The sequence below is a fragment of the Carassius auratus genome, unplaced genomic scaffold, assembly GCF_003368295.1.
Source record: "Carassius auratus strain Wakin unplaced genomic scaffold, ASM336829v1 scaf_tig00216545, whole genome shotgun sequence".
NCBI lineage: Eukaryota > Metazoa > Chordata > Actinopteri > Cypriniformes > Cyprinidae > Carassius > Carassius auratus.
In genome coordinates, this window is record NW_020528624.1 from 1,073,146 (window position 1) to 1,145,234 (window position 72,089).

The 72,089-nt window shown below is 38.3% G+C and overlaps 3 protein-coding genes across 3 annotated transcripts in view; 1 reads left to right on the forward strand and 2 right to left on the reverse strand.

Annotated features, from left to right (window-relative positions):
• Window positions 1-6,725: 6,725 nt before the first annotated feature.
• Window positions 6,726-7,670, reverse strand: LOC113098374 (olfactory receptor 52K1-like). The gene has a single exon (XM_026263411.1). It carries the CDS (start codon window positions 7,668-7,670, stop codon window positions 6,726-6,728), a length of 945 nt encoding a protein of 314 aa, XP_026119196.1.
• Window positions 7,671-9,708: 2,038 nt separating this feature from the next.
• On the reverse strand, window positions 9,709-19,504 carry LOC113098375 (olfactory receptor 4L1-like; the record flags this gene model as incomplete). Its single annotated transcript, XM_026263412.1, has 4 exons — window positions 9,709-9,853; window positions 10,831-10,993; window positions 18,470-19,255; window positions 19,459-19,504. Coding segments are annotated over 4 exons (1,140 nt in total), but the record flags the coding sequence as incomplete, so codon positions are not given.
• Window positions 19,505-71,610: 52,106 nt separating this feature from the next.
• LOC113098376 (olfactory receptor 52B6-like) overlaps window positions 71,611-72,089 on the forward strand; it is a 951-nt gene continuing 472 nt past the window's right edge. The window contains exon 1 of the mRNA XM_026263413.1: window positions 71,611-72,089. This exon is cut by the window's right edge and continues 472 nt beyond it. Within this exon, the coding sequence (XP_026119198.1) occupies window positions 71,623-72,089 (467 nt within the window). The 5' untranslated portion in view covers window positions 71,611-71,622.

A 72,089-nucleotide genomic window follows, 5' to 3' on the forward strand; every position in this document is an offset into this window, starting at 1 on the left:
TCTGACAAAGTCATAAATACTCATGCATTTCTGGATCCCGGTAGCTCAGCTACATTTTGTACTGACTCACTGAAAAGAAAGTTAAACGTCTCTGGTAAAAACACCACAATACTCTTGTGTACAATGGGACAGGAGAAAAGTGTCCACAGCAGTATAGTCTCTGGCCTTGAAGTCAGCAATATGGAAGGCCTGCTGTATCATAAACTCCCAGAAGTTTATACTCAAACAAAATTACCAGTTTCAAAACGACACATACCAACACAAAAATCACTAGAGAAATGGAAATACTTACATGAGGTGAAGATTCCACAATTGGATGCTGACATTGAGTTGTTAATAGGCACAAATGCTGCAAAGCTTATGGAGCCATGGAAGGTGATAAACAGTAGAGGTAATGGGCCATATGCTGTTAACACACCCTTAGGATGGGTCGTCAACGGGCTCATGCAAGAAACAACATGTCAAATGCAAGGAAGTCACTCATGTATTGTAGTTAATCGCATATCTGTAGCAGATTTGAATGACTTGTTGATTAAACAGTATCATCAGGATTTTCCAGAACTTGCAGCTGAGGAGAAATCAGAGATGTCAGTCGAAGACAAAAGGTTCATGTCTATGATGGAAAGCTCAAAGGAACTGAGAAATGGGCATTATTACTTACCGTTACCTTTTAAAGAAAATGACGTAATGATGCCAAACAACTACCAACAGGCACAGCAACGTGTTATGTCTCTGAAAAGAAAATTTGACAAGAATGAACGATATCATAGAGAGTATACTGCATTTCTAGAAGGAATGCTTGAAAAAGGTCACGCAGAAGCGGTGCCAGTTGATGAACTGGAAACACAAAGTGGAAAGGTGTGGTACATTCCACATCATGGAGTGCACCATCCAAAGAAGGGCTCCCTAAGAGTTGTATTCGATTGCTCTGCATCCTTCCAGGGAACATCCTTGAATAGCAAATTAATACAAGGTCCAAATCTCACCAGTAATCTGGTAGGTGTCTTGTTGCGTTTCCGCCAGGAGCCAATCGCCCTTATGGCAGATGTGGAAAGCATGTTTCACCAGGTAAGAGTTATGGAGAAGCATGTGGACTTTTTGCGCTTTCTATGGTGGCCAAATGGTGACACAGGATTACCTTTGAAAGAACACAGAATGACAGTGCATTTATTTGGGGCAACATCTTCACCAAGTTGTGCAAGTTTTGCCCTCAGACAAGCTGCCGAAGATTTCAAAGATCTCTTTCGCCAGAAACGGTGGAAACAATTAAGCAAGATTTTTATGTAGATGATTGCTTGAAATCAGTGCCCACTGAAACTGATGCTGTGATGTTGCTAAAAGAGCTTGAAAAGGCTTGCTCAATGGGAGGCTTTCGTTTGCACAAGTGGATAAGTAACAGCAGAACAGTACTAATGTCCATCCCACAGGCAGCCAGAGCAAAGGAGGTCAAAGACCTTGACTTGGAATCCAATGATCTTCCTACAGAAAGAACTCTTGGCATACAATGGCACATAGAAAGAGACAAACTCACTTTCGCAGTGAGCCTGAAACAGCAGCCATATACTCGAAAAGGAATACTGTCCATCATATCCTCAGTATACGATCCTCTTGGCTTTATCTGTCCATTCGTCCTCACTGCTAAGAACATTCTGCAAGATCTTTGCAAGCTCAATTTCGCCTGGGACAAAGACCTACCAGACCACTACATAGAGATGTGGCGTGAATGGATGGCAGGTCTAAGTTGCATTGGGGAGCTCAGTGTCAACAGATGTCTCAAGCCAAAGAGCTTTGGTCCAATAACATCTGCACAACTACACCACTTTAGTGACGCGTCTGAAAGTGGTTATGGCTGTGTCACGTACCTTCGTCTCACAAATTCAAAACTTGAAGTGCACACCTCATTTATAATGGGGAAATCACGAGTTGCACCACTGAAACATACTACAATGCCAAGAATGGAACTCACTGCAGCAGTTCTTGCGGTAAGAATGGATAGAATGATCAAAGCAGAGTTACAACTTGCTCTTGAGAACTCCATTTTCTGGACAGATAGCACATCAACATTGAAGTACATTCAGAATGAGAACAAAAGATTTAAAACATTCGTGGCCAATAGAGTGAACACAATCAGAGAATTTACCAAGGTAAAACAATGGAGATACATAAACACTAAACAAAATCCAGCAGATTGTGCATCTCGTGGTCTCAAGGCCAGTGCTCTTCTGAATTCAAAGGCTTGGCTAAATGGTCCAGAATTCCTCAAATGTCATGAATCTGAATGGACAAATTCCGACATTTTCACACAAACGCTTGAAGGTGATGAGGATGCTGATGTGGAAGTGAAGAAGGACGTTCTCATCATGAACTTAATTGTAAAGGAAGAACAAAATCCTACTCATACATTCATACACTATCACTCAAATTGGAACAATCTAACCAGAGCAGTAGCTTGGTTACTTAAGCTAAAGGACGTTCTCTTGCAACTAAGTCACAAACGAAAGGAAATACTTACCAACACAAGTAAGAACTCAAATGCAGAGAAAAAATGTCTGATGGAAAGAAAAATGCAAATCGTCAAAAAATGTATGAATGTACAGCAGATTACTTTAGAAGATGTCAAAAGAGCAGAAAATGCAATCGTACGTTTTACACAAATGGAGGCATTTCCAGAAGAAATCGAAACCTTGCAAAAAGAAAACACACACGTCAGTCGTCAGAGCCACATTCGTAAGCTTGATCCTATTCTGCAAGATGGTATACTTCGTACAGGAGGGAGATTAAGCAAAATGGCTATGCCAGAGGACCAAAAACATCCTATGAGTCTTCCAAAACACCATCATGTGTCCAAACTGGTGTTGAAACACATTCATGAACAACTTGGCCACTGTGGAAGGAATCACATGTTAGCCAAGCTGCGACAGCAATACTGGATTCCAGCAGCAAATTCCCTTGCTAGAAAAATACGGTCTGAGTGTGTGTTCTGCAAACGCTTACATTCAAACCTAGGAGAAAAAAAAAATGGCCAAAAGAAAGAATAACACCAGATTTACCACCATTTACCTTTGTTGGAGCAGACTTCTTTGGTCCAATTGTAGTAAAAAGAGGACGCAGTGAAGTGAAAAGATATGGTGTCATCTTTACCTGTTTCACAACTCGAGCAATACATTTGGAAATAGCCAATTCACTTGACACTGATTCATGCATCAATGCAATCCGCAGATTCATATGCAGACGAGGGCAAGTGCGTCAAATAAGATCTGACAATGGAACTAACCTGACATCAGCTGACTCTGAACTAAAGAAGGCCATAAAAGAGTGGAACCAAAACCACAAACTCCAAGTTGCTCTGCAACAAAAGGGCATAGAATGGATTTTCAACCCACCTGTCGCTTCACACTTTGGAGGAGTATGGGAGAGGTTAATAAAACAGGTCAAACAAACACTTCTATCACTAACAAAGGATCAAATTCTAGATGATGAATCTCTTCACACTTTTATCTGTGAGGTAGAAGCCATAATGAATAGTCGCCCACTTACCACAAATCCGGATAGTCCAAATGACCTTGAACCTTTAACGCCCAACCACCTTTTACTTCTTAAAGGGCAACCTACATTACCACCTGGCTTATTTCAGAAATCAGACACGTATAGTAGACGTAGATGGAAGCAAATACAATACTTAGCTGATATATTTTGGAAAAGATGGGTTAGAGAATATCTTCCAAACCTACAAGAGAGACAGAAATGGTTTAACAAGAAAAGAAACTATGCAAATGGTGACATTGTGTTAATTGCAGACCCTACTGCCCCTAGGGGATCTTGGATGTTAGGGAAGGTTATTGACACAAAGAAAGATTCAAAGGGAATTGTTCGTAGTTTGACTTTAAAAACAAAGACAAGTGTTATAGACAGACCAATTACAAAGGTTTGTTTATTGATGGAAAATGACATGTAGATATGAATGACCAATGTATATGTGATGATTACTTTACCTTGTAAGAACTTATATGTACTGATCTTTACAATCGCACAATGGACCAAGGACTATTCGAGCAAGAAATTTCTTGCAACGTGCACACATGCGCGTATACACATAAATACACACTGAAATTGACCTTTGAATGCACAATGCCTCTTGTGGCATAATGGACTCATGTTTTGTTGTTTACATTATATATTGAACAAGAAGGACTCTAAAAAAGAACTACTGATGAACTTTAATTCGAACTGATATTGTTGAATGAACTGAAAAATTTGATATTTTTATTTGAAACAAACATTTATGTATTGTATACGTGTGAATGATTCTGATTATTGATGATTTGACAAATTTATCTTTCTGTGTATATTATAATGTATGGCTCCATGTTTTCTGTTTAGTTATTATTGTACCTATATAGCCGGTAGCAATAAGAGGGCCGGTGTGTAGGAGCCATAGGAGCCAGCCATATGATATTTATGTTTAAGTTAATTTAGTGACCCCTGCTGGTGAATTATGATATTGTGGTCTTGAAAGGCCTTGGAACAGAATGAGTTAAATTGCACACCTGTGCCAATTAGTGGCAGACAAAGGAGTTTGAACTTGGTGTTGGAAATGAATGGACGCCAGCAGGCATATGGTTTTCAATTTATTTACTTATGGATTTTTATCAGTTAAATCACATTTTATTTTTACTGGAATAAACCAAGAATCTATTGAAACCCCTGAGGCGTCTGAAGTGACTTACTGGAAGGCACTACAATTATTATAATTTATTTTTCATTGTGGCTCATTTTGCCAGCACAGTAGAGCTGTAATCGGGCCTTAAAAGTTAGGCCCGACAGGACCCGAGCCCGACAAGTACATTTTGATTGACAGCTTTTTTAAAGCCCGAACCCGTTTACAGCCCGACATTATTCAAATGTGCTCACGCACACAGCTCTTTTGCCTTTTGCCAACAATGAGCAATTTATTCATGTTTTAACATAATTTACTCATACCTAACGTAGACTAGACCACTTGGAAGTTGGAATAAAGAAATAAAATAAGTCCTGTGTCACATCGTAACATCTCAGCATTCTAGACATAGGCTCATTTAACCTATAAATAGACCAACGTACCAATAAAAACGAGTCATTTAAAAAAAATTAAATTAAGATAAATTTTAAATTAAGATGGGTATTTGGCAATAACGAAATTAAGATAAAGGCTCCGCCGGATTTGCTTTATTTAATAAAAGAATAATGCCAACATTAGCGTAAATACTCTGTCAACATTATGCATTTAAGACTCAATGAATATTTAGTTATCATTTGAAAAACCTTTACTCACAGAGATTAGGCTAGGTCTACATGTTTTTGTGGAGGAAAATGATTGAATCCACTGTAGATGTCTTCAGCGCGCTCCTGCGCTCACTGATGGTGCGTCATTATTCACTCATTATTCTCATTATAAACCTGGTCAAAACTTTTCCACACCTCAAAGTTTGCTTTAGTTGCTGGTGCAACCAAAACGTAATCACCAGAGGCAAGCCTCCGTTACACCTGCTCAGCATTCATTTTCGCATCTTTCTCGCGCTAATCGAAACACATCACATGACCGCTCGTTTACCTCGCAAACCGGAGCGCAAGCCCGAGCCCGCGTAAGATGATAGAAATTAAGCCCGAACCCGACCGAACCCGTCGGGTCCGGGCAAAGATCTTCAGCTCTACAGCACAGGTCACAAATGTCTGGCTTTATTTTAACTCTCAGTTATAGACAAACACAATTTAATACACTTATTTTTACTTTAATTTATAGCAACAAAATGATACTTTCCATATTTTTATTGAATATGGTGAGTATGATTCGGGTGGAGACAGTAAGTGTGCATTTGAATTTAGCAATTTGTAACTTGACAACTTGGTGGAAACTAAACACACATATCAAATGAAAATGAAAGATCTGGCTGTATCTAAAAGCTGAAAAATGCTGCCACATCTAGGAACATATGGAGGTCAACAAGACGTACAAATACAATAATCCTGTCTATACCTTCATCTGATCGATTTTGGACCTTCATTTGTTCGACATCACTGCCTATGATATCCCACTATTCTGTGTGCAGTTCTGTAACAGTTGAGCTGAAGAATAAAATGGTGTTTGAAAGTTGCAGACTGCAGTCAGTTTGTGTATCCTAGTTATATTATGTATTCTAATGAAAAAGTATTGTAGTAATTTATTATTTTAGTTATCACCAAAGCAGAACCTCTGAGACCTGAAATGGGAGTGTCAGTCAAAGAAGACATGCAAACTCTGCAGTGCTGGGAGGGCTCCAGGAAAAAGGTTGGGAACAACTGCATTATTAGACATTTTGTCACCTTTGGTGCTTATCCATTTCATGAGGCACCTTCATGCACAAATGCTGCATGTAAAGTCGTTGCCTGTTAGGACAGTGAGGCAACAAAGCTGCTTAAGATAGAAAATGAGCCATAAAAAAATTAATCAAAAGGGCAACTGTGAAAACAGATACAATTAAACCAAACACAAACCAACAATTTCCTAGAATACAGCTGACCAGTATACACATAAGTATATATATATCTTAAAGGCCAGCAAAAAGCAATTAATACAATACATATATACATATATCTGCTACAGTATATATGATTTACATATATTACAATAGCTCATTGTATTAATGTCACATTTCCTATGCATTTTCACTGTGTAACATCAATTCATTTATAATAGACATTCCCTTATATTACAAAGGCAAAACCTTTCCATTGTTTATAAACTTGTGGAAAGTTTGTCTTATTTCTTTTGTTCTCCACCCATAGATTATTGGGTTAAAACAACTTGGAAACAGAACATATATTAAGCTCATGAATATTCGACTGCTAGAAGGAACATCACTTCTTATTCTGTAGGACATAAATGCAATCAAGGCAGAAGTCAAACTAAGTGTCATAACTATAATGTGAGTAATGCAGGTATTTATGGCCTTTAAATGAGACTTACCAGATCTGAACACAGAGGAGAAAATCACAACATAAGAAATAGTAATGAGTATAAAATCAGCAGTTGGTATAAGGAAAGCAGACACAAGTCCTACAATGTTATTAATTGATATGTCACCACATGCTAACTGAACCAATGCCATGTGTTCACATAAACAGTGATCAATTATATTTCCACAAAATGACAGTTTTCCTGCTAAAGAGACCATGGTGACCATCAGAAATCCATTTCTGATTAATGGCAGAAAAACAAACTTTGAAAAGTTAGTCATTTCCATGTATTTATGATAATGAAGAGGTTTGCATATTGCAAAGTAACGATCCATTGCCATCCAAAAAAGCAAAGTAGACTGAAATGCTCCAACAAAATGAATGCCAAACATTTGTATCAAACAACCAGTTAAAGAAATTCCACTCCAATTAAATAAAAAGCTAAGAAGCATGTTAGGTACAAAAAATATTGGCAAGATCAAGTCTAAAACTGCCATAACACCTATTAATACATACATAGGAGAATGCAGAGACTTTTGAGATTTGATTAAATATATGAGAAAAGAATTTGCTGTTATAGCCAATGAAAACATCAGAAAGAAAGGGATAAACAAAAAGGGCCTCCATTCTCCTAGGCTGTAGAAACCAATCAGTCTGAAGTCTGTGAATGAAATATTTCCTGCAGGAAGATCATTCATACTGAATTAAACCCCTTTTTGCAAACGCCGTGTTCTGTTTAAACAGGTTATGTGGATGAAATGGATAAATTATTTTTGATCAAATTTTGCTTTTAACAATGTAAGGATAACCTGAAATCAAATGCATATTTGTGGTCATAGTGAGTAAATACAACCCTGTGGTTTGAAGCAAAATCATTGCTTCTGTAGCAATAAATATCTTGAAAATATTAAATTAACTGCCAGTCAGATAAGAGGTGAAGTATTATGCTTTGACCTGTCATTACACTCTAACATATATCATGAGCTATAAATATACTGTCTTTTATTCCCCTGTGTCTGTGAGCTACTCCCATGGAGCAATAGAGATAATTTTCCTTTTTGTGGTTTTTGCTTCTATGGTACTTTTTGTTTTGTTTTCTGGCAATATTGTCGACATGATTGCCCAGATAATATTTTAACTGAACTGAGCTGGACAATGACATTACTGAATCAATGATGAACTGACATTAATTGAATTCATTAATGACGTGTTTAATATTGTCCTCTTTCAATTTCAAAACCATTTTTCTGTTTAAAATTTTAAAACTGCTTTGTCACAGTGCTATATAGATAAAGGTGACCTTACTTGATGACTATAACTGTTTTACCGTTTTATAGTTTTATAATTATAATTTATTTGGCTATATGACAATATTAATCCTTCAAGTACCTCAAATAACACATTTATTATGGTAGTCAGAGTATTTTCAAGCCTAATCAAGGCCTGTGAACTCTGTGTAAAAGAGGATAATCATGGTCTTTTGGTTTCCATAAAAAAAAAAAAGTCTCTAACTAAATCCTCATTACTGAACTGTTTACTTGGCTAGATTTATCCCAAGGGCTCTCTATGTTTCTGCTGCTATAACTATAGTCAAGGGTCAAACTTACTTCATCTCTCTAAAAACACCAAATAGCACTCAGGGGACCCAGGCTTAAGGTCTGAGTTGACCAAGAAAAACATTTGACATCACCAAGGGCCCAATTATCTTACACAAGTTAATTAGAGTTTGTTTCACTACAAATTATTACAAGTGATGCCATGTCAATTGCAAATCATTATTACAAACCATCTACCGGGCTACTTTTTGTTTTCTGTCTTAATGTTACTTCTTGAATGGATTAAGAGCAACAGTGTTCAAAACATGTTGGTACTCCACTGATTGTGTTAAATATTACAAAGAGTTCAAGAACCCTGTTGTCTATACCTGCTTATTGCTCCTTCTAAATTCAGTGTGAAGTTATGCTGTATCTCCAACAGTGAAATATATCAGGGTCAGGTTCAGAAATTCACTGGAAAACAAGCCGGAACAAAAGCTGCATCTGACATGGCATTTATGTTTATTTACAAATACTGTTTATTGCAGCTCAGTGACATAATGTAAATATCCTATATATATATATATATGTAATGTACCAGAACTCGAAGTGGGATCCATGTGCAGGCTTTATAATAAACTCATAGTCGTACAGGCAATGGTCAGTAACAGCAGTTTCAACAACGTAGGACGAGCAGAGACGTAAAGATGGGACAGGCAGAATGTCAGGGTCACCGGCAGAGAATCAATGTCTAATAAACAAGCAAGGGTCGGTAGGTAGGCAGCGGAGGTTCGTAAATGATAACAGACAAGATCAGAAACAGGAAAACAAAACCAGTAATAACGCTCAAAAATGACAGACACAGCAAATCAAGACTTAGCATTGAACTGATGTGATAGTCCAGTTTATAAACACCTGTCCTGATGGGTTGCAGCTGTGACGGTGATCAGAGTCCAAGGACAGGGCTTATAATGTAGTGTAGTCAGTGTAAATGAGTGGGTGGATGCATGTGTGTCAGTGTTCAGGTAAGGGTGCCCTCTGCTGGCCAGCAGAGAGAATCACGGGGTTCGTCTCCGTGAAAGAACCCCCCCATGCCAGCGACTCCTGGCGCGAGGAGGCAAGCGACGTCGGGGTCTACCACGTGGTCGAGGGGCCGGTCTTTCGGAAAGTAAACGATGAAATTCCTCGATGAGATTGGGATCTAGAATATCCTCAGAGTTCCTCTGGAACGTACCCCTCCCAGTCGACCAGGTACTGCAGTATTCTTCCCCGGCGTCAATGGTGATGGGTTGAGGGGCCTGTTCACGGGACCTCCCCTCTCCCTCGTCTCTGGGACCAGCAGCGGGCTTGAGCAAGGACACATGAAAAGTAGGAGAAATACGGTATGTGTTAGAAAGTGCTAAACGGAAGGATCCTGGGGTTATTTGTCTGGTGATTTGGAATGGACCCACGAACCTTGGACTCAGTTTGCGGCATGGAAGTCAGAGATGGAGATCCCATGTTGACAGCCACACCCACTGACCCGGCTGGTAGTTGGGACCTTGGCGCCTTCTGCCGTCCACTTGCTCTCTTTGCCTTCGAACAGCATGTTGAAGGTGAACATGAGCTAGATTCCAAACCTCCTCACTGTGAGTCATCCAATCGTTCATGGCAGGAACGTCCGTCGGTTCCCCTGACCATGGGAACATTTGCGGATGGAAACCCAGGACACATTTAAAAGGAGTCAGACCAGTTGAGGGTTTGAGAAGAGAGTTTTGAGCATATTCTGCCCACAATAAGTATCGGGCCCAATCGTCCTGATTCTGATTACAGTAGGTTCTGAAGAAGCGGTTCAATTCTTGGTTAAGTCTTTCTACTTGTCCGTTGGCTTGGGGATGATAACCAGAGGTGAGGCTGACATTGACGTTCAGGGCTTTGAAGAAAGCTAACCATAATTGAGAGGTGAATTGAGGTCCTCTGTCTGACACAATGTCTTCAGGTAAACCATATAACCAAAAGACCTAATTGCAAAGATGTTCTGCAGTCTGGAGAGCTGTGGGTAGTTTGGGTAGTGAAATGAGTCTGCAAGCCTTGGAAAATCGGTCGATGATGGTAAGTATGTTAGTGTAGCCTTTTGAATTGGGAAGATCCGTAATTAAGTCTATGGCAATGTGAGACCATGGTCGGTGTGGAATGGGGAGTGGTTGAAGGATACAGGAGGGTGGTTGTTTGGACGATTTGTTTATGTTACAGTTGTTGCATTGATGTACGTAATTGGTTGTGTCTTTTTGTAATGATTCCCACCAGAAGCGGTTCTCCAGTTGATGGATGGTTGCTGTGATACCTGGGTGTCCAGATGAAGGATTGGAAGTGAACTTGGCTGATGACTTGATCTCGGAGATGTTCAGGGACGAAGATTTTGTCGGCAGGACAGGTTGCTGGGGTTTTGTTTTGTTCTCTGTACTGCTGAAGCAGGGTCATAATGTCCCATTGAATGGGGGCAACGACTACATAAAAAGATAGAATGGGTTCTGGATTTTTTGGGATGTCTTCCTCCTTGAACTGACGTGAGAGGGCATCCGCCTTGGTGTTCTTGGAACCTGGTCGATAAGTCATAGAGAAGTCGAATCAGGTAAAGAACAAGGACCATCTAGCTTGGCGAGGGTTAAGGCGTTTGACGGTGCGTAGATATTCCAAGTTCTTATGGTCTGTCAGTACTGTAAACAGATGAGTGGAGCCCTCTAGCCAGTGCCTCCACTCCTTGAAGGCTGCCTTCATGGCAAGGAGTTCCCGGTCCCCGACACTGTATTTGCGCTCCGCTGAGTTGAGTTTTCTTGAGTAAAAGGCACAGGGATGAAGCTTAGCGGCTGGGTCTGGACGTTGGGACAGAATAGCTCCGATACCAGTGTTGGAAGTGTCAACCTCCACAACAAAAGGTAATGAGGGGTCAGGGTGGCAGAGGATGGGTGCGTTGCTGAATCGTTGTTTGAATTTTTGAAATGCTTCATGAGTGGGTTCGGACCATTGTAGCCGATGAGTTCCTTTTTTGACCATTGAAGTGAATGGAGCTACAACAGTACTGAAGTTTCTGATGAATCTTCTGTAGAAGTTAGTGAATCCTAGAAGGAAGATTAACTTTAATAGAACAATAAGGCCAACACGGCAAAAACAAAACTGAAACAAATGACAGGGAACAAGCCGAAACAACACATGCACTAGAGACACGGTTTTACAATTAACATTACAATATTCAAGGAAGGCAGAATGGTTTGTGAGACAAAACTATATACTAGTGAACAAATGGGGAACATCTGTTTCTGTGAGTATGTGAACAGTTGTGCAGAGTGAACCAGGTTGTGTAGAGTGCATGTGTGAGTGGGTGACACAGCTGCGCAGAGTGAAGGTAATGGGTCCGGGAGCAAGGGAGAAACACAGGTGGAGCAACTAAACAGTAACGAGGTGACAAGGTGGGCAGGGTCAGAAAAGGCCTGGAGAGAGCACATGGCACTATACAAACACAACACTCACAGAAGACAGTGACAGAAAGACAAAAGACTGTGACAGGTTGCAGCTGTGATGGTGATCAGAGTCCAAGGACGGGGCTTATAATGTAGTGTAGTCAGTGTAAATGAGTGGGTGTATTCAGGTGAGGGTGCTGGCTAGCAGAGGGAATCACGGGGTTCATCTCTGTGACAATGTATATATATATATATATATATATATATATATATATATATATATATATATATATATATATATATATATATATATATCAACAGGAACTCAGAGGGTGAAGCTGCAATATGACAAAATCAAAATTAATATTGTTTATATATTCACTATTGATGTTAATAATTATATTCATATTATATTCTGCCTACAGAGAAAATGAGTTAGGAACGGATTTTGAAATTGTTTATTGACTTCACAATACTTATTGAATGAAAAACAAAACTAATTATAGCAGCTAATAATAGCCGACCTTCTACGGACAACTTGGGAACTGGATCGCCATTGGCTAGAAAAATTTTCAGTTTACTCGCTAGACTGATATATATATATATATAGACAAGGTCAGAGTGAAGATTTAGTCGCATATGTGAGTGATATACTTACAATGTAGAGGGTGATAGAAGTGCATGAAGTCACTCTGTGAATTATGCACTTCCACAACATTACAGTTCAGTCAGGACCACTCTGTTCGAGTCAGAATATTGTAGAGGTCCTGAACTTTATATTTGGTGGCAGGCTTCGCTCTGAAGGGTTCAGATTCTGAGCTATCCACAGGCAAACCTCACTGAGGTTTGAACCCCCAGAGCCAAAGCGATTGTCAGATATGTTAATATGCACAGTTACATATACCAATTACAGTACCACCATATTGTGGATAATATTAAACAATCTGAGCAACATGAGCTGGATTCTCTAAAAACATTCTCAAAATGTTTATTAATAACATTTATTAGAACATTATCCCCTAACATTCCAATTAAGATTTAAGCAGGAAACTTTCCATTGGACATTGGATGTTGAATCGAATGTTGATCAGAAGTCAAATTTTGGTTGAAAGTAAAAACCCAACCTTTGCCAACTCCAAAAACAGTATTTTCTTAATTAACTTAATTTATTATAAACCAGGTTGACTTCATTTCTGTCATACATTTACTAAATTCTTATTGAGATTAACAGAGGTTTAGATGTTGATGTCCATTTAAAGGTGTCATAGAATGAAAATAAAATCACTTTCATTAGGAGTTTGAAAACAGTTTTGTGGCCGCAGTGTGTGAAAACAATCAGCCTACAATGGTAAAAATCCACTCATTGTTTTACAATATAAAAAAATAATAAAAGTCTCTCCACACAAGCAGTTCCAAATTTCTCACTGTTATGTCATCATAGTTGTTAAAGTCCCAATCATTTGTGTTATCCTATTATCACATACACAGCCGAGTGAGAAGCTGCAGTCCGCCATTACTGCTCTCTTGCTGTATCTAGATGAGAGCAGTTGATCAGATCATTAAATGTTGAAATGATAGTTTCTATTCTATGATAGTGCCAAGAAAATAAAAACTAACATTGAAAAGTTTGATCATACTGCCTAACTACTGATCACCAAAATGGTAACGTCAATCTAGTGTGATGGGATGCTTTATTAGTACAGTATGTTAGAGGATAATGTTCTAACAGTGTTATCAATACACATTTTTAGAATACTTTTAGAGAATGTTATTCTACCTGTTAGCAGAACATTCTGGGAACTAAAATAAAACTTGCCACTGGAACATTCTCAGAACATGAAAAATTTCAAGGTGGGTTGGGGTATTGTCAAGAGGAAAATGAGAAACGGCACCAAAAAATGCAGATGAGCAGAAGGCCACTGTCAAAGAAACCTGGGCTTCCATACCACCTCAGCAGTGCCACAAACTGATCAACTCCGTGCCACGTTGAATTGAGGCAGAGACTGCTAGAGATTCATGTCTTACAATGAATGTGTCTGCTGTTAATAATTCAGGAAATAGTCAAGTCACCTTTATTTATATTTAAACAAAATACATTGCGTCAAAGCAACATTCATTAGGAAAACAGTGTGTCAACAATGCAAAATGACAGTTAAAGGCAGTTCATCATTGAATTCAGTGATGTCATCTCTGTTCAGTTTACATAGTATCTGCGCAATCATTTGCAATCAAGCCAGAGGCAACAATGGCAAGGAACCAAAACTCCATCGATGACAGAATGGAGTAAAAAACCTTGGGAGAAACCAGGCTCAGTTGGGGGGCCAGTTCTCCTCTGACCAGACGAAACCAGTAGTTCAATTCCAGGCTGCAGCAAAGTCAGATTGTGCAGAAGAATCATCTGTTTCCTGTGGTCTTGTCCCGGTGGTCATCTGAAACAAGGTCTTTACAGGGGATCTGTATCTGGGGCTCTAGTTGTCCTGGTCTCCACTGTCTTTCAGGGCTGTAGAGGTCCTCTCTAGGTGCTGATCCACCATATGGTCTGGATACATATTGTATACAGTATTGTTCAAAATAATAGCAGTACAATGTGACTAACCAGAATAATCAAGGTTTTTCGTATGTTTTTTTATTGCTATGTGGCAAACAAGTTACCAGTAGGTTCAGTAGATTCTCAGAAAACAAATGAGACCCAGCATTCATGATATGCACGCTCTTAAGGCTGTGCAATTGGGCAATTAGTTGAATTAGTTGAAAGGGGTGTGTTCAAAAAAATAGCAGTGTGGCATTCAATCACTGAGGTCATCAATTTTGTGAAGAAACAGGTGTGAATCAGGTGGCCCCTATTTAAGGATGAAGCCAACACTTGTTGAACATGCATTTGAAAGCTGAGGAAAATGGGTCGTTCAAGACATTGTTCAGAAGAACAGCGTACTTTTATTAAAAAGTTGATTAGAGAGGGGAAAACCTATAAAGAGGTGCTAAAAATGATAGGCTGTTCAGCTAAAATGATCTCCAATGCATTAAAATGGAGAGCAAAACCAGAGAGACGTGGAAGAAAACGGAAGACAACCATCAAAATGGATAGAAGAATAACCAGAATGGCAAAGGCTCAGCCAATGATCACCTCCAGGATGATCAAAGACAGTCTGGAGTTACCTGTAAGTACTGTGACAGTTAGAAGACGTCTGTGTGAAGCTAATCTATTTTCAAGAATCCCCCGCAAAGTCCCTCTGTTAAAAAAAAGGCATGTGCAGAAGAGGTTACAATTTGCCAAAGAACACATCAACTGGCCTAAAGAGAAATGGAGGAACATTTTGTGGACTGATGAGAGTAAAATTGTTCTTTTTGGGTCCAAGGGCCACAGGCAGTTTGTGAGACGACCCCCAAACTCTGAATTCAAGCCACAGTACACAGTGAAGACAGTGAAGCATGGAGGTGCAAGCATCATGATATGGGCATGTTTCTCCTACTATGGTGTTGGGCCTATTTATCGCATACCAGGGATCATGGATCAGTTTGCATATGTTAAAATACTTGAAGAGGTCATGTTGCCCTATGCTGAAGAGGACATGCCCTTGAAATGGTTGTTTCAACAAGACAATGACCCAAAACACACTAGTAAACGGGCAAAGTCTTGGTTCCAAACCAACAAAATTAATGTTATGGAGTGGCCAGCCCAATCTCCAGACCTTAATCCAATTGAGAACTTGTGGGGTGATATCAAAAATGCTGTTTCTGAAGCAAAACCAAGAAATGTGAATGAATTGTGGAATTTTGTTAAAGAATCATGGAGTGGAATAACAGCTGAGAGGTGCCACAAGCTGAGAGGTGCCCATGGTTGACTCCATGCCACACAGATGTCAAGCAGTTTTAAAAAACTGTGGCCATGCAACTAAATATTAGTTTAGTGATTCACAGGATTGCTAAATCCCAGAAAAAAAAAATGTTTGTACAAAATAGTTTTGAGTTTGTACAGTCAAAGGTAGACACTGCTATTTTTTTGAACACACCCCTTTCAACTAATTGCCCAATTGCACAGCTTTAAGAGCGTGCATATCATGAATGCTGGGTCTTGTTTGTTTTCTGACAATCTACTGAACCTACTGGTAACTTGTTTGCCACGTAGCAATAAAAAATATACTAAAAACCTTGATTATTCTGGTAAGTCACATTGTACTGCTATTATTTTTAACAATACTGTACATGTAAGGCAATTTTTATTGTATTTTATTTGTAACATTAAATTTTTTTTTTTTTTTTTTTTTTTTTTTTACTTAAAATTAGATTTCTTTAATTTGGTAGATTTTGTTGGCAGTCTTTTGACTTTTAATTTATTTATTTTTTCATTTACAGTTAAAGTGTTTGATCCTACTTATTCAGAAAATATCTTTATATAACATTGTTTTACTGTAAAAAAAAAAAAGGGCTGCCGTGGTCTGCAATTGTGTCATCAACTTTCCAAAAGGTTTGATGCTCAACCTGACACTACTGTATATTCTCCATTTCTGAACCCAACTGATGAGTTATTTTCAGCATGGCATTGAAAGGTATATGAACTCCCACCCCACCAATGCATACCCATTCTCCTTGCCAGGGCTGTATAATCTACTCCAAACGCCACTTCCCCTCTGTTCTGGCAGAGAAAACATTGCTTGTGATGTTACAGTTGATGTGGTCAGACCCATATAGAAGATATGATGCACATTATTATTATTATTATTATTAATCCAAAAGTTAAACACAACAAAAATAGTTTTGAGTATGAACGGATGTTCACTGTCTTATTTGTTTACAGGAAAAATATATGATTAATACTGAATATGTATAACTACATACTGTACATACAGTATTTGTGCACAAACATGCATGTGTGAGTGCTATGACAAAACTCCAGTGTGCACTCCATTACAAATGGAGCCAAGCAAAAGACATAAATACTTTTGTCATATATGTTTAATTTTTAGTGTTTTTAGCTAATCATTTGATGTTTGTGTGTTGAGTTAATATGCAAAAACACAATTTTTATAAGAGTTAAATTATTATTATTTTTATTATTAATATTATTATTATTTTTTTTTTTTTGAAGAGTTAGCTTTTGCAAGAGATGCTTAATGTTTTGCATCTTGTGTGCATGTTATGTATATTCTATAGGTGTGGGTTAGTATTCCCTATACAAATGCTCTATCTTGTGGACAAGATTATGTTACTGCATTTACTAAAACAAGGCTATTGTAGCTTAGCTCTGCATATCTATATCTGCGTTTTTATATAGAAATCATCTGTCAGAGCAAAAAAAGAAAAATAAATAAATAAATAATAATAATTCTAATCTCAGTTATACCAATGATTAAACTTTAAACAGGTAACATTAGGGGCAATGAAAAAATATTTATTTATTACATTCTATTAGTCAAAAGTAAGAGCTGATGTAGACTTCAACATTTTAAAGCTTAATGTAAAGATCTTAAACGAAGAGAAAGAGGCAGAACACATTTGCTAATAAAATAAATAAATAAATAAAGTTTTGCACTCTTTCAAAGTCTCTGTTTCACAATGATTGATAAAAAGAACAACCGAACCCAAAGATAACACTAGATGGTGACAAATCACCACTAATCAGAACATATGTTTGCTAAATATTATTGAGATGGGTTAGATTTATATACATGAGAGCAGAACAAATTAGAAATGATTGTGCATCTATACATCGCTGTATTTTATAATTACTCTACTCAATATAAATTACACTGTCATTTGTGCATTACTTATCATGCAATAATACAAAATATGCCTTTTTTTTTCTCTTCTAAAATATAGTAGAATAAAAGTGTCACAAAACGAATTGAACAGGTAAAACTATGGCTGTATCATTTTTGCCACAAAGTAAATTATTTTACTTTATTATTATTATTATAATTTTAGGTTGCTATAAGTACATTTTTCAATCTGCACATGTAAATAAAGATTTATATGCTAAATCAACTAAATAAGCTTGCAGTGGGGTCAAAAATCTGAGACCATAACAAAATGTTTTAAACACATTATGATTTTATTCCCTGTCAGCCTGGAAAAAAGTATATCCAGCATGTGAACTAAATTGCAAAAAGGTCAGATGTTCCTGCTTATATTGAAGTAAAAGAATATTCTCAAATCATGCTGGACAACAAATCATCAGGTTTTGTGTCAATGTAAGCTTGAGTCCTGCTATCACTTAACCAAATGGACACATACTAATTAAAGAATTCTGAAAAAAATATATAAATTATAAAAAAAGTTATATAATATACACACACAGTATATTAACACATATTGCACTGCGGGCTATGTACACAATATGAAAGTAGACAAAAGATTGTACAAGAGTATTTGCTTTTAATCATGCCTTTGTTTGTCAGTAGTTTTACATAAAGCTGTATATAGAACAAGTTTTTTACAGAGAAATCGCAAATATTTTAGGTACTCTAAGTTTTGAAGTATAATAACAGTTTGTTGAGGCACACAATCTATTGGTAATTTTAGCAGTACATTTTCTTATCTCTTTGGTTCTAACACCATATATTACTGGATGCAAAAGTGGTGGCAACAGTGTTATTTGGACTGATATAAAGACATTCATCTCGTTAGGCATAAACACAGTTAGTCTGTTATATATAACAGAAAAAATTGTAGCAATGGAATAGTTTATGAATATTATCAAATGAGGAATGCATGTTCCAAGTGCCTTGCTTTGACTATTTTTTGACACCTTTAAACTAACAGAAAGTATTTTCGCATAAGACACTAAAATCAGAAATGTAGGGAGGACAGATAAACAAACTATTATAAGTAAACCATACACATTGCTTAAAAGGCTGATGCTACTTGTTCCACATGATATGTTAATGACAGAAAGGTTATCACAAAATAGTTTATTAAGAGAATGTCTGCATAAAGGAATCCTTGACGTCAAATATATTTGACCAGCTATTGAGAAAACAGGAATTAAGTTGCTTAACATTAGCCAAATTTTTATTTTACTAGGATTCATGATATTATGGTACTGTAATGGCTTACAAATGGATATATACCTATCATAGGCCATTATTGATAAAGTAGAGTAAGTGCAAGCAGCATAAATACTAAGCAAATAGACTTGGAGAAGACACCCCTCATATGAACTAGTGTGCAAACCAGTTAGGAGATTTGAAAGCACCTTTGGCCAAACTGCACTGCTTCCAAGCAGTCCACAGCATATAAGGTTAAACAAAAATATATACATTGGTTTATGGAGACTTGATTCTAAGTAGATGACAATCATTATAAATATGTTTGCTAAGGTTGCAATTGAGTAAACTAAAACAATAAAAATAGTCAATACATATTTCCGTGGGCCCAGCGACTCGTAGGTTGAAAATACCAGATCAAAACCAAGAGACTTGTTCATTCTTCAGGCTGGAAAAGCAAATAATAAAACATGACAACAGTATATTATTGAATTACTTATTATCATAAAGTAATATAATTGACAAACAAACAAAAAATATGTGAATAAAATAAAATATATGATATATAATACAAAGTATTATTGTTAATTTAATTGGCTTTTGTACGAACTTTAAATATATATTTTCAAGCATTATATTACATGCAGGACTTGCAAAATATAACACTCAGCAAAAACATCCACCAATAGTACCTTATTGTCAATGCAGCTCAGCTTCCATGTGCACTGCAAAACATTGTGATCAGGCTGTTTTATAAAGCCCGTCTGCTGCTTGGCTGGAGATGAGATCAACAGATTTTATTGTGATTTCTTTAGGGAACAAATTTCCATCTCATATCTTGTCCATTGAGCTCTGGCGATTGACATCACACAATCAAACTCCACCATTTTGTCAGGGTATCAGGAAAGCACTAGAGTGGCTGTAGCACTGGTGTCGACAGTGGTCAGTAAGCAACTGTTTTGACCTTACAAACCTTACTATTTCAGCATGGTGGATGGCTGGATGCCAGAACGTCAGGATGCCAGAACATGAAGGGGAAAGCAAAGAGGAAATCATTTTATCATATTGCTAAGGATAGATGGTTAAAATGTTTGACTTTAATAAAACATTGTATTTTATAATTTTCTTTTATCTCAGTATTCCTATAAGTGTTGTAAAGTATAAGGTTTTTTTGTTTTTTTTTGTTTTTGTTTTATAGTAACCTTAAAATGACATTTAAAGAGTTTTAAATCTGTTTATATATGCTATATAGGCTAACTTATAAAGTACACATTATCCAGTTTCCAGTTTCTACAATTTCCAAAAATATTGATTATTTCAAGGGGCTTATGACACAACATTTGGATATTTGCATATCTAGGAAAATATTGGGATTAAACAGGTTAACATTTCATGACATGTAATTATCAAATTAAAATACAATTTATGAAAACTTTTAAATGTGCATTAATTAACTTCAAATCAATTTTCCCTCCACACTGTAAAACCCGACAAGTTAACTTAACTCAAACCGTTAGAGTAAACAGATTGCCTTGATTTAAACCCTGTAAGTTCTAAAACTTTGCATTCAAGTAATTAAGTGATTAACTAAGTGCTGATTGAGAATTAGTGATGAACAGCTGCTGTTAGCAAACAGAATCACTGAAGAAAAGAGAAACACAAGAACTACTACAACTGACTTCAGACACAGCCTTAGATGAAATCAACTGAAATAAAATACATGAAATCTCTCAAGATCTGATTAAACAACCCCACAAACAGCATCACCAGCTCCACTTATTAATAACCAGACTGACTTTATTTCTGTCAGACGTCTACAGAAGATCTTATTGAGAATGAACTAAGGTTTAGATGTTGATTTATTGTTTCATTTGAAGTAACCATGTTAGAGATCAGTGTCTGCTTTAGTTGGGCTCTTGACCCTTGATTTCAGTCTTAGTCTTTTCTCTGGCTGTTATAACCGTGTGTTTCTAAAACACATTTGTTGTAACTCATAAGCCCAGAAGAAATGCCATCAGGTGTTAACCTGTACCTAGGTGTAGGTTGTTATACTTTATATTGGTGATGATAATCATCAATTATGGAACTGTACAGAGTCTAATCTCTGATGAAATATGTGTTGTGTAATTTGATTGATTATAGTAAAAGTGATTCTAAGAGCAAGTGCTCCTGTAATAATCAGTTAATACTAAGACTTTTCAAACAGTGTGGTCTTCTATGGTGTCAACTTGTCACACACAGACATCAATAATCCGAATATGAACCTCAACAATGGTGACCATAAAATAAAAAAAAAAAAAAAAAAATGCTGCAGAGCATGCTGGGAGCCATGGATGAATTTTGTATTACAAAAGTACCCAGCATGCATTGCAGCATGTTTTTTTCATCACCATTGTTGAGGTTCATATTCTGATAATTGATGTCTGTGTTTGACCAGTTACTGGCGTAGAAGAAAAATGTATGTGTACAAAATGTTTATGAAGTTATTTTTATATTAACTGATTATTACAGAATTGCCGGCTCTTAGTGTCATTTTTATTAGGTCCACTTCTACTAATTACACATTTGTTTCATCAGAGATTATATAGATCAATATCTGTGAATAACAATGAATAACTATCATCACCTATATAAAGTATAACAACCTACACCTAGGTACAGGTGTAACACCTGATGGCATTTCTTCTGGGCTTTTGAGTTACAACAAATGTGTTTTAGAAACACATGGTTATAACAGCCAGAGAAATGACTAAGACAGAAGTCAAGGGTCAAGAGCCCAACTAAAGCAAACACTGATCTCTAACATGGTTACTTCAAATGAAACAATAAATCAACATCTAAACCTTAGTTCATTCTCAATAAGATCTTCTGTAGACGTCTGACAGAAATAAAGTCAGTCTGGTTATTAATAAGTGGAGCTGCTGATGCTGTTTGTGGGGTTGTTTAATCAGATCTTGAGAGATTTCATGTATTTTATTTCAGTTGATTTCATCTAAGGCTGTGTCTGAAGTCAGTTGTAGTAGTTCTTGTGTTTCTCTTTTCTTCAGCGATTCTGTTTGTTAACAGCAGCTGTTCATCACTAATTCTCAATCAGCACTTAGTTAATCGCTTAATTACTTAATTGCAATGCATATCTTCTTTCAGTGAACTCAACTGAATTAAGTTCAGAGTACTCATAACTGTTAGTTTTTTCTACTTGAATGGTTTAAGGCAATCGGTTTCCTCAAACGGTTTGAGTTAACATAACTTGTCAGGTTTGAGTGAGGCTGTGTCTGAAGTCAGCTGTTGTTCCTTTCTCTCTTTTCTTCAGTAATTCTGTTTGTTAACAGCAGGTGTTCATCACTAAAGCTCAATTAATCACTTAATCACTTAATTGCAATGTATATCTTCTTTCAGTGAACTCAACTGAATTAAGTTCAGATTACTCATAACTGTTAGTTTTTTCAACTTAAATGTTTTAAGGCAATCGGTTTCCTCAAACCGTTTGAGTTAACATAACTTAAGGATATCTGTTTACTCAAACCGTTTGAGTAAAGTTTACTTGTCGGGTATTACAGTCAAGGCAATCGGTTTACTCAAACGGTTTGAGTTAAGTTAACTTGTCGGGTTTTACAGTGCAGGGTTTCACATGTCTGATTTTGTGGTGGAAATTTCCCCCAAATTGTGCAAAATTTGCAATGTTATTTATTTATTTTTATAATTATGATAGCACATTTTCCATATTGTATTATGTTAGAACAGTCATACATGACAAAGAACAAACACAATGTATAAAGCTGATTCGCTTTCAGTTGGTCACTCTCAACTTCACGTCGCTGGCCGATGAATCGGGATCTCGCTTAGACCAATCCACTTTGAGTGTAAACTAAATGAGCCAATGCACAATGCTCAAACTTAAACAACACTTAAACAACACTCAAACTATTTTTGACGCTGTGAGAGACTGAGAACCCCCCCACCCCCAAGTCAGATTCCCAGTGAAATGCTCTCAGACGCAAATGCAATGAGTTTTCTTCCTTCTTTTCTGAGAGGATCATCAATATCAAGAAGGCAATTAGCACATCCTCAAGCAATGCAGAGGTCAGACAGACTTGGCCGCAATATCAAAAAGATACTATGTCTATTTTTTGAAGCAATTGATAGCAAAATTTTGAAAGAAATAGTGCAGCACCTAAAATTGTCAACCTGCTGCCAATTAAATCTTTGTAATTTATATAGTACTAGACACAATTTTGAAATACATAAGCTTACACTTATTGGCTGAATAACTGGCGTGATTATAGAGTAACCACCTGTCCCTTTACGTTGTACTGTACAGCAATTTTACCCTTTGTCCCGCCTCATGCAAATTGAGCATCTGTCCCGCTTTTTTTATTAGACTTTGCCTAAAACACGGATACGTCCATAGGCGTACTATTAACTTATATCCAATAGTGCAGAGGAGAGCAATAAAAGCGTTAGCTGATAGGCTGAGCCGTACGTCAATCAAACTGTTGACTGGTGCACGAACGCCTCCTCAATCTCAAATTCGAAAGTGTGCACACTGTTCGGTCAGGTTCAGCAGTCATGGCAATTGTGGCCACGAAAAAGAGAAGATGCACTTTTAATAGCGAATGGACAAAAGCAGTTTTTCTGTGGGACATGGTTGAGAATACGATGTGAGCGACATGGTGCATGTGAGTACCACAGAAAAAAAACACATCATCAAGAAACATGCAAATCAGTGCAATCATTTTTCAATAAACCATTTGACCCACAGGCTGACAAAGTTTCAGCAGCAGAAGTGACGAGCATTTATCATGCCGTACATCACACACATTCATATCGCTCTACTGACTACAGTAACAAGTACAAATCACAAGGGTACAAATTTGTACCCTATGCCAAGGGTAAGAAAGCTGTACCTTTGAGGGTACAGCCCCAGTGACAAGCTATTGTACCTCTAAACGTACAATTATGTACTTTATTTTCTGAGAGTGTACCCTCAAGGGTACAGCTTTTGTACCCTTGGCATAGGGTACATAAAACATCAACATCTGATCCTCTGTAATTCTTAATAACACCATGTGTTTTAGCATTAATGCACAATCATCATTTAATTAGTCACTTAATTATCTCATTAACTTTATGACTTGGAAGGAATGACTTGGTTCCTCCTCTGGTGAAATCGGCTGCTGAGTTCATGGATGGAACAAAAATATGGCAGGACTTTTACTCTTTGGCCCCTGGACTTCCCACCTCTGGTTCTTACAGGGCTTTCAACCAAGGAGTTCCTTCAGAAAAAATATCAGAAGCAGACATAGAAGTAACCGACGTCAAGATGTACTGCATTCTGAGTCTATTCCATTGTTTTGGCAAATCAAGTATCCCTTTAACATAGACACCATGTGGATCCTTTGTGGAAAAATGTTTAATCCTTTGTCCTATGAGCGTCATTTTCATGCATGCAGTGTCAAGGCTGATAAAAAAAGGATTATACGGTAACCCGGAGATTAAAGGGATTTTCAGGCAAATTGCACTCACTCAGTAGATGATTGTTTCTATGTTGCAGTTAGACATTGTTTTTAAAATGAAAAGGATTTAGTAAATTCTGATTTTAATTCAGCCTTGAGGGTACAGCCCCAGTGACATGCTATTGTACCCCTAAAGGTACAATTATTTACTTTATTTTCTGAGAGTGTAGTCTTATCGCCAAATGACTACTGCCCCTATCATCTAAAAAACATTGCAATAATTAGATGTTTTTTTTCTGGTCAAGACTTGGAGAAACTTGTTTATGCTTTTATCACCAGCAGGGTGGACTATTGTAATGGTCTTCTCACCGGCCTTCCCAAAAAGACCATTAGACAGCTGCAGCTGCCAGGATTCTGAATAGAACCAGAAAATCTGAGCACATCACACCAGAATGGAATTGAACTGCATTCATTCAGAATGGAGAAAAAACCTTGGGAGAAACCAGGCTCAGTTGGGGGGCCAGTTGTCCTCTGAAAACTCACTCAATTCCAGGCTGCAGGAAAGTCAGATTGTGCAGAAGAATCATCTGTTTCCTGTGGTCTTGTCCTGGTGGTCGTCTGAGACAAGGGCTTTACAGGGGTTCCGTACAATGAAAAAAATAATAAGTAAATTTACTTAATTTTTATTTGGCAAGTTTTTGCACAAGCATTTTTCAAGTAAATTTAACACATTTGGAAATTAAGTTAATCTACTTAACTAAGTTAAGTAAAAAAAAAAAAAAAAAATTAATAAGTACATTTTAATTAAATAATAATCAGTTAATGCATTTAGCAGACACTTATCCAAAGCATCTTAGAGTGTATTCAGGCTAACAATTTTCACCTATCATGTGTTTCCGGGGAATCGAACCCTCAACTTTACACTTGCTAATGCAATGTTCTACTACTGAGCTACAGAAACACTTCAAGATTTTGTGAAAAATAAGTGCAAATTTCACTTACTTACTTTTTTATTTTGGAAAAGTTTTTACACTAACAAAAACCTGAGAATCTAGAAATTTCTAAATGTAAAATATTTTTTTTCAAAACAGTTTTATCAAATGAGGGTAAATAAGTCTCTCACCTCTGTCCCTTTAAACCAGTTTACAGCAAAGACAGCATGAAGGACTGGATGCACATGATAAATATTCTGCAATTAAGAAAACAGACAAAAGAAATAGCACTGTAAAACCCGATAAGTAACTTAACTCAAACCGTTTGAGTAAATAGATTGCCTTGATTTAAACCATGTAAGTTTTAAAACTTTGCATTTAAGTAATTAATTGATTAACTAAGGCCTAACCTGATTTTACCAAGTGAGACATGTTCCTGGGACAACATCGTTGTTGACCCTGGAACAACATTGTGATTAACCAATCAGATTTGAAGAACCAGTTTATAGATTTTGTGAAGTTTATGCTTAAAATCAGTGTTTGGTGCTTGTACATCAGTGTCATTCATCTATCATTTCCTCTGATTTTAGGGATTACTCATGGTTAAGGTTAGGTTTAGGTGTAGGGATATGGTTAAGAATATATTTTTGGAGTAAAATGTTGTTCCAGGGTCAACAAAATATGTTGACCTAGGAACACATCGGACTTGGCAAAATCAGGACGTGCTTAACTAAGTGCTGATTGAGCATTAGTGATGAACAGCTGCTGTTAACAAACAGAATCACTGAAGAAAAGAGAAACACAAGAACTACTCCAACTGACTTCAGACACAGCCTTAGATGAAATCAACTGAAATAAAATACATGAAATCTCTCAAGATCTGATTAAACAACCCCACAAACAGCATCACCAGCTCCACTTATTAATAACCAGACTGACTTTATTTCTGTCAGACGTCTACAGAAGATCTTATTGAGAATGAACTAAGGTTTAGATGTTGATTTGTTTCATTTGAAGTAACCATGTTAGAGATCAGTGTTTGCTTTAGTTGGGCTCTTGACCCTTGACTTGTGTCTTAGTGTTTTCTCTGGCTGTTATAACCGTGTGTTTCTAAAACATATTTGTTGTAACTCAAAAGCCCAGAAGAAATGCCATCAGGTGTTACACCTGTATCTAAGTGTAGATTGTTATACTTTATATTGGTGATGATAATCATCAATTATTTATCTGTATGGAGTCTAATGAAGCAGGTGTTGTGTAATTAGTAAAAGTGATTCTAGTAAAAGTGACACTGAGAGCCAGTGATTTTGTGATAATCAGTTAATATAAAAATGACTTTCTAAACATTTTTATACACATACATTTTTCTTCTATGCCAGTTGGTCAAACACAGACATTAATAATCAGAATATGAACCTCTACAATGGTGACGAAAAAAACATGCTGCAATGCATTCTGGGTACTATTGTAGTACAGAACTCATCCATGGTTCCCAGCATGCTCTGCAGCATTTTTTTATGGTCACCATTGTTGAGGTTCATATTCTGATTATTGATCTCTTTGTGTGACTGTTAGACACCGTAGAAGACCAAACTGATTTAAAAGTCATTCATATTAACTGATTATCACCGAACCACTTCCTCTTAGAATCACTTTCACTATAATCAACCAAATTACACAACACATATTTCATCAGAGATTAGACTCTACAGTTCAATAATTGATGATTATCATCACTGATATAAAGTATAAAAACCTACACCTAGGTACAGGTGTAATACCTGATGGCATTTCTTCTGGGCTTTTGAGTTACAACAAATATGTTTTAGAAACACACGGTTATAACAACCAGAGAAAAGACTAAGACAGGAATCAAGGAGCAAGAGCCCAACTAAAGCAAACACTGATCTCTAACATGGTTACTTCAAATGAAACAATAAATCAACATCTAAACCTTAGTTCATTCTCAATAAGATCTTCTGTAGACGTCTGACAGAAATAAAGTCAGTCTGGTTATTAATAAGTGGAGCTGGTGATGCTGTTTGTGGGTTGTTTAATCAGATCTTGAGAGATTTCATGTATTTTATTTCAGTTGATTTCATCTAAGGCTGTGTCTGAAGTCAGTTGTAGTAGTTCTTGTGTTTCTCTTTTCTTCAGTGATTCTGTTTGTTAACAGCAGCTGTTCATCACTAATTCTCAATCAGCACTTAGTTAATCACTTAATTACTTGAATGCAAAGTTTTAAAACTTACATGGTTTAAATCAAGGCAATCTATTTACTCAAACGGTTTTAGTAAAGTTTTCTCATCGGGTTTTACAGTGCAATTTCTTTCGTCTGTTTTCTTAATTGCAGAATATTTATCATGTGCATCCAGTCCTTCGTGCTGTCTTTGCTGTAAACTGGTTTAAAGAGACAGAAGTGAGAGACTTATTTACCCTCATTTGATAAAACTGTTTTGAAAAAAATTATTTTACATTTAGAAATTTCTAGAATATCTGTTTCTGTTTTTTTTGTTAGTGTAAAAACTTTTCCAAAATAAAAAAGTAAGTGAAATTTGCACTTATTTTTCACAAAATCTTGAAGTGTTTCTGTAGCTCAGTGGTAGACCATTGCATTAGCAAGTGTAAGGTTGGGGGTTCGATTCCCCGGGAACACATGATAGGTGAAAATTGTTAGCCTGAATGCACTCTAAGACGCTTTGGATAAAAGTGTCTGCTAAATGCATTAACTGATTATTATTTAATTAAAATGTACTTATTAATTTTTTTTACTTAACTTAGTTAAGTAGATTTACTTAATTTCCAAATGTGTTAAATTTACTTGAAAAATGCTTGTGCAAAAACTTGCCAAATAAAAATTAATTAAATTTACTTATTACTTTTTTCAGTGCTGGGGCTCTAGTTGTCCTCGATCTGGTGGCTACGGTGATCTCGGAATAAGAGAGAAACAGATAAATATTAGCGTAGCTCCCATTCTTCTAATGATGTAGCAAATACATCAGGTTTTATGGGAAGTGTTCCCGGTTCACCTAATTAATGCAGCCTAAAACTCCATTAACGCATTTGGATATTAGAAGCATATTAGGGTTATGTGTAAGCCAGGTTAAAGAGATGGGTCTTTAATCTAGATTTAAACTACAAGACTGTGTCTGCCTCCCAAACAATGTTAGGTAGGTTATTCCAGAGTTTAGGCGCCAAATAGGAAAAGGATCTGCCACTGTTACGACCCTTATTTAGCTCTTAATCTAGGGATTGAGAAGGGGAACATTAAACCAGTTCGGGCACCTGTCAACCATATCACTGAATGAAATGAGAAAACAGAGAGATACGAGAATCACAAAGTTAATTTAATAAATGTAAATTTTTTGCATCAAGAAAACCAATATTTAAACGCAGATAATTTTTAGGAACTGAGGAGAACAGAGGGGAAACCTGGATTATGCCAAATAAAACAATCAAAAAGGAAACTAACTAAACCATTTCCGTCTACTCCTAAACTAAAAACAAAAGATCAAAGAAAAAGTATTTAACATCCCTGACGTCGTAACTAAACTGCTCTTACTAATCAAACTAAAATACAGAGAGTGGCACAAATCCCTAAACTAGTATGCATAGACAAAATTCCATCTATATGTGTGTAAATGTATGTCACGTGACATGCTTACCTAAACCCCTTTCCTCCTTCCAACTTAACCCAGCTTTGAAAAATTGTTTAAAACTTTCAAAGCTCACAGATAAGGCGTTCAATCAAAACAGGCAATATTCACATGACAAACTCACTTAACAAAACTAAGTCAAACATGGCACAGCACAAGCAAAATCAAAGCAAAAAGTCTCTCTCTTGCACTGGCAGTAGCATCTCCCTTAAGTAGCGCTTCCCCAGGTGTCAAGCATTGGGATGATGAGGATCACGCCTTCACAGTAGAGCCCTGCACGGGCCTCAAATCTAGGCCCGAGCCTGGCCCTGGCCTGAGACGCTCAGGCCCTAGCCCGACCCGTGTCCGACAGCTCATGAGAATTATCAGCCCGAGTCCGACATAAGCCCGTGTTTTTATTTATTTATTTTATTACACAGCGGGAGCCTGCCCTATTTACAACAATTAAAAAGGTGGCAGTTTTGTGTTATGTTGTGTTTCATTTCTTTATCAAGTTAATTTAGAAAAATGTTTGGAGCATTAAAAAAAAAAAAAGACGATTAACGTTAAACAGCCGAGCCGACAGCGAGTAGCCTAAAACATATTTAATCAATTAAGCCTCTCAAATTAATGCTAATACTTTACTTGGCTACAATAAAATCCATATATAAAACACTTCAAGCATATCACACAGACAGTTAGTTTAATAAATGTTTATTTATTAAACCACAGTGAGTAAAATAAAATAAAAAAATTTAAATACTGAGGCAGGCTCGCAACAGCGCTCGCAAACGAAATGAGAAATAGCCTACAATCTAAACAAAAATATTATTTAAAAACAAACTTGCAGGTTATCTTACCTCAAAAATGCACCACAGAACATGTACATTCTTTTTTCCATTAGTTTCCAAAAGTTAAACGAAAGTCCAGTCAAATGAAAAGTTAGAACAGTCTCTTAAAGAGCATCGTGGAGAAAAAGAATAGCCTCCAGAGAGGAAGGTTTTGACCCAGTCCTCCTCTCTTCTATCACTCTTCCCGCTGCGCTGAAGACACGTTCGCTGCTGCTGCTGACGGGACACTAAACACAGAGCGAGCCAGTCTTGACAGTTGCGGTAGCAAGGTCTCGTGCTGTTTACATTTACATTACTTTAGAGGCCTATAATAGCTACTACTACAATAAGTAGATATAAGTGAAGTGTAATCGTGGGTAAAAGCGCGTGTGCGTGCGTGCGTGAGACTATCATGTCAGTATGTCAGTTTATTTATAACGGGTTGAATTATCAGATTATGAAAGTTATGAGGTTATGAAATGTCTTTCTATGTTTGTTTTTCTATCGTCGACGTCAACTTCATATTTTTTTATGTAATGTCTAAAAATATAAATCGAATGATAACCCAAAAAAGGCCCGAGGCCCGGCCCGCATGCTATAACGTGAAAAATGGCCCGAAGCCCGGCCCTAGGGGTATAAATAAGTCGGGGCCCATCGGGCTCAGGCTGAAATGCAGGGCTCTACTTCACAGGGCACACCCAATCAACTAGTCACAGATGATTGATAGGCCAAGCAAATCATTCATGAACCACAGACAGAGAGAGGGAGAGGTTGAAAATGTCTGCAAATGCGCATGCTCTGAGCACTCGGCCTGGGATGGCATCAGGACCCGCCGCCTTGCAGTTATTCACCCGCTAGAAGGATGGGATTACATCTGCGACAGAGACAGAGAGTACACTCACCTCTTCTGCAGCACCCTGTGTTGTGAGCCTCAAAACCAGCATAACATTTATTAAGCTCATCTGGTAGAGACATGGCAATGTCCACAGCAGCTGGTTTATTCCCTTTAACCTGTTAGCCTGCATCCCGATGCAGGCGTCCTTAACACCACTCAACTCCCACGTGTCAATGTTTACAAATAGATTGAAGGGTACATAACATACACAGTTTCACCTAATCTCATGTTAATATTGAGTACCTATAGAGTAGTACTGCATCCTTCATATATCCAAAAAGTCTTTAGTTTTATCACATTTATAAAAGAAAAATACCATTTTCCTATTCTTTCCAGAAAAAGCAGAGCTCCTGGAGGCGTGCCATGAGCGGAGCTATAATACTGACGTTTCGTGTTATTTCCATTAACATATATTCACTTCTGTGCTAATTTACAACAAAATACAGAAATCTGATGCAATTGTTCTTACATGAATGGGGTCTTTTATCACAGGGAAGGGCTCCATGTTTTAATAGCAAACTATGTGCAAATCCAGCGTCAACTGCATCCACTGTTCATGTAACACTGGGTTCTTGGGGAAGGTGAACAAGGTAAACCTTTCCTCACATCCAAAAATTCACTTATTTGGAGGCATTTTCGAACAAATCCTATGCAGCGCTGCCAACGATTTTGAAGCGTGTTGATGTGCGCAGTCTCACTCTCCTCTGGTCAATGTGTGTGTAGGCATGCTTTTCCAGGAGAAATGCTCATATAAGGACATTTGTTCTCATCTACGTCATCAGATCCACAATGGAAAAAAATAAAAACGGCCAAAACTTGAACCAACCCGTAAGTAAGATTTTCGGCACAGAAATTATCAGTCATTCTTCTAAATTAATTTTTCAAACTTTAACCATGTTTAGCATGAGAATCCATCTCTTTAACACTGTGAACAACTCTGAATACACACAACATTGTACCCCCCTTTAAATGAAACGGAAACAAATGTAATCTTGATATCTATAAACTATATAAAACTATGTATCATTATAAAGATCTAAGCCAAAAGCATCGCCGACAGATCACTGTTTTTCAATGGATAGCTTATAAAGAAGGTATTTGCTACATTTGTGTAAGCGGTACACATCAAAACATGAAGAATAAAAATAACTCATGCTCAGAAACTGCATCTTGGTAGTAAAAAATGGCATGGTTTTGCAGCGTACAGTTTCACAAACAGAATGAGATGATCCACCAAAAAAAATAGAAAAATAGTTTATTGGAATTCTGGTGCTCTCTCGTGATGGCTAGTGATGCACACTGTGACCTGCCTGTCATCTGTCATCTAATGGAGGCGGAACCTTTTTCTTTTTTTTGTTTTATTTTTCAACCGTTTTTATATATGTGTGAGTGTGTTTTATGTTGAATGTGCCTGTATCTGCATGATTACCATCTGTTTGAGTGCAAATCAGCTCGCTATTACTATGTACTCAGCTATAGATGAACGCCATCTATATGAATCGAGAGTGATTTATTGACTTTATGGCACATTTGTGTTATTACCATCTCTATAACTGGCCATCATTATGTATTTTCATTGTAATTCATTGTAAATGCTGCATTTCTAGCAATCCCAGGATGTTCTGTAATGGCATACAAATTTATTTGTTTTTCTTTCTCTAATTATTCTTCTTATTGTATTTTTCTATTGCTCAAATAAATCTGCTTATATGATGTCTAAGTTTCTGTCTAGTGTTTTATAATTGAAAAAAAAAATGCAGTGGTATGTTTAATGAATAAAATGGTTGCCAAAAATATGTAGAATCCTTCAGTACAGTTGGTAAATATTTTTTATATTTGGGGGGGTGGGGGGTCTAGACATAGTCTCAGAAAAATATTTGCAGGAATCAAATTTTTCTTGGTATCTTCTTCAGATTTGAAATAGAAACTCATGAGACGTGTGTCTTTCAATCCATTACTTTTCTAGATTGCTCCAGGACTGATTTCATGTATTTTTATCTCAAATAAAATAACAAATTCAGTGTGGTAAAAAAAGAAACAAAAATCAAGCACTTCAGTGTCTATAAATTTTAATATTTTTGAGCATTTTCAAATCTGGTTGATAAAAAGTAAAACCCAAAGGGTCTTCTTTCCAAAGATACCTAAATTATATGTGTAACACACTGAAGTAAGTAACTGTTAAAATTTTAAGTTAGGTAGGGCACTTTCAACTCGATGGGGGGTGCTGCCTAACAGGTTAAACAAAACAGTCTTCGTAGAATAGCGTCCGATTGGTCTGACCAGCATTGAATTGTCCTGAGGGCAGAGTCAGAGAGGCTTTATTATCATTTTAGCTCCATATGGCTTGTACACAGTGAAACAAAACTGTTTCTCCAGGACCATGGTGATTCACAAGAGACAACATTAACTACAAAACTCACATTGGACTGAGCGAAAGATTACGAAGAAAATTATCTTAAATAATCTAACATGATACTAAAACTTGAAAGAAAAGAGTAAAAAAAAAGTACAAAAGTAAAAAGTTGAACATAAAACAAAGTACAGACTACATAAACTGTGTATGTGCATGCCTGAATGAAATGGCCTGGGGCAATTACTATATATATATATATATATATATATATATATATATATATATATATATATATATATTGTGGCGGGGTGAGGAACTACACGACAACCGATGGACAGAGAAAGTCCCCGAAGGGTGGATTTATTAAGTAAAATAGTGCTCTTGGTGAAGGCGGTGCTCTCCTGTGGCGCTTCAAGTCCCTCGTGCTCGCTGTGTCCTGAGTGGTGGATCCCGTGCTGTGCTCTCCTTAGTGGGGCTGACGGTCACACGCTGCTCTCTGTAACAGAGGAGGAAAGGGTTAGCGTCCTTGTTGGGAGACATTCCTCACCACTCTGTCTTCCTCCTCTGCTTAAGAAGGCTCCTCTTGATGAGCTGCAGGTGCGGCCGCTCAGCCCGTGATGAGCTCGTGCCGGTGATTCCCGTGTGTTGCCAGGGCGACGCTGACGAGCGCTCGGGACGCATGTCACACTCCCCCCCCTAAGCGTCGACCTGCGCCTGCGGTACAATGGGGAGATATGGGGAGGGTGGGGAGTGGAGCCTGACAGACCTGCGAAAGCTGCCCCTATCCTGGAGAGACCGTCCGCGTTGGCGTTGGCCGTCCCCGCCCGATGTTGTATGGTTAAGTGGAAGTCCTGGAGCGCAAGGAACCAGCGGGTTACCCTGGGGTTGGTGTCCTTTGCGCGGGCCATCCACTGCAGTGGCGCATGGTCTGTCAGCAGGGTGAACCGGCGTCCGAGGAGGTAGTAGCGGAGCTCCAGGACTGCCCACTTGACGGCCAGCGCTTCCTTCTCCACGGCGGCATACCGTTGTTCGGTCGGGGTCAGCTTCCGGCTAATAAAGATCACCGGGTGTTCCTCGCCGTCCTGGACCTGGGAGAGAACGGCTCCCAACCCGGTGTCCGAGGCGTCGGTTTGCACCAGGAAGGGGCAGTTGAAGTCGGGGGCTCGCAGGACTGGCTCCGTGGTGAGGGCTGACTTCACCTGCTGGAACGCCTCTTCCGCTTCTAGACTCCAGGCTATCTTCTCCGGTTGCCCCTTCCTGGTCAGATCTGTCAGGGGAGAGGCTAAGGAGGAGAAGTTAGGGATAAAACACCGGTAGTATCCTGCCAACCCCAAAAAGGCTCATACCTGGGTCTTGGTAGAGGGCCGCGGTGCCGAGAGGATAGCTGTCACCTTCTTTTCCTGGGGGCGGATGAGGCCACATCCCACGCAGAAGCCCAGGTACTTGGCTTCGGAGAGAGCCAGGTGACATTTCCGGGGGTTGGCGGTGAGCCCCGCCCGGCGGAGGTCCAGCAGCACCCTCCGGAGCCGCTCTAAATGTTCCCCCCAGGTCTCTGAATGGATGACCACGTCGTCGATGTAGGCCGCGGCGTAAGCCATATGGGGCCTCAGCAGGACATCCATGAGCCTCTGGAATGTGGCGGGGGCCCCGTGCAGGCCGAAGGGAAGGACCCGGTACTGCCAGTGGCCACTGGGGGTCGAGAAGGCTGTCTTCGGCTTGGCATCCTTAGACAGGGGGACTTGCCAATACCCCTTGGTGAGGTCGAGAGTTGATATGAACCGGGCCCTTCCTAGTCGATCCAGGAGCTCATCGACGCGGGGCATGGGATAGCCATCGAATTCAGAGACCTCATTTAGGTGGCGGAAGTCGTTACAGAACCTTAGGGTGCCGTCGGGCTTCGGGACCATGACGATGGGGCTGGACCATGGACTCCGCGAGGGCTCAATTACCCCTAGCTTCAACATCTCCTGTACCTCTGTCTCGATTGCGTGTCGCCGAGCCTCCGGGACACGATAGGGCCGCTGCCGGACGATGACTCCTGGTGGTGTTTGGATTTCGTGCTGGATGACGGTCGTCCGCCCTGGCAGAGGGGAGAACACATCCGAGAACTGACCGACCAGGTGCTGCAGTTCCGTCTTCTGGGCTGCGGAGAGGTGGGGGTCCATGTCCACAACCACGGGAGAGGTGGCGGCGAGGGGCGAGAGCTGGGGCCCGGTCCCCACCCAGCGCTTCAACAGGTTTATATGATAGAGCTGCTCTTCCCTTCGACGACCAGGTTGGCGCACTTTGTAGGTGACGGGTCCCACCCGTTCGGTGACCGTATACGGGCCCTGCCAGCGGGCCAGGAACTTACAGGCTGAGGTGGGGACCAGTACCATGACGTGATCTCCCGGCTGGAACTCCCGGGGTTGGGCAGCCCGATTGAAGAGGCGCTGCTGGTCTTGCTGGGCCTTGGTCAGATGCTCCCGGACCAATGGCATGACCCTGTCGATCCGCTCCCTCATGGCCTTGACGTGCTCGACGGTGGTTCGACATACCGCAGGCTGTTGTTCCCAGGCTTCCCGGGCGACATCTAGGAGCCCTCGGGGTTGGCGGCCGAAGAGGAGCTCGAAGGGCGTGAAGCCGGTGGATGCCTGGGGCACCTCCCGGATCCCGAACAGCACATACGGGATCATCTGGTCCCAGTCGCGTCGGTCCTCGGCCATGACACGCCGCAGCATCTGTTTCAGGGTCTGGTTAAAGCATTCCACGAGCCCATCGGTTTGTGGGTGGTATACGCTGGTCCGGATCTGTCGGACTTTGAGGAGTTTACAGAGGTCAGCCATGATCCGGGACATGAAAGGGGTGCCCTGGTCGGTCAGGATCTCCGCTGGCAGGCCAACCCGACTACTCAGTAGGAAGAGCTCCTGTGCAATATTTTTGGCGGTGGCCTTGCGGAGGGGAATGGCCTCTGGGTAGCGGGTGGCATAATCCACGATAACCAGGATATGTTCATGCCCCCGGGCGGACTTCGGCAGCGGCCCCACTAGGTCCATCCCGATGCGCTCGAAGGGCACCTCAATGATCGGCAGCGGGATCAGCGGGCTAGGGGGAGGAGTATGTGGCGAGGTCCGTTGGCACGTCGGGCACGCTTGGCAGTACCGCTTGACATCCGCCTCCAGTCCCGGCCAGTGGAAGCGGTCCCGGATCCGTTGCACCGTGTTTTGGGCGCAGAGGTGGCCAGCCATCGGGTGGGCGTGGGCGAGTTCCAAGACCGCCGGGACTTTGCTCCGCGGTACCACCAACAGCGTCTTTTCCTCCCCCCTCCGCTGGCCGACATAATAGAGCAGGCCGTTTTGGATGATGAAGTGGGGTGTGGGGTGGGGAGCTGGTTGTAGATCCTCTCCTTCCGCCACCCGCACTTGAGACCAGCAATGCTTGAGGCTCTCGTCCCCACGCTGCTCTTTGGCGAGCGTCCCCCCTCCCGCTATCTGCTGGAAGACATCGAAGAACAGGTTAGAGTTTTGGGAGGGGGACTCACCTCCTCGAGGAGGGCGGAGGGCGGCGAGCTCACGTTCGGCGTCTCCTTGACGTGAGGCCATGTGCTCCACTATTTGTTGCTGGCGGATGCTCACCTCGGTGAGGTGTTTGAGCAGTTCTTCCATGCCGGGGGAGGAGCGGCCGCCTGTGAAAACAGAGCAGATACAAATGACAGGGGAAAAAGGAAAACAAAAAAAAAACAAACGGGTGGCTTTAACGGTCTCCTCAGGGGTCGGTTGTCGGTGTCCAGCTCACACTCTTGCCCGCATTCTCCACCAGTGTGGCGGGGTGAGGAACTACACGACAACCGATGGACAGAGAAAGTCCCCGAAGGGTGGATTTATTAAGTAAAATAGTGCTCTTGGTGAAGGCGGTGCTCTCCTGTGGCGCTTCAAGTCCCTCGTGCTCGCTGTGTCCTGAGTGGTGGATCCCGTGCTGTGCTCTCCTTAGTGGGGCTGACGGTCACACGCTGCTCTCTGTAACAGAGGAGGAAAGGGTTAGCGTCCTTGTTGGGAGACATTCCTCACCACTCTGTCTTCCTCCTCTGCTTAAGAAAACTCCTCTTGATGAGCTGCAGGTGCGGCCGCTCAGCCCGTGATGAGCTCGTGCCGGTGATTCCCGTGTGTTGCCAGGGCGACGCTGATGAGCGCTCGGGACGCATGTCACAATATATACAGTATTGTTCAAAATAATAGCAGTACAATGTGACTAACCAGAATAATCAAGGTTTTTCGTATGTTTTTTTATTGCTATGTGGCAAACAAGTTACCAGTAGGTTCAGTAGATTCTCAGAAAACAAATGAGACCCAGCATTCATGATATGCACGCTCTTAAGGCTGTGCAATTGGGCAATTAGTTGAATTAGTTGAAAGGGGTGTGTTCAAAAAAATAGCAGTGTGGCATTCAATCACTGAGGTCATCAATTTTGTGAAGAAACAGGTGTGAATCAGGTGGCCCCTATTTAAGGATGAAGCCAACACTTGTTGAACATGCACTTGAAAGCTGAGGAAAATGGGTCGTTCAAGACATTGTTCAGAAGAACAGCGTACTTTGATTAAAAAGTTGATTAGAGAGGGGAAAACCTATAAAGAGGTGCAAAAAATGATAGGCTGTTCAGCTAAAATGATCTCCAGTGCCTTAAAATGGAGAACAAAACCAGAGAGACGTGGAAGAAAACGGAAGACAACCATCAAAATGGATAGAAGAATAACCAGAATGGCAAAGGCTCAGCCAATGAACACCTCCAGGATGATCAAAGACAGTCTGGAGTTACCTGTAAGTACTGTGACAGTTAGAAGACGTCTGTGTGAAGCTAATCTATTTTCAAGAATCCCCCGCAAAGTCCCTCTGTTAAAAAAAAGGCATGTGCAGAAGAGGTTACAATTTGCCAAAGAACACATCAACTGGCCTAAAGAGAAATGGAGGAACATTTTGTGGACTGATGAGAGTAAAATTGTTCTTTTTGGCTCCAAGGGCCACAGGCAGTTTGTGAGACGACCCCCAAACTCTGAATTCAAGCCACAGTACACAGTGAAGACAGTGAAGCATGGAGGTGCAAGCATCATGATATGGGCATGTTTCTCCTACTATGGTGTTGGGCCTATTTATCGCATACCAGGGATCATGGATCAGTTTGCATATGTTAAAATACTTGAAGAGGTCATGTTGCCCTATGCTGAAGAGGACATGCCCTTGAAATGGTTGTTTCAACAAGACAATGACCCAAAACACACTAGTAAACGGGCAAAGTCTTGGTTCCAAACCAACAAAATTAATGTTATGGAGTGGCCAGCCCAATCTCCAGACCTTAATCCAATTGAGAACTTGTGGGGTGATATCAAAAATGCTGTTTCTGAAGCAAAACCAAGAAATGTGAATGAATTGTGGAATGTTGTTAAAGAATCATGGAGTGGAATAACAGCTGAGAGGTGCCACAAGTTGGTTGACTCCATGCCACACAGATGTCAAGCAGTTTTAAAAAACTGTGGTCATACAACTAAATATTAGTTTAGTGATTCACAGGATTGCTAAATCCCAGAAAAAAAAATGTTTGTACAAAATAGTTTTGAGTTTGTACAGTCTAAGGTAGACACTGCTATTTTTTTGAACACACCCCTTTCAACTAATTGCCCAATTGCACAGCCTTAAGAGCGTGCATATCATGAATGCTGGGTCTTGTTTGTTTTCTGACAATCTACTGAACCTACTGGTAACTTGTTTGCCACGTAGCAATAAAAAATATACTAAAAACCTTGATTATTCTGGTTAGTCACATTGTACTGCTATTATTTTGAACAATACTGTATATAATATACAGTACCGAACAAATGTTTGGACACACCTTCTCATTAAAAGAGTTTTCTTTATTTTCATGACTATGAATATTGTAGATTCACACTGAAGGCATCAAAACTATGAATTAACACATTTGGAATTATATATGGAATTATATACATAACAAAAAAGTGTGAAACAACTGAAAATATGTCATATTTTAGGTTCTTCAAAGTAGCAAGCTTTTGCTTTGATTACTGCTTTGCAAACTCTCTATATATATACTGTATATAGAACAGGTGACAATATTAATAGACAAGGCACGATATTTGAGGTAGATGTTTTGCAAATGTAGGGACGTGCAAAGTATGCAGTTGGGTTTCAAGTGTTTGTAATTCAGGTATTTATGAGATGTATATGTGTGAGTGTAGTTGTCAGGTCAGTTTACATGGAGTTGAGGAGTCTGATGACTTGAGGGAAGAAACTGTTCCACAATCTGACCGTGATGGTCCGAATGCTTCTGTACCTTCTTCCAGATGGCAGAAGGGTGAAGAGCTGGTGTGAGGGGTGTGTGGGGTCACTAGTAATTGTACTATCTTTTCGAATGCAGCGAGTGGTGTAAATGTCTGTGATAGAGGGGAGAGAGACTCCAATGATCTTTTCAGCAAAACCAAACCCAAACCAGGTAGTGTTGCAGGTACTCAAAATCTCTCCACAGTCCCTCTGTAAAATGTGGTGAGGATGGAAGGTGGGAGATCTGCTATTTTGAGTCTGCATAAAAAGTAAAGATGCTGCTGAGCTTTATTTGCTATGGAGCTGGTGTTGAGAGACAAGGTGAGGTTCTCCTTCAGATGAACACCAAGGAATTTGGTGCTCTTCACGATCTCCACAGTGGAGCCATCGATGTTTAGTGGAGAGTGGTTGGTGTGTGATCTCCTAAAGTCAAAAACCATCTCTTTAGTTTTGTCCATATTTAGAGACAGGTTGTTGACTTTACACCAATCCACTAGACGATGCACCTCCTCTGTGTACGTTTATTCATCGTTTATTCAGCCACCATGGTCGTGTCATCAGCAAACTTGATGATGGGTTTGAGCTGTGCATTGCTGCACAGTCGTGGGTCAGCAAAGTGAACAGCAATGGACTAATCACACAGCCTTGGGGAGCTCCAGTGCTCAATGTGGTCGTGCTGGAGAAGCTATTTCTGATCTAGACTGTCTGAGGTCTCTCTGACAGGAAGTTCAGGATCCAGTTACAGAGGGAGTGGTTCAGTCCCAGCAGGCTCAGCTTTTCAATCAGGGTCTGAGGAATGACTGTATTAAATGCTGAGCTGAAGTCTATGAACAGCATTCTGACATATGTGTCTTTTTTTATCCAGGTGAGTGAGAGCTAGTTTTAGGGAGGTTGTGATGGCTTCATCTGTTGAGCATTTTGGGCGGTACTCAAACTGTAGTGGGTCCAGTGTGGGGGGCAGGTTCTTGATGTGCTCCATAACAAGCCTCTCAAGCACTTCATGATAATGGGTGTGAGTGCAACTGGTCGGTAGTTATTGAGGCTGGAAACTGTGGACGTCTTTGGCACAAGGATGATGGTGGTAGCCTTGAGACACGCCAGGACGATGGTGCTGTGCATGGATGTGCTAAAGATGTCAGTGAAGACATCAGCCAACTGGTCTGCACATCCTCTGATCACTTTGCCCGGAATGTTGTCTGGTCCCGCAGATTTTCATGGGTTAACTAAGCTGAATGTAGTCCAATTTATTGTACATGGAGCAGATATTGGAGAGCATGAGAGATGGGAGAGCCAGCTGGCTAGGGTTTGTTTTTAGCTCAGCGCAGACTCCCGCTCTCTTCCGGTGTCTCCTTCCCTGGTTTCTGGCATTAGGCGACGCCGGAGATTGGCGGCCTGATCTCCGTAGTAAGCCAAGAGTGCATATGTTCTTCAGCAGTTCATCTCACAGTGCAGTTTTAGGATTATTTCTGTTATTGAGCAGGGTCTGTTGATGATATATCTGAACACTGGTTGTACCGCTGTCCATAGAACGGTCTAAAAACACAGAAATAGCACCTTTTGGATCTGCTGCACGGTCATCTTGGAACCAGGTGCTTTCCGTTTCAGTTTCTGCCTATAAGCTGAATGGAAGAGTGATCCGATTTGCTGAAAGCTGGGTGGACAAGGGATTAGTAGAGAGTAGTAGTGGTCCAGTGCATGATCACCACACGTGTTGATGGTGATGTGTGGAAAATATTATGGAGCTATTGTTCTGAAGTTTGTTAAATTCCTCTGTAACAATAAATGCTGCATCTGGGTACGTGGTTTCCTGCTCATTTATATTCCCATACAGTTCCTTCAGTGCCTTGTCTGTGTTGGCTTGAGGGGGATTATAATTGCTTTAAATTCCCTTGGTAGCCAGATTTGTCGACACAGAAGCATATGAAACTCCAGATTAGGGGAGCAGAAGGATTTAATAGAGTATAGGCTCCTCTCAAACCACAAGTTGTTGATAAAAAAAACAAATGCCAAAACCTCTGCATTGCCCTGTGAGCTCTTTCATTCTGTCAGAGTGGTACACAGTGAACCCTGTAAGCTCAATGGCTTCAGCCACTGCAGACATCCAGACACCCCAACTAAGCAAGCCAGAGGCGACAGCGGCAAGGAACCGAAACTCCATCGGTGACAGAATGGAGAAAAAAACCTTGGGAGAAACCAGGCTCAGTTGGGGGGCCAGTTCTCCTCTGACCAGACGAAACCAGTAGTTCAATTCCAGGCTTCAGCAAAGTCAGATTGTGCAGAAGAATCATCTGTTTCCTGTGGTCTTGTCCTGGTGGTCCTCTGAGACAAGGTCTTTACAGGGGATCTGTATCTGGGGCTCTAGTTGTCCTGGTCTCCGCTGTCTTTCTGGGCAGTAGAGGTCCTTTCTAGGTGCTGATCCACCATCTGGTCTGGATACGTACTGGATCCGGATGACTGCAGTGACCCTCTGATCTGGATACAGACTGGATCTGGTGGCCACGGTGGCCTCAGAACAAGAGAGAAACAGACAAATATTAGCGTAGATGCCATTCTTCTAATGATGTAGCAAGTACATAGGGTGTTATGTGAACTGTACCTAATTAATGCAGCCTAAAAATCCTTTAACGGATTTGGATATTAAAAGCATATTAGTATGTTATGTGTATGCCAGGTTAAAGAGATGGGTCTTTAATCTAGATTTAAACTGCAAGAGTGTGTCTGCCTCCCGAACAATGTTAGGTAGGTTATTCCAGAGTTTAGGCGCCAAATAGGAAAAGGATCTGCCGCCCGCAGTTGATTTTGATATTCTAGGTATTATCAAATTGCCTGAGTTTTGAGAACGTAGCGGATGTAGAGGAGTATAATGTAAAAGGAGCTCATTCAAATACTGAGGTGCTAAACCATTCAGGGCTTTATAAGTAATAAGCAATATTTTAAAATCTATACGATGTTTGATAGGGAGCCAGTGCAGTGTGGACAGGACCGGGCTAATATGGTCATACTTCCTGGTTCTAGTAAGAACTCTTGCTGCTGCATTTTGGACTAGCTGTAGTTTGTTTACTAAGCGTGCAGAACAACCACCCAATAAAGCATTACAATAGTCTAACCTTGAAGTCATAAATGCATGGATTAACATTTATGCATTTGACATTGAGAGCATTGGCTGTAATTTAGATATATTTTTGAGATGGAAAAATGGAGTTTTACAAATGCTAGAAACGTGGCTTTCTAAAGAAAGATTGCGATCTAGTAGCACACCTAGGTTCCTAACTGATGACGAAGAATTGACAGAGCAACCATCAAGTCTTAGACAGTGTTTTAGGTTATTACAAGCAGAGTTTTTAGGCCCTATAATTAACACCTCTGTTTTTTCTCAATTTAGCAGTAAGAAATTACTCATCATCCATTTTTTTATATTGACTATACATTCCATTAGTTTTTCAAATTGGTGTGTTTCACCGGGCGCGAGGAAATATAGAGCTGAGTATCATCAGCATAACAGTGAAAGCTAACACCATGTTTCCTGATGATATCTCCCAAGGGTAACATATAAAGCGTGAAGAGTAGCGGCCCTAGTACTGAGCCTTGAGGTACTCCATACTGCACTTGTGATCGATATGATACATCTTCATTCACTGCTACGAACTGATGGCGGTCATATAAGTATGATTTAAACCATGCTAATGAACTTCCACTGATGCCAACAAAGTGTTCAAATCTATGCAAAAGAATGCTGTGGTCAATTGTGTCAAACGCAGCACTAAGATCCAATAAAACTAATAGAGAGATACACCCACGATCAGATGATAAGAGCAGATCATTTGTAACTCTAAGGAGAGCAGTCTCAGTACTATGATACAGTCTAAATCCTGACTGGAAATCCTCACATATACCATTTTTCTCTAAGAAGGAATATAATTGTGAGGATACCACCTTTTCTAGTATCTTCGACAGAAAAGGGAGATTCGAGATTGGTCTATAATTAACAAGTTCTTTGGACCTAAGAGGACCTATGACTTCTGGAAGCACCTCTTTTAGGAGCTTAGATGGTATAGGGTCTAAAATACATGTTGTTGGTTTAGATGATTTAACAAATTTATACAATTCTTCCTCTCCTATAGTAGAGAATGCGTGGAACTGTTCCTCAGGGGGTCTATAGTGCACTGTCTGATGTGATACTGTAGCTGATGGCTGAATGCTTGCAATTTTATCTCTAATAGTATCGATTTTAGAAGTAAAGTAGTTCATAAAGTCATTACTGTTGTGGTGTTGGGGAATGTCAACACTTGTTGAGGCTTTATTTTTCGTTAATTTAGCCACTGTATTGAATAAATAAATTACTTGACTGATGTTCTCATAATGTTGAGTGAAAACGTTCTCATAACAACGTTCTTGTAACGTGTTAAAATTTATTTCATAATGTTGAACAAATACATTGTTAAAACACCACTATTGGAATGCCTTCATTTTAGAAGTGATGGGAACAGAAATTACAAGTGTGACCTGTCCTAGTCCCAGACAGCATTAATATAGCATGGCTTAAGATCTTTACAGTATCTTATGTTAATTACACGTCAATGGCGTGAATTTGTCAAAAACGAATTATCTGCAATAAAATATAAAAAAATAAAGTGCTTTATATGAGAGAACATTCTCTAATTTTTATAACAATAGCAAATCTATATGTAACGCAGCAGGTCATTTTTTCATACGCTTTCTTTTATGTATTTTGAACACGCTTCATCAGCGCATCAAGCTCTCACTTGTATCACCTTCACTCGCGCAGTGACACTTATAAGTAAAATATATAACTATTTTCATAACTCGCAAAACTTCACCTCATGTGTGAGACTTTGTGTGAAACCTAAGTAAAAAAACTAGGTAACACTTTATAATAACGTTCTGTTATAAGTAATTTATAAATGATTAGTTAATGATGAACTAATCATTTACAAAACATGACTATACATTTATAAATGATTAATAAGTAATAACATTTTAGTAATATTTTATTAATTCAGTTATAAGTGATTTATGAATGATTAGTTAATGATGAACGAATCATTTACAAAACATGACTATATGTTCATAAATGATTAATGAGTGGTAAGCTAGCAATTTACAAATGTATTTTAAGTCATCTTAAAAAGAGTTGAAATCATTAAATAAATCAAACTGATCATTAGTAGATGGTTTATAAGTTATTAGTTGATAACATTATTTATCACTTATAAATAACTGAAGCATTTATGTCAAAATCATTTTGTATGATTATCTACATATTTAATACATATATCTACAAAATTCAAATTTTCAACATTTAACGAACATTCACTCATAAAGTTTTCAAGAATATAGAATGGAATGTTTTTATAGCATTCACATAAACCAATAAAAAATGTTCCTAATACATTAAGAAAATTCTAATTTAAAAAATTTAACGAACATTTACTTATAACATTTTCATAACGTTTTCATGTTGATAGAAGGGAATGTTCCTATAACATTAATTTACACCAAGAAAAAATTGACATGGACATTTGAAACATTTAAAGAACATTCGGTTATGACGTTTTCGTAACATTTTCATAACAGTAGGATGGAATGTCCCTGTAACATTCGCAGAAACCCCACAAAAATGTTCTCAATACATAAAAAAAAAACTTGTTTTCAACGTGTACAAAACATTCCGAAATAACGTTTTTATAATTTAAAGTAAATGTTAGTAAAATGTTCTGACAACTAATTTTTGTTAGCTGGGTTGTTACTCACTGGTATGAGATGCGTGCCCGCAGTTCACAGAATTTGTTGTCCAGTGTCTGGACATTAACCAGCAAAATGGTTAGGAGAGAAGGTTGGAAGGGATGACGTCTGAGTCTTACAAGTATGCCGGCTCTCTTTCTACTTTTCTTGTGGAGTTCCCTCAGTCGTGACAATGTGTTCCAGACAAAGGGCTCTGATGCAATGTTTGTAAACAAAGCGCTGGCGTTCAAGAACTCAAATTCTGATTTGTGCTGCGAACCAATGTTTAAAAGCGTGTATCAATCGTAGACTGTTATACTTACAACATCCAACACGTAGCATAACAAAATAACAAAAATAATTTTGTGATTATGTGTATTGTACTAATAAAATAAATGTAATATGCTGAAATGTTTGAAAAAAAATGCAATTTTGATAATTTGTTGTGATACAAGTACTAAGATTTTTTTAAATGTATCAGTTGCTTGTGAAAACTGCTCCAAAGCAATAATAATTTAAAAAAAAATCTGTAAACGATAAACTGCAAAGATTTGAATAAACCATGTTTTGTAAACAATAAATGTTAGCAGTTTTATATTAAGAATAATTCCTTTTTAGTGGTCTCAATGTAATAATTTCATGGTACTAACAGGGAGTGTTATCCACGTTAAAAAAGTTAACAGCTTAAGTCATTTGTGGATTAATGCTTATTGGAGATGCAAACCGTTTCAAACGATTCAATTCAATTTGGTGAACCGGTTCAAGAAGATCCGGTTACATCGAATGATTAATTCGTGAACTGGATATAACTAAACTGCAGTGATTCGAAATTTCACAACAGACCTGGAAGAGAAGACAATGCTGAATAAAGTTGTAGTTTTTGCTATTTTTGGATCAAACGGTATTTTCGATGCTTCAAAAATGGCTAACTGATGTCACATGGGCTACTTTGATGATGTTTTTCTTACCTTTCTGGACATGGAAAGTACACCGTGCACACAGTCTCAATGGAGGGACTGAGAGCTCTCGGACTAAATCTAAAATATCTTAAACTGTGTTCTGAAGAATGGAGGTCTCACAGGTTTGGAACGACATGAGAGTTATTAATGATGTAATTTAGATTTTGGGTGAACTAAACCTTCAAAATATGTATATTCAAACTATTTCATAAATATGAAATAAATATATAATATATATATATTTTTTTAAATATGAAATTTCATATAAACTCATTGATCTCCACCACATCACTCAAATGTATTCATACTAGTGTTGTCCAACACAAAATTTCAGTATTTGGTATTGATAACAGTGAAAATCCACGGTTCTTGGTACCAATTTCGGTACCAAAGCAAAACACAAAAATATGCCAAAAAAAAAAAAAAAAAAAAACTTATCACTAAAAATAAAAAACCAATGTCATTCTTCATGCTTATTTAAAATTGTTTTTAAAGCTTTTCTACAAGTAATATAATTATGAAAAACAGTAAACAAGTTTCACCAAAATGTAATTTGTCTTTTGATTAATGAAATGTAAACACATTTTATTTTTTGGTGAATAAAGGGGATTTGCTATTAAAATTTAAACATGGAAGAACTATTGTGTGATTTATTTATTTAAAAAAATAAAGTTGTATTCATTTTTTCAACAGTAGTAGCAGAATCACATACATACAAAACTGTGGAATTCTTCACCTATTGAGATAAGTCAAAACAAAACTCTTTTAAAGCATTTTAAATCTCGCCTTAAAACTCTTTTTAAAAACATATATTTATAAACTTTTTCAAAGCATTAACAATAAGTGTGATACAGTTTAAGTTATAGCTTTTCCCCCCTTTATAACCCTTTCCGCAAAAGTAATTAACCATGCATTACATAAAGGTTAACACAATAATAATACTAATAACAATAAAAAAGTAAAATAAAAATTATATATATATATATATATATATATATATATATATATATATATATATATATATATATATATATATATATATATACACACACACACACACACACACAAATACATAGCCAATAATAAAAGTTACCTGACATGTTCGTGGTCCATACACAATTACAAAACATAAAACTCATTTTTTTTAGGGTAGCTTTTAATTAAACATTTATATTATTGTCTATACAGCAAAATCCCCAGTGTTAATTTAACACTCTTGAGTGTGGACTCATATAAACACTAAAGCAGTGTTAAAAGTAACACTGAAGCAGAGTTAAAGTTAATGAGATAATTAAGAAGTTAACTGAGTTATGATTGACCATTATTGAAGACACCTGATGTTAACAAGCAGACGCACCAAACGAGAAAATCACAATTTGTGTATCACCATATAGTGGTCAATGTTTGCTTTAGTTGGGATCTTGACCCTTCAGTTATTATCTTTAGATTTTATGTGGCTGTGGTGACTGAATTATATCATACAGACAGACCACAGCAAAGGCAATCATGTGTGCCTTTGGTTGTGATTTGAGCTATTTGTTATATAGTGACCTGAATGCCTGAGTTTAAGTTTCTTTACTGCATACATAAATTAAGTGAAAAAGAAAAGTAAGCAACCAAGCATTTCTGACATAGTATGACATGTTTTTAATAGTTAGTTCTACGAAAAAAAAGAAGTAATCTTTTGTTTGGACACACAGACATCAGGAATCAGCGTGAGCATCACAACAATGGTGACCATCAAAAAAGCTTGTTGTAGCCAATAAAAACTCATCCATGGCTCCCATCATGCATTGCGGCATGAATAAATTATGAGCTGAACTGTCTTTTTAACTTTTTATTCTAACTATATTTTATTTTTGCTGTTTTTATGTTCATTTTTTTGTATCTAGTTTTGTGATGTTCAGAGTTGGTCTGTTTATCTGAATATTTTGTTTGTCACCGTTGTTGAGATTCATACGTTGATTATTGTTATCTGTGTGTGCCTAAAATTGGAATTCTTTAATAAAAAAAAAATCTGAATCACTTGCAAGAGATACCTACAAAATGTATAGAAAACGCAGATTTTTTCATTGCGGAATCAAAGCTGTGACAATCAATAATGGAAGTTTTACTTTGAGAAAAGACTGTAAATGAGTTCAGTGATTCATGTCAAACAACGATTACATTAAAACATAATCATCAACACGCAATGATTTTTGCTCTTGGTTTGACAAACAAACTTTAAAAGTAAAAAGTTACAAGCCAAGATCCCAGCTAAAGCAAACACTGAACACTATAATGGTGATACACAAATTGTGATTTTTCTCATTTGTGATTCTGCTTGTTAACATCAGGTGTCTTTAAAGGGACAATAAGTAACTTTTTAGGTATTTTATTATCTAAAATCAATATTTTTATTCATAAATATGCCCTCAATGGTGTACAAATACCTATGCCAATGTTTAAACTAATCCTTGTAAATGAATAATTTATTATCTTTATATACATGGGACGGGTAGGTCGACGGAGGCTTCCATGTAGTTCCGCCATCTTGCAAAACTATAAAAACACCCACAAGCGCTCAAGCAAGCGTTACACCAGTGGCAGCGGTGGTTTACGTCGGATATTCGAGTTTCTTTTTTTAATTACGCATTGTTTTTGCTGGTGCATTGCATAAGCGTAGCATGGACATCTGTGTGATACCAGTGGGACTCCGTTAAGGGCGGTGTGCCGTTAATAAACTTGAGAGATGTCAGACGATGAAGTCCAAGCGTCCCGGAAGAACAGTGGTCATACCTTGCGGCTGCGCCGCACACAAACCTCCTCAAAAGATATTCCTTTACCGCCGCCATTTCGCAACGACGGAACGACGAGTCCTTCCAGCTTTGGGCTCGTCATTATGAGGTGATTCAAGAGGCACGCTATAAAGATAGTGGTGTTGATTTGGATGCAGTGTTAACAGCAGAGTTGCCTACTAGACTGCCACCTGAACTGTTCATTGTTTGGGACAATTTTCCATCTGAAATTCTGCACTCGTTCAAAGCAGCGAAAAAAGAATTACGTTTGGCGTTTGGATGCATCAGAATACATCAGAATACATAAAACTGTCACGATTTCTGGTGGGTTTAGATCAACAACTCCAGATCAAATGCCATGAAAGTGGTGTGAAAATGTTCAAAGACGCATTCCAAGTCGCTACCCAAGCAGAACGGGCATGTACAGCAGCCAGATTGGTACAGCCAGTTTTGTCTACAGTGAGAGAGAATTCGATGGCACAGACAGTGAATGCTATTTCTGAAACTGACAGTCTTTTTTTGAAGCAAGTCGTTGTTGCTCTTACAAACACAGTCAAAGATTTAGGTAAGGATGTCTCAGCATTGAAACTGCAACTGCATGATCAACGCAGCCGATCTCATCAAACCTCATCAAACCTCATCACCACATTGTCATAGTTCAACAAGGCATGTTAGTCCAACAAGATATGCCACAGATTGGGGTGCATCGTATGATCATTTATCAACCAAACATCCTGAGGCTTGTCCTCCATCACCTGGCATTTATAGAAGATCTCCCAGCCATCGCAGAGACCTTTACAGACAACAAGACTACACATACCAGCATAATGACAGAGTGGACTTATCACTCTGCATGGCTGCAGTGGAGTATTTTGGAGAATAGTAATCATCAAACCTCTCCCTGCGATGCGCAGGGAGAGGTTTGATGATTACTATTCTCCAAAATACTCCACTGCAGCCATCACTGACCACTACGTGGATTACAGACAGGGACAACTTCGTGACACCATGGCTTCCAACAACTCGTCATTACAGCGATGCAGTCCAAGCCCTCATCACAGGTGTGTCACCTTTGACAACTACCAGGACTATAATTACAGACCTCAGCAGCACAGCCTTGATCATCGTAGTGGTTCAAGTGATGTTTATCCAGATCGTTGCAGCTATCGTTAGGGAAACTTTCGCTAGCTGATGCGGCGGGGCACACATCAGCTACTTCATCACTAGCCCCACATGACACCGTAAAGATGACAACTACAGACACCAGCCATCCAGAGACTGATCACTGTCCTGCTACAAACATGAAGGACATTTGTACAGCACACATGGATCTTTCATCCGGATATTGGCAAGTGCAGCTTAATGAGGCAGACAAACCAAAAACAGCCTTCACTACTGGTTGTTCTTTATATCAGTTTACGGTGATTCCAATGGGTGTTGTCAATGCTCCGCCCACTTTTTAACATTTGATGCAGCTAGTGTTGCAGGGTCTGCCCTGGAAAACATGTCTTGTGTATTTAGAAGATATCATTGTCTACAGCAAGAATTTTGCAGAGCACATTCAACACTTGAGGGAGGTTTTCTAGCGTTTGAAAGCAGCAAACTTAAAGCTGAAACCAGCTAAATGTTCTTTCGCTCAACGGCAAGTGACATTTCTGGGCCATATTGTGTCTTCGGCTGGTCTCCAGCCTGATGTCAAAAACATTCAGAAGGTTAAGGAATGGCCTACTCCTGGAAATCCTACAGAAGTTCGAGCCTTCTTAGGCCTGTGTTCATATTACAGGCGTTTCATTCGCTGCTTTGCTCAAATGTCACAGCCACTGCATGCTCCAACTCAGAAAGCGAAGTTGTTTGTTTGGACTGAGTTAGAACAGAAAGCTTTCAATTCCCTGCAACATGCACTTACAAATGCTCCAATTCTTTCTTACCCAGATTTTTCAAAAGAGTTTTTACTCTTCACAGATGCTTCTAACACAGCCATTGGGTGTGTTCTATCTCAGCTGCATGCTGACAACAAAGAAAGTGGCATTGCTTATGGCAGTCACATCTTGACACCTACTGAGAAACGATGGTCAACATATGAAAGGCAGTTGTGGTCTATTGTTTGGTCCATTCGTCACTTCCGTCAATATCTCATGGGTCATTCTTTTCGAATAATTACTGACCACAAACCTTTGCTTAATCTGAGAAGAATGGTTTTGAATGGTGATCCAACGGGGAGCAGAGCAAGGTGGGCTCTCGAGATTGACTTCTATGACTGGACCATTGAGCACTGACATGGTCACAAAAATGCCAATGCTGATGCCTTGTACATTTTGTTTCTACTTCGACGCAGACTGAGGTAGCCAAATCACATCCTACTTCTGCACAGCCTGTTTCTTCTGGTGTGGGTTCTGGGTTTGAGCCTTCAAACTCTGCGCTTTCTGCCTTTTCCAGGGTTACATGCCTGGGTATGGATAATGACGATATGATAAAGGCTCAGGGAGCTGACCCTGTTTTAAGCATTGTCGCTGAATGGGTGTTAATGCAGAAACAACCCCCATATGCAACTCTCAAAGGTGCGGCTAATGGATTTCGGCATTTCTGGAAAGAGTTTGCAAGGCTTACCTTTGTAGATCATATCCTTTGTCAAAGAGTCAGACCCCCGCCAGGTGAACAGATTCTGCAGGTTGTAGTTGCAATTGCAATGCGGCATAACGTGTTTGAGATTTTGCATGGTCATTCACTCTCTGGACATTTCAGTGCACAAAAGACTTTGCAACGTGCTCTAGTGAGATGCTACTGGCCCCACATGTCTAGGGACATTATACAATGGTGTTCCCAATGTCAAGCTTGTGAATCAAGGAAGCCACAAACACCTCATCAGCACGCCCCAATGCAAAACATAGTCACAAGCATGCCTTTTGAAAAGGTTGCTCCTGATCTGATGGAGTTGCCCATTACACAGAAAGGGAATTGGTATGCTCTTGTAGTTATGGATTACTTTACCAAATACCTCAATCTCTATGCAGTTACTGATCAACGTACAACGACTGTCGCCAAGTGACCAAGGCAGACAGTTTGATTCTGATTTGGTGAAAGAACTGTGTTCCCTGCTTGGGATTCGAAAAACATGGACATCTCCATATTTTGCCTTGTCAGATGGAATGGTAGAACGTGCCAATAGGTCCATAAAAGATCAGCTTGCAAAATATCTGTATACTAAAGGTGGGGAATGGGATGACCACTTAAAACAGGTTGAATTTGCCTACAATACTACACTGTAAAACCCGACAAGTTAACTTAACTCAAATCGTTTGAGTAAACCGATTGCCTTGACTGTAATACCTGACAAGTAAACTTAACTCAAACGGTCTGAGTAAACAGATATCCTTAAGTTATGTTAACTCAAACCATTTGAGGAAACCGATTGCCTTAAACCGTTTAAGTTGAAAAAACTAACAGTTATGAGTACTCTGAACTTAATTCAGTTGAGTTCACTGAAAGAAGATATACATTGCAATTAAGTGATTAAGTGATTAATTGAGCTTTAGTGATGAACACCTGCTGTTAACAAACAGAATCACTGAAGAAAAGAGAGAAAGGAACAACAGCTGACTTCAGATACAGCCTTACTCAAACCTGACAAGTTATGTTAACTCAAACCATTTGAGGAAACTGATTGCCTTAAACCATTTAAGTTGAAAAAACTAACAGTTACGAGTACTCTGAACTTAATTCAGTTGAGTTCATTGAAAGAAGATATACATTGCAATTAAGTAATTAAGCGATTAACTAAGTGCTGATTGAGAATTAGTGATGAACAGCTGCTGTTAACAAACAGAATCACTGAAGAAAAGAGAAACACAAGAACTACTACAACTGACTTCAGACACAGACTTAGATGAAATCAACTGAAATAAAATACATGAAATCTCTCAAGATCTGATGAAACAACCCACAAACAGCATCACCAGCTCCACTTATTAATAACCAGACTGACTTTATTTCTGTCAGACGTCTACAGAAGATCTTATTGAGAATGAACTAAGGTTTAGATGTTGATTTATTGTTTAATTCGAAGTAACCATGTTAGAGATCAGTGTTTGCTTTAGTTGGGCTCTTGACCCTTGATTTCTGTCTTAGTCTTTTCTCTGGCTGTTATAACTGTGTGTTTCTAAAACACATTTGTTGTAACTCAAAAGCCCAGAAGAAATGCCATCAGGTGTTAACCTGTACCTAGATGTAGATTGTTATACTTTATATAGGTGATGATAATTATTCATTATTGTTCACAAATATTGATCGGTCAAATCGGAGTCTAATCTCTGATGAAACAAATGTGTAATTAGTAGAAGAAGACCTAATAAAAATGACACTAAGAGCCAGTGATTATGTGATAGTTAATATAAAAATGACTTCATAAACATTTTGTACACATACATTTGTCTTCTATTCCAGTAACTGGTCAAACACAGACATCAATAATCAGAATATGAACCTCAACAATGGTGACAAAAAAACATGCTGCAATGCATGCTGGGTACTATTGTAGTAAAAAAACTCATCCATGGCGCCCAGCATGCTCTGCAGCATTTTTATTTTATTTTTTTATGGTCACCATTGTTGAGGTTCATATTCTGATTATTGATGTCTTTGTGTGACTGTTTGACACCGTAGAAGACCACACTGTTTGGAAAGTCTTTGTATTAACTGCTTATTACAGAACCACTGGCTTTCGAATCACTTTTACTATAATAAATCAAATTACACAACACTTATTTCATCAGAGATTAGACTCCTAGCAGTTCAATAATTGATGATTATCATCACCAATATAAAGTAAAACAACCTACATCTAGGTACAGGTTAACACCTGATGGCATTTCTTCTGGACTTTTGGATTACAACAAATGTGTTTTAGAAACTCACGGTTATAACAGCCAGAGAAAAGACTAAATCAAGGGTCAAGAGCCCAACTAAAGCAAACACTGATCTCTAACATGGTTACTTCAAATGAAACAACAAATCAACATCTAAACCTTAGTTCATTCTCAATCAGATCTTCTGTAGACGTCTGACAGAAATAAAGTCAGTCTGGTTATTAATAAGTGGAGCTGGTGATGCTGTTTGTGGGGTTGTTTAATCAGATCTGGAGAGATTTCATGTATTTTATTTCAGTTGATTTCATCTAAGGCTGTGTCTGAAGTCAGTTGTAGTAGTTCTTGTGTTTCTCTTTTCTTCTGTGATTCTGTTTGTTAACAGCAGCTGTTCATCACTAATTTTCAATCAGCACTTAGTTAATCACTTAATTACTTGAATGCAAAGTTTTAAAACTTACAGGGTTTAAATCAAGGCAATCTGTTTACTCAAACGGTTTGAGTTAAGTTAACTTGTCGGGTTTAACAATGTAGTGTTCATTCCTCAACCAAACATACACCTTTCTTCTTAGCACATGGCCGAGAAGCTCGCCTTCCTGCTGATTTTCTTCTGGATGTTCCCACAGCACCTTCTAGAGCTACCCCAGGAACCCCAAATAAATATGCACATTCTATGCTTGGTCGATTACGTTCTGCTTTCACCACTGTTGCAGACAATATCCAAACAGCTGGAGCACAGCAAAAGCATTACTATGACCGCTATATCCGCCATAAAGCTTATCAGCCTGATGATCTCGTATGGGTTGCTCTTCCAGCTATGTCAAGACGCAAACGCTCTCCAAAATGGACTGGATCACACAGGGTCTTGAGCAGATTGGATTCTTCCACAGGTGACATTGGAGTGACATATAAAGCAGAGATGGGACCAAGTCACACATGTGCAAGTCTCAAGTAAGTCTCAAGTCTTTACCTTCAAGTCTCAAGTAAGTCCCAAGTATTTTTTTCTTGGGCAAGTCAAGTCAAGTCAAGTCACAAGCTATGTCAAGTCAAGTCCAAGTCAAGTCACCTTAATATTGTTATTTTACCTGCAGAATCTGATCTTAATAAAGTTAAAAGACAAGATATAAGTAACTGTCAGTAAATTAAAATAATTTGGATTTGCATTGTAAATACACATGTTCAGTAAAATACATCATGGAATCAAACAAAATTGTAACTTGTAACTTACAGTACAGACCAAAAGTTTGGACACACCTTCTCATTCAAAGAGTTTTCTTTATTTTCATGACTATGAAAATTGTAGATTCACACTGAAGGCATCAAAACTATGAATTAACACATGTGGAATTATATACATAACAAAGTGTGAAACAACCGAAAATATGTAATATTCTTGGTTCTTCAAAGTAGCCACCTTTTGCTCTGATTACTGCTTTGCACACTCTTGGCATTCTCTTGATGAGCTTCAAGAGGTAGTCACCTGAAATGGTCTTCAACAGTCTTGAAGGAGTTCCCCGAGAGATGCTTAGCACTTGTTGGATCTTTTGCCTTCTGTGTGCGGTCCAGCTCACCCCTAAACCATCTCGATTGGGTTCAGGTCCAGTGACTGTGGAGGCCAGGTCATCTGGCACAGCACCCCATCACTCTCCTTCTTGCTCAAATAGCCCTTGATGCCTTCAGTGTGACTCTACAATAGTCAATAGTCATGAAAATAAAGAAAACTCTTTGAATGAGAAGGTGTGTCCAAACTTTTGGTCTGTACTGTACATAACAAAAAAGTATGAAACAACTGAAAATACGTCATATTTATATTCTGTACTGTATATATATATATATATATATATATATATATATATATATATATATATATATATATATATATATATATATATGTATGTATGTAATATGCACTTGTCATGATTGGGTAATCGCGGCAGCTACATTTGTTTTTCTGATTAATTGTTTTGATCTATGAGAAAGACAAGGTAATAAAATATTCGGGGCTTATGCCCCCTTAGCCCAACCCTAGCGCCGCCCCTGGAATGCGTTTTTTTGACGGCCTGCTAGCGGATCATTAGGGGCTGTTCACATCACGTCTTCTTTGCGCGCAAGTTCGTTATTTCCAATGTAGGCGCGCGGTATGCGCGCTCATAATGGAAGCAACGCACTCAACATCTAAACTTTTCAGAATGCCGCAAGTGCACCGCAGGTCATGTGACAATAACTAACCAATCAGCTTCATCCTTTCTCGTATCAACGTTGAAAGCTCAGCTAAGATGAAGGAACAGCTGTTCATAGCTGTATATGGATTGCCATTTTGAAATGAATTTAGTAGCAGAGCTACTGCGAGCGATTTTTAGTGCTGCAAATCCATTTATCCTTTGCTGAAATTTCCGCGTCTTCATTGAGAAAGAGCGTGTCATGGATGCTTAGCAACGACAGACGCCCCAGGAGCACTTCTGCCTGAGCGCTTTGGAAAGAAGGATAAAGCGGTGCGACTAGCGTTTTCCACACGTTTTTAGGCGCGAACTATTGAAGACAAAAGCGATGACCCTCGGTACCTCTCAGGCTGACATGTTGTGATGTGATATCTAATTTAAGTGGGCGTGGTGTGTGTAAGGTAGAGAGGGCATGACTGATGATAGTGTCCTGATCCTGTCACGACGCTATTCTCAGCCTGCGCTCCAGCTGAGTAATCAACTTTATTTTAAAAAATAATTTATATATTTTATATTCAAACTGAAAACATGATGTAATTAACACTCAAGTCATTCAAGTCATCGTGTCTCAAGTCAAGTCAAGTCCCGAGTCTTTAACTTCCAAGTCCGAGTCAAGTCTCAAGTCCTAAAAATAGCGACTCGAGTCGACTCGAGTCCAAGTCACCAAGTCACAAGTCCCCATGTCTGATATAAAGTGTTAGATCGGTTTGATACTAGGTCAAAGCCTAAACTGATTCACTATAATCGGCTAAAACCTTACCGCTCTGTGTGGTCCCCTGAACCACGTCCAGTCTGATATCCCATCAAAGTGGACGCCCTCCACTTATAGCGCTATCAGGGTCCAGACCTTATGTTTTTCAAGATTCATCTTTGCCCAAGTCTGTAAGACCCATTCAACAAGTACAAAAAGGGATGGTACATTACCTCCTCTTCAGAATGAAATGTCTGAGGGGTCTAGAGCTTCATTGCCAGTAGAAATCTCTTTTGAAAAACCAGCAGAGGGCATGACAACAAGGTCAGGACGTTCTGTGCGTCCTCCAATACGTTATAGGGAATTATAATGTTTATTTTTTTCATTTATCTCTATAGTTTTTCCTTTCCATTTGATAATACATTTCGGAGTATGGCATTTTGACAGGTATGGTAGAAAACAGTTTAAGAATGTCAAATGAGGCCAGAACAATAACACATTCAAGTTGTAATTTGTATGTTGTAAAAGTTTACTGTTGTTGAAATTTTTGAATTTTTGAATTTTTTTTTTTTGTTTTTTTTGTGATTTGTGTTGGAATTACAAAGGTCTGGAAATCTTACGTTGTTACATATGTATGATTTTGTTGTGTTTCTTTCAGGAAACGAGGATGTTATTTTCTAAGTTCAAATTAAACCATTTTATTTTTGTGTTAGAAATGCCCCATGTTAAAAGTGTCTGTTGTTATGAGGACTTTTATTCTGATGGGGCGGAAGACGAAAAAAAGGAGAGAAGTGAGGAGTTTGTGAACCAGAGAATAAAGTGGGGAAAAAGAACTCGTCAGTATTCGAGGGTTTTATTTCTATAAACAATCAATTAAAGCCCCGAAAACACCCACAAGCACTTAAGCAAGCGTTACAATAGTATTAAAGCTGAGCTTTATACGATAAATAGCAGCCTTACATAGTTTCCGTTATTGCTGTCAATGTGTGTGAGAGAAGAGTCCAGGATGTGAGAGATGGCATCATCAGTGGATCTGTTTGGGCGACAGGCAAACTGAAGAGGTTCTAAAGTATCCGGGATGGAGGAGCAGATGAAATTTTTTAACCAGTCCCTCAAAGAGCTTCATGACTATTGATGTGAGGGCAACTGGACTAAAGTCATTCAGACAAGAGGGTTTATTGATCTTAGGCACAGGGATGATGTCAGATTTTTGAATGAGGTGGGAACCACCAGTGTAGCAAGAGACTCATTAAAAATGGATGTAAACAAACCAGCGAGCTGATCAGCGCAGGACAGCAGAACACGGCCAGAAATTCCATCAGGTCCGGCTGCTTTCCTTATTCATTTTTTTCTTATTTCCTTATCCTTATACATTCACTCGCTTTAGAGCCCTCCGAACCTTGTCCTTCGACACAGTGATCACATGATGATCGCTGATCTGACTGCTGCTTCCTGGCGCGCTGATCGGCAGACATGTATTTATGTCCTCATTGAAACGGCAGATACTGAAATTACTGCAAGCGTCATGCGCTTTAGTCTATGTAGTAAAAAAACCAGCACGTCTCTGCCATTCATTCATTCACACAGAGACGCGCAGGATTCATATTTCAACCAACTTTTGTAGCTTAACATTTAAAGATACTGGTCCATATGCTAACTTTGACAAATTCCGTGACTGTCCATATTAAAATGTAAGTTTTATTTTCATGTCTGGATTTGCGTCAAGAACCGGGTTGACTCGGTACCACCGGTACTTAAAGAAACCTGGTACCGTGACATTTTCATTTTTCTGTACCGACTTGGTACCGAAGTACCGGGTCTTTTGACAACACTAATTCATACTATATCATAAATATGATATATATATATATATATATATATATATATATATATATATATATATATATATATATATATATATATATATATATATATATATATATATATATTTTTTTTTTTTTTTTATATGAATTTAATATATACTCTTTAAAACTTTAGCCTGGCATACTGTATGTATATGTAAATGCACTGGAAGTTTTTTTTTTTTTTTTTTTTTTGTGTATTTTGAGGTTTACATACCTTGCTCTGAAGTGTACTGACAAATACAGTATGACTCACTGACTTATTAACTGCTGCCCCATCAAAAATGTATTATCTGGCCTTTTGTTTTGTTATTTATTTATTGTTGTTTTTTACAAACTAGAACCAGTTTCAGTAGTTACTGTATATGTCTAATAGAGTACTACCTGTATAACTGCCTTCCTTTGTTATATAGTTTTTGTAGTATATGCATTTGCAAACTGTAAATGTATTGCTTGTCAAGTGAATGGTTAGTATATTAAAATACAGCAACATTAAACTTTATATTTTTTAAGCACAATAAAAAAAAATACTGAAACATGTTCTAGTAAAGATATCATGAATGTTGTTAATAGTATTGTTCATGCAATAGGAATCTCTTGTGCATGTTTTCAAAAATAACATTTCTATTTCTAAGTCCATTTGTCATATATTTATCTGGCTAAGTATATCTTAATACAGAAATAACAATACATGTTTAATAGTTGTAATATTTAGTTCACGCAAAACTGAGAAAAGGCCATACTTGAAAATAGTCAAATGACAGTGACACCAGGTGTAAAAGATTTTATTTATTTGTGTATGTTTTTATAATTTTGAGGCAAAACCAGTGGCTACAATTGTCTTTGCATTCCTTTTAAAGATGGAAACATGGTTTATATAACTTGCTAACACTATGGCTTTTTGAATGTGCATAACTGCAGACTTATAATAACCCATCAAGATCTTGGAAGAGGAAGACTTAATTTCCTTAAGAGATTACAATAATTATTGCTTGTATTATCACCAAACAACTATCAAGCCACTGCAATACATTTCTCCATTTCCTCCACAATGGCATTTTCTAATTCATGATAAATAATTTGCTTTTGTGCAGTAATTTTCAAGCATACAGGTTTTTAAAAATTCATCGAACAGCCTTTTTGTCCTACCTGAAGACTGTTTTGCTTCTGTTCAATCACATCATACCGTGCAAGTTAACTTGATTTAAAGAACTCAAGATTCACAATAAGAAATTAAGGCTTCAAGTGTGGGTCGGTACATGGGCTTTGAGCCAGTCTTGTTGGGGGCACATGAAGTAGGCTCAAGGAATCACAGAGGAAGTGGCTGACATGAGGCCGAGCATCCTCTGGCATTACTTCATCTTGCCTGAATCTATAACTGTCCCCAGGAAGGTAACTCACTGGCTGGAAAACAGAGAGCTCTTGGCAAAATTAATTTTTACCTATACTGATCTGTTTATTTGTTTATTTATTTATTTGGGTCCCCATTAGCTTCCACAATGTGGTTGCTAGTCTTCCTGGGGCCCATAATGTGCTGAAACGTATGTACAATTAAAAATACACAAATATAATATACATATAACTTACATATAACATAACCACATGTATACATTTATCCACATATACACATTCACACACATACAACATTTAAAAATGTCAGTACCTATATAAGTCACAAATTAACTGGTGTAATGCTATTAATAATAATCTGTTTTAGAGTCTTCTTAAAATTACATATGTTGGATATATACCTTGTTCTTAAGTCCAATTTATTCCAAGCAGATGACGATCTAACTAAAACTGTTCTTGTCATACAATTGGACCTTGCGGATGGAACCACTAACACACCTGAGCTCACCTGACGCGTAACATGTGCGTGACAATTCCCACTAAAAACCAATTTATCTACAAAAGATTTTGGATTGCTTTTAAATAGAGCATTGTGCATATAACAGAGAAGACTTATATTAAGTTTGTCCTCCACCTTTAGCCAGCCCAAACAGGTATGCATTTTATCCACACTGGAGCGAAAAGAGCAACCAAGGGCTACTCTTGCGGCTCTGTTCTGAACAATTTGTAATTTTTTCAGATGTCCCTGTGCAGCGCTGGACCAAATTACTGGGCAGTACCCCAGATGTGACAGAACTAAAGATTGGACAACTGTTTTCATAACTAATGGTGGACAATATACTGAACATCTCCGGGAAAAAGCAATGCCTTTGGCCATTTTAGACACAATGTGGTCAATCTGATCAGCCCAAGAGAGCTGACTATCCAGCTTCACACCCAAGAGTTTAGTCTGACTCACCTGCTCTACCACAGATGTATCAATAATTAGATTTAAGTTGCAAGGCTTGCCAAGCATACGTTTAGTACCAAAGACTATACATTTAGTTTTAGATATATTGAGAGCTAGTTTATTAAGTTTCACCCAATTTGTAATGGCATTAAGTTCATTCTGCAAGGTACAACTTATATCAGTAATTGTAGGTGATGCATAAAACATTGTAGCATCATCTGCATACAGTACAACATCTGCTCTTGAAACAGCATGTGGCAAATCATTGACAAACACAGAAAACAACAATGGACCCAAACAGCTGCCCTGAGGAATACCACATGACAACTGTTTACAATCAGAAAAGCTCCCGTTGAAAAATACCTGCTGACTTCTACCAGAGAGATAACTGCCTATCAAAGACACAGACTGATGTGAAAACCCATAGCACTTAAGCTTAGACAGTAAAATGTCATGGTCAATAACATCAAAAGCTGCTGTGAAATCCAGCAGCACAGCACCCACAAGCTTTTTGTCATCCATAAAAGTTAGCCACTGGTCTACCATTTGTACCAATGCAGTGTTAGTGGAGTGTCCTGGCTTATAAGCATGCTGTGAATTGGAGAGCAAATTATTTGATACAAAGTACTGCATCATTTGATTAAAAAGTAACTTTTCAAATATTTTGCTCAATATAGGTAAAATGTTAATTGGTCTACAATTTGATTCAGTGAGACCTAATCTATCATCTTTCAATAAAGGTATAATTTTAGACTGCTTCCAAATTTCCGGAAACACCCCACTTATCACAGATCTATTAAAAATGTGACTGATAGGCTTGCATAAGATATTAGCAACAGTTTTAAATATTTTGCCATCCAAGTGATCTATACCTGCAGTTTTTTCCTCCGGGAGAGAAAGCAACATCTTTTCAACAATTTCCTCTTTAACTGTACCAAATATCAATGAACAAGATTTATTCCTCATAATGTTCTTCACATTACTACAAGGTGAATCCTTAGGGTATGATAACATACTAGATCTTAAATTTGCAGTTTTCTTTATAAAAAAGTCATTCAAATGATTTGCTATATCTAAAGGTTTAGTGATTATTTCTGCTGCTGTTTCCAAATACATATTATAACATTTTGGTTTTTTACACATTATTTCATTTATAACTTTCCACAATTGCTTACTATTATTTGATGAGTTACTAATCTTTTGGCTAAAATATATTTTCTTTTTTAATCTATTTAATTTTGTCACTTTATTTCTCAACTTACAATAATACCTTTCATCCATATCACTTTTAGATTTTAGAGTTTCAGCTTTGGCATTATCCCTTTCCCTCATTATAGATTTTAGCTCTGCATCTAACCAAGGAGCATTATTGCTTTTTATCGACCTTTTTCTAATTGGTGCATGTTTGTCAACTATTTTCACAAACCTATCCATAAAAATACGTAAAGAAGCATTAACATCCTCCTCGTCACAAACCACCGACCAACTGGACCTCTCAACATCTTCCACAAACGAATTAGGATCGAATGTTTTATAAGACCTGCGATAGACAATCCTTGCACCAAATTTAGGTAATTTAGTTTTCTTTGTTGTGATGATTAAATTATGATCACTGCATCCTACTCCAACTGAGATGACCTGTGAACACAACTCATACACATTGGTAAAAATGTGGTCAATGCATGTTGATTTAAATTTACCATTCAAAGAAATTCTTGTGGGTTGTGTAACAATCTGCTTAAGGTTAGAAGCATTAGTTATAGTAATCATCTTTCTACGTAAATAACACTTCTTTGAAAACCAATCAATGTTGAAATCCCCCAAAAGAAAGATATCTTTGGTTTGAGCAGATGCCTTCTCAATGTTATCACATATCTTTTCCAAGTAATCTATATTTGAACTGGGAGGTCGGTAACAGCAGCCCACTAAAATGGGTTTGTTAAACTGAATATTTAACTGTAACCATATCATTTCAATATCGCTGCCCATCAAATCTTCCCTTGGAGTGACTGCAATATTTTCTCTAATATAGAATGCAACACCCCCACCATTTTGATTTCTATCTTTTCTAAATAGTCTGTACCCCTCAACAGCTAGCTGTGAATTATCAAAACTGCGGTCTAAGTGTGTTTCTGATAAGGCCAATACATGAATCCCATTGGAACAGATGTTTATAATTTCATGAACCTTATTTCTGAGACTACAAATGTTCAAATGAGCTAAAACTAAACCTTTCTTAGGCAAGTTTGAAAGTAAATTTGACATATTAATAAGATTAAAACATCAAAACAAAACCATCAGGATAAGAATCTAAATAAAGGTCATAAGCAGTTAGTCAGATGCTTGCTTTTGTCCATTTGCCGGCCAAATTATAAGCTTATCATACCTTAAGCTGGCTCTTTCACCTTTCTCTCTTGCCTCTTTCAGTTTTGGCAGCAGTTCACGTCTCCTTTGCTGCACCAAATCAGAAAAGTCTTCATTGATATAAATGTTTGTACCCTTTAATTTCTTGGTGGAGGAAAGGATGCGCTGTCGGTCTTTCAATCTAAGAAGCTTCACAACAATTTTTCTTGGCTTTCTTCCCTCATGGAATTGGCCAATCCGGTGGACCCTTTCCATCTCAATTGTAGAACTATCCAGACCCAAGTTATTAGACAGCATTTGTTGAATCTTCATTTCTAATCCACTAATTGTTTCGCCTTTTTCCTCATCGATCCCATCAATTAGTAGATTAGATCTCCTTAACTGATTTTCAATGTGATCCAGCTTCTCAAACAGATCCTCCAATTCCTGCTTTGATTTTAAAATGCTGCTCTCAAATGATCGAATTTTTATATCAATGTCATTCTTCTTAGCTTTCATCTCATCCATGATGCCTTGTGTGAACTGTAGACTAGTTTTTAGTTCTTGTACATCTCTAATCACACCATCCAACCTTTTCGCATTTCCATCCATAATAATTTGAATGAAACTCTTGAAGTTGTCCTGTTGTTGTTTTAACATTTCCTTATAAAATTCTCTCTGCTGATCCATCATGTGGGTCAACACACCCATAGTTACAACTGTATCATCCTCTGATGGTTGTTTACTACCTTTGGGAGGCATGATTCCACAATCTTACCAAGATGTACTAAGATAGGAGTGGCAGGCCCACCAAACCCAGAAGCCTCTCAAACAGTTGAAACAATGAAAACAGTCCAATTCACTCGCCGCACAAGTCCAATATTCAAAATGTGAAGACTAAATGCATATATTGACCAAATGTTGACCTTAAAGTAATGGTCCAATATGTGATTACAATGATTTGTATTAGATTGTAGAGAGCTAGAGACCTCAGAGACAGAGCATGGCAGCCATCTTGGATGGCTTAATTTCCTTAAGAGATTACAATAATTATTGCTTGTATTATCACCAAACAACTATCAAGCCACTGCAATACATTTCTCCATTTCCTCCACAATGGCATTTTCTAATTCATGATAAATAATTTGCTTTTGTGCAGTAATTTTCAAGCATACAGGTTTTTAAAAATTCATCGAACAGCCTTTTTGTCCTACCTGAAGACTGTTTTGCTTCTGTTCAATCACATCATACCGTGCAAGTTAACTTGATTTAAAGAACTCAAGATTCACAATAAGAAATTAAGGCTTCAAGTGTGGGTCGGTACATGGGCTTTGAGCCAGTCTTGTTGGGGGCACATGAAGTAGGCTCAAGGAATCACAGAGGAAGTGGCTGACATGAGGCCGAGCATCCTCTGGCATTACTTCATCTTGCCTGAATCTATAACTGTCCCCAGGAAGGTAACTCACTGGCTGGAAAACAGAGAGCTCTTGGCAAAATTAATTTTTACCTATACTGATCTGTGAGTGGTGAGTTCCTGTTTTAATCTGGCTAACACAAGCCAATTGTTGTAATTCATAATGTGGAATCACATCTGCCTCAGAAGGGAAAGAGCCTTGTCCTGCATTTTGTACAAGTGTGTGAACGGCTGCTTCATAAGCAGTTCAGATGCTTGAGATTGAGGATGCTCAATGTATTTCTTGGAACAAGGAAGTAGTAGCTGTAAAAGCCTGACTCTCTGCTAACTAGCGCAACCATTTCCATAGCTCCTCAATGTATGGTTTTTAGAACTCAGCTTGGAGTTGTCAACTTTCAAAGCCTTCGCAAGAAGGCGTGGAACTGACATCTGTGGGCAGACGAAAGCTTTCTTTGAGGGCAGTCAGGTTTCAGTGGGACCTGTCTCTCTCCTGTTCCTCTCTGCATATGGATTAGAACAGCATATGAGACTGAGGGTCCACTCGGGTATGGCGTCCCTGGCACTTAGGAAACACGTAGCATTTCGCTGCCTGGAAGTGCTGTGAGAGACCAGGCTCAGACTTGACTTGAGGCCGGGTCATTGCCAGTGCAGGCTTACCAGGCTGGTAAAAGGATGGAGCCTTCTGACTACTTGAAGCAGTCCAATGGAATTTAAAACGTTGCGATTTTGACCCACATAGGAATGAAAACTTTATGAGAAAACTGTAACTTAACACACTATATACTTAAGCACATTAAGTTTTAGGTAACAGCATAAAACAGCATGTTATCACTTATTTGTTTTACCATTTACAAATAAGTTCATAACTTATATTTGTTCAGAGATGGAATGCACAAAACTTGTTACACAGATCCCAGCTGCTTTAAGTGTAGTTTATGACTAAGTGTAGTCTAATTCTTTTAATAATGGCTTCCTTTATTTTTGAGTTTTTACACCATACATGATTGGATTTATAATAGGAGACAAAATAAGAACATACAAAGAGAGTATAACACGGACTGTATAAGGCACATGACGCATATTGAATCGACTTTGGAATATTTCAAAGCAAATACCTATTACAAAGTTTAGTAATGCTATTAGATGTGGGACACATGTACTGAATTTAACTCGATTTGTTTTTGACAACTTCAAGCAGATGAAGATGATCCTAACATAAGTATAAAAAATTATGAAAACTGGTAGGATAGTAAGGGACATCATAACAACACCATATATATTATTACTTAAAGTATCAGAGCATGCTAGTTTCACAACAGAAAAATTGTCACAGTAGACTTTTTCAATAATTACTCCACAAATGTTAAGATTTCCTGTAATTGAGATAGTGATGGTCGATCGCACAAATGGCAAAAGCCAAGAAACTACAACACCTATCGCCACTTTTGCTGGCGTGACTATTTTTTCATATTCTAAAGGATAGCATATAGATATATATCGATCATAAGCCATAACTGTTAAGTTTGTTAGGTCACAGCCACCATAGGTAAATAAACTAAAGATTTGCACAAGGCAAGAAAGCCATGTTATTCGATAACTCTCTGTCAGAATTTTAGTCAAAACAAAAGGTGTAACAGCAGATCCACCATATAAATTAATACAAGCCAAATTGCAAATGAAGATGTACATGGGCTTATGTAGCCCTCTTTCAGCACATATTACATAGATGAGTAAACTGTTAGAAATTATCATGACTGGGTACAGTAAAGATAGCACAATCACAAAAATATACCTTTGGTCATATATTCCTTTGTATCCATCCAGTATGAAAGAAATATTTTTCATGACAGCTCAATTTCCTAAATGGAGAAAATCATAGATAATGAGTCATTTAAAAGCAGTTTTTGTCCTTTAAACATGATAAAAAAAAAGGGTTTATAAGACACTTAAACATTTTACTCTACATAAAATGACAACTTAAATGCACATACAATACAATGAATACAATAAATGTATACAATAAGCTTTAGCCTAAAATATTACTACTACTACTACTACTACTAATAATAATCATGTACACAATATAACATGAAATAAATAAATAAATAAAATAAATAAATAACATACTGATAACATTGCTGTACCTTCCTGTAATTTTTTGTATTGGTTAATATTTTCTGTCTATTACAGAATGACTCCATGCAACATGAAATGGCTCTATTTAAATTCTAGTGAATGAAAAAAATAAAAACAAATAACTATGCAAATTTGTTATACTTAGTTCATTAAAAAGGATGTGTGTGCTTTTCTGTCATGTAAAGCCACAAAAATGTTGTAAACATAGTTGCATCATAAAACGTGTTCCCTTCCTCATCAACCCCTATCATCGATGCATATCATCAAGGGAAACATGCATTGTCAAAAGTGGAAACAAGTGGAGGTTTTGAACAATGTAATTGTACTGTAATTTTATTTTTTCCAATACAATCATCGAGTAAACTGTAGCAGAGAAAGCTTAGTCCTTAAAAAAAATCCAAAATGCAAATCCAAAGTTGTCCTATTTGCTGTGTGTGTGTTGGTTGCAGCAACATTATCAGGATGAAAATGTTATGGTCTTTCAGGTTCTCGAGCCCCAAATATTGCAGGGTTTCCAGTTTAGCTGCTGTGATTAGATAACAAAAGCCATAAATGGTATGCATCATTGGAAGACATTTACAGAAATTTTACCATATATAGACTATAGATATATAGACAGGGTACAATTGTTGAGACTACAAATATATATATACACACTGAATTAAAATTTATTAAATCCTTTTCATTTTCACATTTTACAACATTTCATTTCAAACACAATGTCTAACTGTGACTTATAAACAAGCATCAACTGAGTAAGTGTCATTTGCCTGAAAGTCCATTTCATCTCGACGTTGGTTACTTCTATGCCTGCTTCTGATATTTTCTGAAGGACCTCTTCAGTTGAAAGCCCTGTAAGAACCATGAGTAACTGTGCTATGACTTCATCTATGCCAAAAGAAACACTGCAGACTGGATGTTCTTTTAAATTGAGATTCAAGCAGTCAGTCAGGGCTCTACATATTTGACACATGGCTTAGCAGAGGCGGTCTCTTGATATTGTATCTTAACCTTTAAAAGAGACGGTACATATATATACCTTTTAATGCTTGGGAATGTATGTGTACATTTTTTACCCTCAAAAAGGTACATACATGTACCTTGAGGTTCAATAATAAGCCATATGGGGTAGTGTAGATTGTACCTTGGGGAACAAAAATTGACTCCTACAGTACCCCTATTTCTGACACCAACCACAGCACAGGAATTCTGCTTCTGATACCGCCCTGTCAAACTGGCAACAATATGTGATAGTCTAATCATACAGACACTGTGTGCACTGGTAAACTGAGAATTTTTGTTTTTTATTCTGTTAATTGAGTTGAGCCGCCTATAAAAATGCCGGACCTGAGGAAGGCTGCTAAAGCTAGCGAACCAGCAGAAAGCACGAGCTCGGGGCAGTCAGCTATATTGCAAGCAATAAATTCATTAAGAAATGAACTGGTGGCGAAAATGGATGAGAAAGCAGAAATGCAAAATGAAGAAATACGCAAGCAAATCAGTGGTTTGAGAGACGAGCTGAAGGGTGCAATCGATCAGGCTAACACCAAAGCTAACGCGCTAGAGGAGCGCACCGCAGGCTTGGAAACTGCAGCTAACACTCATTCGGATGCTATTGCTAATCTGGAGCAGCAGGTGGCTGAACTGAAAAAAGAGGTGGTAAGTTTGGTGGCGAAGGCTGAGGATTTGGAAGCAAGATCACGGAGATGTAATTTACGCATCTTTGGGGTTAAAGAAGGACGAGAGGCAGGCGTTTCAGCGAGCACCTTTGTTGCAAAACTTTTACAAAAAGTGATGGGCCTGGACGAGTCGCCCGTTATTGACAGGGCTCACCATACTTTGCAGCAAGCCCCGGGAGATGGGCAGCCACCGAGAGCCTTTGTCGTCAAGTGCCATTACTATCAAGAGAAGGAAAGCATTCTACGAAAGGCTGTTACATCTCCAAAACTTGTATCTGAAAATGGCGACACTATCAGAGTGTTCCCTGATTACACACAGAATGTGGCGCGACGGAGAGCGGCTTTCGGACAGGTGAGACAGTTATTACGGCAATGCGAGGGAGTAAAATATGGGCTGTTGTATCCTGCAAAACTGAGGATTACGACTCGGGACGGCCAGCAGAAGAGCTTTACTGACCCAGAGAAGGCGGTTACCTTCGTCAGGGGACTTATGAGTGATTAATATGGGTGTCTGTTCGACTACACACCTCGATATATTTGGTGGGAGTATTTGAGTGAACCAATTATTGTTGGGGATCAATATTGCTGCAATGTAATGCCATGGGACATTGGATCAGTTCAGTGACATTGGGCAATGGGTGTACTGACGGCTAGTTGAATATGCGGATTGAGTTTTTTTTTTTTTTTTTGTCTCATTCAGAACTGTCTTCTAATGTAGGAATAAGTATGGATAATTTGACTGTTTTAAAGTAGGCCTATTATTATATATCTATTCATTTAAGTACTTATTTTCTATTTTTCTTTATATATAATAATTCATTTGTCTGCTTGGTTTTTCATGTTTCACTCAGAATCGTTTTCTAACAAAGTACTGATAACCCCTTTTTTTATTATTATTATTATTTACTTAACGCTCATAAATGCAGTCATTTATTCATTTTTTTTTTTTTTTTTTTTCTTTCTTCTTTCTTTTTTCCATGTACACAGAGCTATTGAGTAATGGTTCTAATTAATCTTGTTAATGTTATAGATGTTTGGCTAAATGGCTATTATAAGGTTTGTGTGGGGCCTCAGCTCCACTCGGTAAGTTTTATTTTCTTCTTTCTATGAAACTTCATAGTGGCTTGGGAGGTTGGGGGGGGTGCAGTCTCTCATTTGGGGAGGGACCAGCAGGGGCTTGTGTTGTTAATGGGTGATTTAAAAGTTTTCTTTTTACTTTGCACGGTTTGTTTTTTTTCTGTCTTTGTGCCTTTGTTCCTTTCCCCTTTACCTTCTTTCTTTTTCTTAGAGTTGGAGATGAGTTTTCATTATAGCACTGAGTTGGACTTTATCAGCCATGGGTTCTGCAGAAGGGGACTCAATCATCCTGTAAAGCGAAGTAATGTGTTTTCACATTTAAACAAATTGAAAGCAGTGATAATATTCCTACAGGAAACACACCTTCACACAACAGACATTCCTAAATTAAAGAGAGGATGCGTATTACAGGTCTACCACTCTGAATTAAATTCTAAATTTCGCGGTACAGCCATCTTGATTGGCAAAAATTTAAAATTTATACAAACCAGTGTTATTAGTGATAAATGTGGGCGTTTTGTTATTGTCCAGGGCAGACTTTATAACGTGCCGGTGGTCCTAGTTAGTGTGTACGCTCCAAATTGGGATAACCCAGACTTTTTTAAAGAACTGTTTGGCCGTATACCAGAGCCGGGCACACATCATCTGATTCTGGGAGGAGACTTTAATACGGTTCTTAAACCTTCTCTAGACCGTTCCAAAGCATTTACAGCCCCTCCTTCTCCCTCTAAATCTGCAACTATTATAAATGCTTTTTGCGGTTCTAGTGGTGTAGTAGATCCATGGAGATTTGAGAATCCTACGTTAAAGGAGTTTTCCTTTAAAAAAATGCCCATCTCTTCTGTCTCTTAAGGTACAGTGGGAGGAGGATCTAAACATAGAATTGACGGATGAAATTTGGCAAAGAGCTATACATAAAATATACACATCGTCTATCTGTGTTAGGCACAGGTTGATACAATTCAAAGTATTTAATCGCCTGCATCTCTCTAGGACCAAATTGGCCAAAATATATACTAATGTGGATCCCAACTGTACGCGCTGTCACCAAGCCCCTGCCTCTCTGGCTCACATGTTTTGGTCATGCCCAAGCATAGGCACATTCTGGTCTGAGATATTTAATACATTCACCTACATCTGTAAAAAGAATATGGATCCAGATCCTATAATTGCAATATTTGGGGTGGTACACGGTAAATTTGGGGTATCATGAGGCCAATCTCAATTGATAGCATTTTCTACACTGTTAGCTCGTCGACTAATTCTTACAAATTGGAAATCTTCCTCACCCCCAAAACACTCACGTTGGGTGTGCAAAACTATGTCCTTCCTCCGCCTTGAAAAGTTAAGAACTATAGTCCAAAACTCAGCAGAAAGGTTTCAGAATATATGGCAACCTTTCTTGGATTATTACGAAACTGCATTTGATGCTAATTCTTTAGATTAAAAAAAAAAAAAGGTTGTCATCTCCTCTTTTCCCCTTTCTTTTTTTTTTTTTTTTTTTTTTTGGGTGCTCTGTGTGCATTCTCAATAATTGTGCGAACCTTGGATGCCAATCTGCGACGAAAGGAGTTATGTGAGATAATGTATAAAGTATGAGGTTTGTGGATTGGGATGCCTTGTATGACATAAGAGAATGTATGTCGGTTTGTGTTATGTACGTTTAAAACAATAAAAACACTTTGAAATAAAAAAATAATCTATTGAGTGGTGCAAATTATTTTGTATTTATTTTTTATTTGAAAATGTTGATGATGCCCTTAACAATTGACACTGATTTAAGTGTATTTAGTTAGTTTGTTGTTGTTTTCATTGTTGTTGGACATTATTGCATTTCTGACTCTGCTTCTGCCATCAGAAGCCTGAAATTAATTACGTGAACAGCCACGTCAACATTCCCTTGTGTTTGTGTCCTATATTATAAATTCAGATGCTTCACTAGCACAACATAATGTTTTACTTTATGATGAGAATCTGTTTTCTAATTTATTTTATTTGTTGTAGGGTGATACTTTTGTCTTGTTTTTGATTTACCTCGAATTTTGTTCATGTTCATGTAAGTTTACATGACTGTTTCAATTTTTTTTTTTTCACTGACAATCTGGCCTCTATAAAAACATCTCACCATTTGTGATAATATTTATTTTATTATTAAATTAAATTATATGCAAAAAATTCATTATTGAGAAAGTACAGTATACGATTTTCTTCTATCTGTTAGTCTGAACGGCAAAATGGAAAATGGTGCAAATTTTACATCCATCAGACTGACCGGATATCTTAATTTAGAATTCAAGATTAAGTACTTTTTGTTTGCTGTGATAACTGTGCTGTATTCTACAATCCTATTTGCCAATAGCTTTCTTATTGGTGTCATTTGTTCAGCAAAACCCCTTCATAAACCAATGTATGTGTTTCTCTGTAGTCTGTGTGTTAATGAATTGTATGGCAGCACAGCTTTATTTCCTTCCCTTCAAGTTCATCTGATTTTGAATAACAATGAGATTTCTCTTATTTACTGTTACTTGCAGATATTTTGCATTTATACATATGCAATGATTGAATTTTGTAATTTAGCGGTCATGTCTTTTGATAGATATGTTTCAATTTGTTATCCATTACAGTATAACAGAATCATGACCCCTTTTAGAGTGGGTGTGTTAATTGTTTTGGTGTGGTCATATTGTTTTGTTCAATTTTT

Excerpts from the sequence above, each read along its gene's own strand:
- LOC113098374 (XM_026263411.1), bottom strand. The coding sequence starts at position 7,670 with ATGAATGATCTTCCTGCAGGAAATATTTCATTCACAGACTTCAGACTG.